The sequence below is a fragment of the Ranitomeya variabilis genome, chromosome 5 (assembly GCF_051348905.1).
Source record: "Ranitomeya variabilis isolate aRanVar5 chromosome 5, aRanVar5.hap1, whole genome shotgun sequence".
NCBI classification, from domain to species: Eukaryota; Metazoa; Chordata; class Amphibia; order Anura; family Dendrobatidae; genus Ranitomeya; species Ranitomeya variabilis.
The window spans coordinates 519,882,309-519,954,397 of NC_135236.1; the positions used below are offsets into that span (position 1 = coordinate 519,882,309).

General features: G+C 42.6%; 1 protein-coding gene and 2 long non-coding RNA genes across 5 annotated transcripts; 2 read left to right on the top strand and 1 right to left on the bottom strand.

Moving 5' to 3' along the window:
* Positions 1 to 8,730: 8,730 nt before the first annotated feature.
* Positions 8,731 to 15,931, top strand: LOC143773799 (uncharacterized). Of its 2 annotated transcripts, XR_013215370.1 has the most exons (4): positions 8,731 to 8,975; positions 11,828 to 11,913; positions 14,391 to 14,527; positions 15,474 to 15,931. It is a non-coding gene; the product is annotated as an uncharacterized LOC143773799 (long non-coding RNA). The 2 variants fall into 2 exon arrangements; XR_013215371.1 differs by lacking the exon at positions 11,828 to 11,913.
* An 11,043-nt stretch (positions 15,932 to 26,974) lies between these two features.
* On the bottom strand, positions 26,975 to 31,762 carry NKX2-5 (NK2 homeobox 5). 2 transcript variants are annotated; one of them, XM_077261147.1, is made up of 3 exons: positions 31,691 to 31,762; positions 31,346 to 31,597; positions 26,975 to 28,732 (listed from the first exon to the last, which is right to left on the bottom strand). In XM_077261147.1, the coding sequence occupies exons 2-3, from the start codon at positions 31,554 to 31,556 to the stop codon at positions 28,128 to 28,130; spliced, it is 816 nt and encodes a 271-aa protein (XP_077117262.1). In that variant the 5' UTR covers positions 31,557 to 31,597; positions 31,691 to 31,762; the 3' UTR covers positions 26,975 to 28,127. The 2 variants fall into 2 exon arrangements, with proteins under 2 accessions (XP_077117262.1, XP_077117261.1); XM_077261146.1 differs by having other exon boundaries at positions 31,346 to 31,746.
* A 13,241-nt stretch (positions 31,763 to 45,003) lies between these two features.
* Positions 45,004 to 54,488, top strand: LOC143773801 (uncharacterized). Its single transcript, XR_013215372.1, has 3 exons — positions 45,004 to 45,115; positions 53,941 to 54,033; positions 54,176 to 54,488. It is a non-coding gene; the product is annotated as an uncharacterized LOC143773801 (long non-coding RNA).
* The last annotated feature ends 17,601 nt before the right edge of the window (positions 54,489 to 72,089 follow it).

A 72,089-nucleotide genomic window follows, 5' to 3' on the forward strand; every position in this document is an offset into this window, starting at 1 on the left:
TGAAGGGTTAATAAACTTCTTGAATATAGTTTTGAGCACCTTGAGGGGTGCCATTTTTAGAATGGTGTCACACATGGGTATTTTCTATCATATAGACCCCCTCAAAGTGACTTCAAATGTGATGTGGTCCCTAAAAAAAAAATGGTGTTTTAAAAATGAGAAATTGCTGGTCAACTTTTAACCCTTATAACTCCCTAACAAAAACAATTTTGGTTCCAAAATTGTGCTGATGTAAAGTAGACATGTGGGAAATGCTACTTATTAAGTGTTTTGTGTGACATATTTCTATGATTTAAAGGCATGAAAATTCAAATTTGAAAAATTGCAACATTTTCAAAATTTTCGCCAAATTTCCGTTTTTTTTCACAAATATACTCAAGTAATGTCAAGGAAATTTTACCACTAACATGAAGTACAATATATCACGAGAAAACAATCAGAATCACCAGGATCCGTTGAAGTGTTCCAGAGTTATAACCTCATAAAGGGACAGTGGTCAGAATTGTAAAAATTGGCCCGGTTGTTAAAGGGAACCTGTCACCCCCAAAATCGAAGGTGAGGTAAGCTCACCGTCATCAGGGGCTTATCTACAGCATTCTGTAATGCTGTAGATAAGCCGCCGATGTTACCTGAAAGATGAGAAATAGATGTTAGATTATACTCACCCAGGGGCGGTCCCGCTCCGATGGGTGTCTCAGGTCCGGTACAGCGCCTCCCATCTTCATTCCATGACGTCCTCTTCTGGTCTTCATGCCGCGGCTCCGGCGCAGGCGTACTTTGTCTACCCTGCTGAGGGCAGAGCAAAGTACTGCAGTGCGCAGGCGCCGGAAAGGTCAGAGAGGCCCGGCGCCTGCGCACTGCAGTACTTTGCTCTGCCCTCAACAGGGCAGACAAAGTACGCCTGCGCCGGAGCCACGGTGTGAAGACCAGAAGAGGACATCATGGAATGAAAATAGGAGGTTCCGGAGCGGACCTGAGACACCCATTTGACCGGACGGCAGCGGGACCGCCCCTGGGTGAGTATAATCTAACCTCTTTTTCTCCTCTTTCAGGATACATCGGGGGCTTATCTACAGCATTATGGAATTCTGTAGATAAGCCCCTGATGACGGTGAGCTTACCTCACCATCGATTTTGGGGGTGACAGGTTCCCTTTAACATGCAAACCACCCTTGGGGGTAAAGGGGTTAATCATTCCCATTCCTAGAGTTGTTGAATGTTTGCGAATGTTGGAGCTACCTAGCTCCTGACAGTGCTATCCTTAACACAAGAGCACGATCCTTACTGCGCCTAACCAGCAGCGACTGCCAGTGCGGCGCCGTGTGCAATTAGAACGCTTTCCTAACCCTTGTAAGGGTGGTTAGTGGTGTCTGCCAGAGCAGCGCTGTATGCGCTCTGTGCAGTAATCTTTAATTAGTCTTGACAACCAGTCAGTGTAGGGTGGGAACTCCCGCTTGATCTCAGCATCTGACTCAGGGCGTCCTCAGGCGCGGGTTCAAAAGCCACCAAGGGTCAGAGCGGGATCAATCACCAGCATAGTGGGGGTGAATTTCAGTGATCCCACTAGTGTCCATCTGCTGCACCCTGTGGCTGCTAACAGGGCACAGCGTTTCCTTAATTTCCCTGCGACTCTGTGAAGCAACAGAGTTCGCATCAGTTCAAACCGGGTGACAGAACCTGAGTTTAGTCCGGCGTAGTACTGCCATATAGTGCCGCCATTACCTAGCAGCAGGTTCCATCTCTGCACGGTGGACTCCGGGCTGCGAACGCACCTTTTACTATCTTTATATTTATTCGGTGCGTTCCGCCAGCCCTAACACTATGTGCTCTTTGATCCTGCCAGCAGAGGCAGCTTTAGCTCTGAAGCATTGAGGAGCTTAGTAGAACTGAAGCTGGCTGATTCAGCCAGATCTAGTACCACTCCTTGCCTAAGAGACTGGCTACCACTGATAGACTGTAGCAGATGCCAATAAACTAGGAAAAGACCAGGAAAGTAGAAATTAAAAATTCCTCTGTTCTCATAGACTGGATTTTAATAAGTAAATTTTTTTCCAAGCACTTTCCAATTTTATCCATTTTTGTTGTTGCTGAGAAAATCCTTTTAATGACTTGTTTTTGCCATCCATGTCCTATCCCTATTGACTATACAGCATATAAGATATTAGAGTGCATTTCTTGTTAAGAAGAAAAATTAGAAACAGAGGCACATTTATAGAGACTGCAGAAGTGGCCATTGTACACATTGATGTCTGAGGAGGCTTGAAGAACTGTTATAAACACAGTACATGGTGAGCCCTATTACAGGGTGGGTCACCGAAAAGCTTCTAGTTATGTTTTTGTGTAGAAACATTTTCTATAACTGCTTAACCTCTCAAGGCTTATGTATGTCATAAAAGTGTAAAAGGAAATTGAAGAAAAAAGGTTCCCCACAACATCTGACCTGTCTTCCTTGTCAGGGAAGTAAGACATACACTAATCATGTGATCACTGGGGTGGCTTATTTCTAAAGGTGCCCATCTTTCCTGACTCCACTGTAAAATAAGTTATCGGCTTGGTTTATAAATAATATTTTCGATGGAGAGAGGAGATGAAGCCACAACCAGACACATCTGTTGCTGACTAGTCTCCGCCAGGAACCAAAGCATGAGGTGTTGGGATTGAACAAGCCTGGTGTCATGTCGGACGCTGTTCAGACCAGGTCGTTCGACAGACAGCGGTAATTCCGCTTTTGACCACTATTTGCTCATTGGCGTCGGCTAGATTTTATCTAGCTGTTCCGGGGTTAATTTACCTGATCCTCGGATTGGAAGCTGGGCCATGCCCATTGCCTTTAAATAGTTCTCCTGATCATTGGGCGTCGCCGATTATAGCTTCTGTCTTGTGCGTTGTTATCTCGGTCTGGAGTGGAGAGCTGGTTGTTGGAGATTCGTTGCTGGTGGTGTATTTTCCTTAGTCTTATTTACTCCTTCCTATATTTGTATTTATTTTGCCCTGCACATTTATAGTGTATTCCTGAGTGACTGCGGCGTGGTGTATATTTTCCTTTATCCTTGTCTGTGCTTACTGTGGGTATTGGTGTATTACCTCTTCACTGGGTGGTGGGCGGAGGTTTCAGCCTAGGGTTGAAACAGGAGACAGGGTGAGGTTCGAGGCCTGGACATGCATACCATCAGTGTAAACTCCAGGTAGAGGGTCAGTCAGGATTTCCCTAGTCTGAGGGAAATTGCAGGGGCCCGTGTTATTAGCTCTCGCTCACCTAGTCTCCCCGTGACACCTGGTTCTTCTTCCCCTAGTATTAATGTTATGGAGAGTGAAATAACCCTCATACAGATTAACTGGTCGGCCAGCTCTTCAGAATTCAGTGGGCACCACTCACTTTTCCCCAATGTATGTGAGGACCTGAATAATGGTTTGTCCAGATAAGAAACCTCTTTTAACATGCATATAAAAATGTGTGTGGTTGTGCCATTGCTCTCAGAAGTCTGAAAGAGGAGTATATGCCAAATTAGATTGTAGTTGCCAATGCCATGTGTCTAGTCCAGGTTAGAAAATCAAAGCGTAGGCTTCTCATGTACTTTTCATCTATATTAGTTTCAGTGCAGGAGGTCCAATGTGAGATAGTCCATGTCCAATTGGGCAATCACCATTTTATTAGCCTAAACTCAGAGAAGTTAGCATGGCTTTTGTCTACATTTATTTATGTACTTTAATCTTGTTTGATATAGTAGATGAAAGAAAACGAACATCATCTGTAGTAAAAAAAAATCCTGTCCCTAAAATAAAGACTATTTTCATCAAATTATTCTGGTCTGCCTGCCAGTCTACTGTGGTTATGGGGACAATTTTACATTGTTCAACGTCAGAGAGCTATGTGCTATATTCTCAGCCACATGTGTGGTCTTAGCATACCCCAGAAGCTCAGGATTAAGTATAAGACCAAGAAAGATCCATGGCATTAAAATAGATAGGGCAAACGGGCCAAGAAAGCTAAGTGGTCCTTATCTGCTGTCAACTTGTGATCAAATCCTGGCACACTTGTGACTGCTGGTGCAAAAAAAGGTTAGTTCAGAAAAATCGGCTATAGCGCCAGTGAGACACCAGCTGGGAATTTGTGCTGATACTGTGGGCACTGTGGTCAGAAATCCCATGTAAAAAACTGCAATGATGTGATCATTAGGGTATATGCCAGGGGACACCTTGCCGCCTTTTCCTGTGCATGGAGCAGCTAAATCTGTTTAAGATAAGGTACATTCCGCAGACAGAAACTAGTTCACTACGTACTCAACATTTAGTGCCAATCTGCGCAAATATACGGTAATTCTCCTCATTAAAACTCACATATTTTAATGTACAGTACTAGTCACTGTGACAAAAGCAGCAGAAGGGTTCATGGCGTACTGCAATATTAGAGAGCGAAGATCAGTATATGAATGAAATAAAAACGCTATATCATAGATTGTAAACTAGCGAGAACGGACCTCACTCTTTTAGCTTGAATTGTTGAAACGTGTGTTACTCTTAATGGCTGACTTGTAAAGGGATGATGAATATGTTGGCACTATAGAAATAAAATGATTAATTAATTCACCTCTACCTGCAGGTGGCATTTCTATTGGGAAATATGCTATAGGTGTATATTCCATAAAGGCAATGTTTTCTCACTGATGTAAAGGATTGTCCTGTTTTTGAGCAACTAGATAATTACAATTTTGACATTTCAGGGGTATTGTAAATGCCAGTCTTACTAAAGGGCTCGTTATACTCAAATTGTCTATTCAAATATACAGTATGTATATCATTTATTTATTGGCCATGCTCTTTAGACTGTGACATTTTGACCTATTGTCGTACCCCCTTGTTGTGGGTCACATACACCTTTTCCAGTTCCAATTGGAACGCATTATAGGTGTGTCCTCCCTGCGATGCTTTTCTTGCTATTTTGTTCCCACCATGGAGCACACAGACCATTTCCTGTACCAAATGGAACACAGAAACTACTTCCGGATTTAAGATCACCAGTATGTGCTGTGGATCTTATCCGGCCTCTTGCTTTAGATGCGCGGCTACACCACCCATAGGCATTCGCCTTTATATATCGTGAGGTAAGTTTTATCCCCTCTATATTCCTGATCCCCCCTGAACAGATTAAACTACTAAGCAGTAGCGATACGCGTGAGGCTTTTTGCACCACCAGGCATTTAATTTACTTTCCCCTGATCTTGCGCGGCTGCACTTTGCATTATACTAATATGCCTTTACTATACATTTTTCCCGGGCTGACTGCCCTTTTGTTCTAATATATGTGATTTATTAACTTCTGTTATATACAGTTTTTCCTCATTCTTTTATCATCCAGTTGTATTCAGTTGCGCATGATTAATTTGAAGGATTTAATGCTTTTTTCATGTCTGCCTGATGTTGGGGTTACCTTTGGATTATCCATACTCCCATTTTGCTTTTTGTACATTTTCTGTACACTTTTAATTGTAAAGTGCGATGCAACAAATTCATTGAGAAATGCATGGTAACACAGAACCCATAATAAATAAAAGCTCAGACACTCAAGTTGGAGAACAATGGTCGTGCTGTTTATTCAGGGTTACATGAATAACTTAAATAAATAGTAAACCAAAAACCAAACTTTTTACCGAGCCAATCCGCCCGTATACAGGGTGATGCCAATCAGCAAGCAGTAAAATAGCACCAATACCAACCAGCTATAACCAGAAAAAACAGAAAACTGACAGAAAAAGATGATCTCTGACTGAAAGAGAAAACAGTGAAATAAATACACTTAATGAAGAATTCGATATAATTCAACAAATTTATAAATTTAAAATAATAGGGTCCATGCGACCCCCCCTATACTGCGCCACGGGGTGGGGCTTTCATTCTACTTAAAGGGGTTTCCCCATTATCAAAGTAAATGTAATCAATAGATCTTGGAATAATAATAACTTCCACAATTGGATGTTTAAAAAAATGTTCCTGTGCTGAGATAATCTTATAAATGTGCCCCTGCTGTGTACGGTGTAATGGCCATGTCTGACCTTGCAGGAACATGGTCTGATCATACCACATCTCCTGGGCAGAGGGGGAAGCAAAAGAGTATACGGACATTACAGCATGGGGTCACAGCTGATTCTTTTTGTGAGGCAAAGCATTTCCCTGCCTGTTTTTTAAAAATGTTTTACCTCAGAGAAAGAATTATTTGTGATCCCATGGTGTCCCGGGAGCTGTGGTATGATCAGACCATGTTCCTGCAAGGTCAGACACGGCCATTATACAGTACACAGCAGGGGCACATTTATAAGATTATCTCAGCACAGGAACATTTTATTTAAGCACATCCAATTGTGGAAATCATTATTATTCCAAGATTTATTGATTAAAAAGAATTTTGTGGGAAACTCTCTTTAATAAATTTAAGCCATCTTCTCAGTGATGGAGACTGCAGTAACATACTTGGTGTACAAAACAGCGATGTCCCACTGCCTTTGTTGCTTACTCATTTATGTCCTTGGCTATAAGTGTGACTCTGCACATTTCATTCTGTAGATATGGTTGTATGGTGTACTCCTGCTGACAGCTTTGACACTATATGAGCTGTTCTCACTAGTCATCCATGAAGCCCCTAAGTTGAATACAGTCTCAGTCACATGGAAATACTTTTAGTGATTTTAATGCTTAATGCTCCTTAACTAACCGGATCTGTCTCATTATATATAGTACATATTTATATGAGACGCGACTATAGATGGTTGTGGAAAATTTCTTGTAAAAGAGTATCTAAGGTATCCATATTAATGAGTCTCTAGTGGTGTAGGAGTTAAGAAATGGCCACAACACTAAATTATTATGATTTTGACTGACTGCCACTACCAGTACAACATGCACTGGGACTTGCTTCAAATGGACTGCTTGGCTGGAGAACAAAAACAGAAAAGCACTCCCAAATACCTCTCTGAAAAACCAGCAGCAACTGGAACACTTTATCTGTGGGATGGAGGCTAAACATAACTAAAGACTCTTTATAGGAGGCGTCATAGAGACACAGCTTTGTAGGGAATGAAGAAGGGCTTCATCACTGAGATCAAAATCCAATTCCACAACATCTACATTGAAAACAAACAAAGCTGAAGTAATGCAATTACTGAAATATTGAGTGTTTTGGTCACACAACTTTCATTGTGAGGTTCCTGGATGGCAGAGAAATAATGAAAATGGACCCCTCAGCAATCACTATTGCTGTATGTTTGTTTTATTTTATTACATTTAGAGAGCACATGAACTTTTTGGGAAGGACTGAACTCAAGTGTTGTAACTGACCAAAGAGCTATGGGATCACTTGTAGTTATGGACTCCTGGAGAAAGGTCTAATATAGTTTAAAGGATTTGTTTAAAACTAATAGTGAATTTCATACTATATGTCCAACTATGTAGTTTAATCTAAGTACTTTTATAATGTACTTCAATTAAAAATAACCCACAGTTTCTTTTCTGTGTCAAAGCCCCTAAGGATGATATTTTGTTTTAGTGAGCAAAGCGAGGACAGAAGCAGTGTGGACTTTTATTGGTAGGCAATGAGGCCAGAAAATATGTGGAGGTGTGATAGAAGCTGTGGTCACCACTCCATCGCCACCACTTAAACAGGATGTCATCAGGGGACCTCCTGAAAAAAGCTGCAGTAAGTGACTGTAGCACCACCCTATGATGATGCTTCGTTTCAGGGCAGAGAAAAAAGCCGCTAGATTGATAGCAGCCCCAGCACCCCAATGACAATCTGTTTGAGATTCCCCAGTGCATGCTGGGAGACTCATGCGAATCATCGTCGGAAGAGAAAAAAAACACAGACAGAAAGTTAGAGTAGAGATGGGAGAGTAGGTCATTTTTAATTAAAGTATGTTGGACAAATGGGTAGATTATTAAATTAGTCAAACATATAGGGGCGATTATTCAAAGCTTTTTTGCCAAATTTCTAGCAAAAAACAAAACTTGGAAATGTCGCATTTTTTAGCGGAACTCGAGGTTGTGCAAAAAAATGGAACTTCTGGCATTTTCACACCATTCTCACCCCACCTCATTCAAAATGAGCACAGTTAGGGTATGACCGTGCATGATGACCACTGCTTGTCAAATTCATGACAAGCGGAGGCGATCGTTACGCCACAAAACTTACTCCAGCAGTGGCCAGAGAAAGATTTGTGGTGAGGCGCACATAGAGGTACACATCACTATGTGCCTCGCCTGATTCATTGACAATCAGGAGTGTGTGCTCTAACAAGCCCCTTCATCCAGACTGGGGAGATAATCTCCAGTATTGATAGTTGATGAATCGTCCCAATAGTATGAAATACACTTTTAGTTTTGGACAACTCTTTTAAGTTCAGAAATATATATGGTGCAGATAGAATGAATATATGAGATTGTTGCAATTACATTTTCTAATATCCGTTAAATAGTGATGTCATCACTTATATTTAAAGAACAGTGTAAGGGGTGTTGAATAGAAGGCATTCAGTTAACATAGCATGGCCGCTGCACGTGAATGCTGCCATCTGCTGGTTGGACTGAACAGGCAGGAACTGACGGACGGAGAGAATGTTCCCTGGAGGGAAGAATTTGAGGAAGACGCCTGGTCAGGTGACAGTGCAGTTGCTAAATATAAAAGGCTGGGACGGTGAAGCACGTGGCAGTTGACATCAGGATGTGAAAAGGAGAGGACATGTGAGCAGTGTAACAAACTCAGGGTTACTCCCAGATCAGAACTACCTGAGAGTAACTTGATACAAGAGCAGGCTAGATGTCGTCGGTCAAGCACCAAAGCCCAGAATTCGCCGGTCAAGACTGAAACTCCAGACTTCGCCGGTCAAGATCCAAAGGTCAGATGCTCATCTTCGGACGAAGAAGAACGCCTGTTGTGCTGAAGACAAGTTCTGAGTGGATCGGGCCATTACTTCCAGCGTAGACATATGGTACAGGAGGTAGTCTAGGCCGTGCTTCAGGGAACATAGACAGCCAGTGTGATGTGCGCAATGTGTACCATGTGACTTACATATTTAGGATTTGTGGCCTAAAGGGAAACATCAGTAACCCCCCCGTTAGGCAGTGTAATGATCAAAGTCACATACAGACAATATGACGGTGATGGACCTAGTACAGAGAGTGGCTCCCAATAAGCTGACACATGAAGGCTAAGCAATACTTATTAACAGTCGTTTAACTAGACTAGATAATGATAACGTATATAAATAGGACGTTGAATAAGATATCAAATTTAATCCTGCTGGTGTCATAACATACTATATTACCCTTATTACTGTTACTCACCATATTGTGCTTATTTGCATGTACAGTGGCATTTAAAAGCTTGGGCACCCCTGGTTAAAATGACTGTTTTTGTGAACAGTTAAGCAAGTTGAAAATGAAATGATCTCTAAAAGGCCTAAAGTTAAAGATGACACATTTGTATTTTAAACCAAAAATATATATATTGTAATTTTTTACATTTTAAAAATTACAAAACGGAAATGGGATGATGCAAAAGTTTGGGCACTGTGCATGCTTAGTACCTAGTAGCACCCCTTTTGCAAGTATTACAGCTTGAAAACACTTTTTCCAGCCAGTCAAGAGTCTTTCAATTCTTGTTTGCGGGATCTTTTAGAGATCATTTCAACTTCAACTTGCTCAACTGACTCAATAGTCATTTTAACCAGGGGTGCCCAAACTTTTACATGCCACTGTATATACACTGCTCCAAAAAATAAAGGGAACACTTGAACAACACAATGTAACTCCAAGTCAATTACACTTCTGTAAAATCAACCCGTCCAGTTATGAAGCAACACTGACTGTGAATAAATTTTTCCTGTTGTGCAAATGGAAAAGACAACCGGTAGAAATGATAGGCAATTACCAAGACAGCCTCCATAAAGAAGTGTTTTTGCAGGGGGTGACCACAGACCATTTCTCTGTGCTCATTCTTTTTGGCTGTTGTTTTGGTCACTTTTGCATTTTGTCATTGCTCTCACTACTACAGGTACAGTTGCACAAGTTGGTGTACCCACAGAAATTGCTCAGGTAGTGCAGCTCATGCAGGATGGCACATCAATGCGAGCTGTGGCAAGATGGGTAGTGGTGTCTGTCAGCACAGTGTCCAGAGCATGGAGCAGATACCAGAAGATAGGTCAGTACACCAGAAGACGTGGAGTAGGTCGTAAAAGGGCAACAACCCAGCAGAAGGACAGCTACCTCCTTCTTTGTGCAAGGAGGAACAAAAGGAACAGTATCAGAGCCCTGCAAAATGACCTCCAGCAGGCCACAAACATCCATGTGTCTGCTCAAACTGTCAAAAACAGACTCCATGAAGTTGGTATGAGGGCCCGAAGTCCACAAGTGGGTATTCTGCTTACAGCCCAACACTGTGTAGGGTCAATGCCATTGACTGAGAACACCAAGATTGTCAGATTCGACATTGGCACCCTGTGCTCTTCATTGATGAGAGCAGGTTCACACTGAACACATGTAACAGACGTGACAGAGTCTGGAGATGCCGTGGAGAACATTCTGCTTCCTGCAACATCCTCCAGCATGACCGGTTTGACAATGGGTCAAAAATAGTGGGAGGAGGCATTTCTTTGGTGGGCCGCACAGCCCTCCATGTGGTAGCTAGAGGTAGCCTGACTGCCATTAGGTACCCGGATGATATCCTCAGACCCATTGTGAGACCATATACAGGTGCATTGGGCCTTGGGTTCCTTCTGATGCATGACAATGCTATTCCTCATGTGGCTGAAGTGTGTCAGCGGTTCATGCATGAAGAATGCATTGATGATATGGACTGGCCCGCCCATTTCCCAGACCTGAATACAATGAGCACATCTGGGACGTCATGTTTCGTTCCATCTGCAAATGCCACGTTGCACACAGATTATCCAGGAGTTGACTGATGTTTTAATTCAGGTCTGGGAGGAGATCCCTCAGTAGAACATCCACCACCTCATCAGGAGAATGCCCAGGCACTGTAGGGAGATCATACAGGCCCGTGGAGGCCACAGACACCACTCAGCATAATTTCTTTGTCTTGAGGCATTTCCACTGAAGTTGAATCAGCCTGTAATTTGATTTTTCACTTTGCTTTTGAGTATCATTCCAAATCCAGACCTCCATGGGATATTCATTTTGATTCACATTGATCATTTTTATGTTTTATTGTTCTCAACGCATTCCACTATGTAATAAAGATTTGCATCTGGAATATTTAATTCAGTGATTTCTAGAATGTATTTTAGTGTTCTCTTTATTTTTATGAGCATTGTATAACTATAAACTCTAGCGTGGAGTTGTGTTTGACTCTATAGTATATAGTGTAGAGAATTGTATATAAATATAGTATACACAAAATAGCTTGAACTCCACTGGAGTCCACAGTGGGGTTCAGAGAATATACTATACAGTAAATATGATAGCACCACGCTACATACCGGTAATATAGTTATGCAAGCTCTGGAATACACATTGTATACACAACTTTCCTGGATGGAGCTATATATTACTACAGACAGCATGAATGAGCACCTATTTTTTGCCGACTGTCCGTAACTTTACGTACAATTGGCTACCCAGCTGCCATCCATCTGATTTCTCAAGCATTCACCTATATGTGTCATACATTTTTTAATCCTTATAAAACTGATAGCATATTGGTAATAATATAATAATATAATAATAATAACAATAATAATATTTTTTATTTCTATAATGCCACCATATTTAGCAGCACTTTACATTACAGAGTCCACTGGACATTTTCTCTGTTCTCATCCAGGCACTATGCAGGGCACTGAAATTCAGTCTCCGTACCTCCTGTTCACCTGCGACACCTTAATTCTGCTAATGTTAGGGGTCCAAGAGGTAAATATCCACCTAGTAGCAAGTTGCTAAGGTATAAAAACTATTTAATACCATCTGAATGGGAAATGGCTTGGTATAACGAGCCGTCGTAGTAATTTTTATTTCATAAATCACTAGTACTTTATAATATATCTTATTAGAGAGATCTGCTTCCTTCTCCTCCAGAACTGATCTTTCTTTTTCAAAATTCTATATTCGGTAAAGACATATTTTTGCATTACTGAGATAGGAGATAGCAGTTAAGATTCTATGTAGATGGGAGGAGCGAGGAGGAGCTCTCCCTCTAACTCCATTCCCTTTCTCCCCTCTACCTATTAGTACGAACTGTATGTCTTTATTGAATATAGATTTTACCCATTAATTGAGAACTATGGCAGCGTATGATCAGTCGTTACAGAGAAAGAATACGATTTTTCTGATAAGATACTGTATATTGCAAAGTTTCTTATTTTCACTTGTACTATTTATGAAATTAAAATGATGGTTACTCTTTAAGCCATATTTGTCCATCAAAGTTCTAAAGATCCACTGACTAAAAAAACACAGTTTTGCCAATGGAGTTGTCAGACAGTGAATGTCTAGCAAACCAGTATGTCTCACAATAATCATGTCTTCCTCTCAAGGAATAATTACCACTGAAATGAGGGAATAGAAAGAGAGTGATGATTAGCGTCATTTTAACCACACTTGTTTATGTAAAAAGTTTGACGCTAGTCATTACTCATGGACAAACCGTAAGGCTGAGTAGCCAAGAAGTCAGATACCAAGAGGGCTTGTCATAAACAAATGGGTAAGACAAAGGAGTATTCCGGCCACAGTCCATGGTCAGAATTCCGTGAAGGTAGCGGATCAACACAAAAGGGCAAGGCAAACGGATGGTCAAAGGCAAGCTCCAAGGTCAGTCAGCAATGATCAAATACAGGTACATAGAAAACAAGGGCACACCATTTGAGCTGAGCTACAACTGGCACTAATTGGAGGCAAAGAGCAGCTAAATAGCCAGGAAATCACTTGAATAGCAAACACATGGAGCAAGCCCCGGCCCTGATTGGACAGCTACACTGTCATGGCTGAGCTGAGCTCATCATGCCCCTGTCCTAGATTGGACAGCTGAACTGTCACTCACTCCTTCCAGACACATCTATAGGCATAATTATGACAAAATATTATGTATATGCTTATTTTGCAATCAATAACAAAATAATGCATTGTGAGGACAAACACACAATGCGAAGACACATAAATAAAGCAGCTCAAAGCTACGTTTTTAAAGAAGCACTCCCATCAATGTTTTTATCCTCTTAATATATTGCAATCATCATATTATATAGCACTGTGCTCATACAATTGCTAATTTTGCCTTTCTACCAGCTAATTCTTCTTTTCTCTGCTCTATGCATAAATAGCAAAAAAACTAACTGCATCACTCATTTCCTTCTTCAACTTCTGACCCAGCTGCCCTGATCCTCCACCTGGCAGGGACTGTTGCAGTCACTCATGACTCATACACTGGAAAATTGACCTCCCGTTTCCTCGCAGAGCTTAGAATGATTCAGCTAGACAGTTTTTAATCATATGATGTCATAGACCAAATGGAAAAGAGAATGGAAAAATGAGCAACTGTAACTACACAGTGCTATATAATATGATGATTGTAATATATTATATATAGTATAAAAGTGGTGATGGGAGTGCTCCTTTAACTGTTTACAATTAGTGATGAGCGAGTATACTCGTTGCTTGACTTTTCCCGAGCATGCTCGGGTGATCTCCGAGTATTTGTTAGTGTTTGGAGATTTAGTTTTCATCGTGGCAGCTGAATGATTTACAAATATTCTGTATAGCATAAGGAGAGTAAAGGTATATACTGTGGGGACCAGCATATGAGAGGACCAGGCAAGGTTAGCCTTCTCGCCCACTCCATGAGCAATGTGGATCTGCAATAATAGCAGCAATGCACAGTATGGGACAGCCAAATATTCCCTTTAAAGGAAACGAAAAGAGAAAATGATGAATGAGCTCCGATGCAGATGAATTCAATACAAATTTTGGAGGAGACCACATTTGAGTATTACTTAAAGGACTCACTTTTCCTTAGCTGCAAGTACACTTTTATTGGATTGACACTGCAGCAATAGTACCTTTGGCCATATAGCTTAGAGATGGATGCTAATACACATTCCTCTTTTCCTGGGGCTTCCTAATCTGAAAAATAGTGGAAATCCAATAATATAAGGTTGCATTACCCTTCTCTCCCTCAAGATGTATCTATGACCATTTAGTGCCATGCATTCTCTGGATGGAGGAACATGTGAAAGTGAACCTATTTCAGTATACGCATCTTTTTTATTATACGGGGTCCATTCTCCTGTACAAAAGTCAGTGTTGCATAATAATTATATTATTTTCATAATTATTTCTAGTAAACGGATTATCTCGTCAAATTGTCAAACTCTTTGTCTCTTTTTCTTTACAAGTCACAAATACCAGGATAAAACATAAATGTTGGTGTCAGTTGTATTTATTTATCACACCCCATGAGGAAGCGGCACTAACGCGAAACGTGCGTTGAGGAATGTGGCAGTGATCTAGGCAGCATGGACTAATAAAATGGGTAACTACAAGTATTCTTTATATTGATTATACCTTCTGAACATATGCAGTGCACTAACAAAAGGACCCAAAGACATGTTATATTAGACATTGGAACATTGCCCCCACCATTGATTACTTCTTTACTATCAATCTATATTAAATTACAATTGAATGTGGGGGTACCAATTCTATATGAATGGCTCTCATGAACTTCTAAAATTGGATAACATCTTTTTTTGTTTGCACTCTATTATTTAGTCCTGACCTACACTCCGGCCTTTCTTTTCACCCATGGACTTAATCACATTTTACCCAGATTAAATTTACCCATGTATTATAATTTTTTGTAATTTTTTGTATTGCTATCATTTTCTATCTGGCATTTTTGGACACAACTGTCTCCTTGTTTGGTGTATTTATTTATTAGTTTACTGTTTTGTCAGTCCCTCTCGATATCCAAAGTGAATTGTCATGGGTTTATGTCCAGCCATATCTTCTTGACCTTTGGTAGCCACACAATGGAAAAGTTCCCAAGCACCAGAAAAGAGCAGCATGGACTTGTCTGTAGGAGAATTGATTTGGAATCAGTAAAATTGTATCAGCCATCACTGTCCCCAGAGTAGGCCTGTATCTATGGTAAGGAAGGTGTTGTAGACAAGCTCTTTGGGTGAGTGTTAGTGACAGGAAAGAAGCTCCAGTTCCCTGACGGCTTCCCATCCTGTGTCCCAAGGACACAGCCATGCTGTCTCCTGCTCTGTTTACTGATGGGGCAGATAGTGGGGCAAGGATCTGCTACAGGACTCCCTAATTGCGTTATCAACAACTGATAACATCTCAAACACTTAGAGGATGTTTTGACTGTATGTGAATTACAATGTTTGTTGTTTCTCACTCCAATAATTGACATTTGATAGTAACTACTGTAATACTTAAGGGTAATTAAAGTCAGCGCCTTTTTATCCTAGGTGAATCTCTGGCCCTTCTTCACTATGCTCCTGGGAAACTTCATTCTCCTTAACCAGTCCATCACCAGAGTCTACACTACACTTTCTGCACTATATATGCCTGGGCATACATATATATTATTTTTTCTACAAGTCATTCTGTGAAAAGGTTAAGGGATGACCAAGAGGTTACAGTTCAAGTACATAACAAACTTCTAAATCTATGAAACTGCCTCTATACAAAAACACGCATGCATCTTAATTATAAAATCTCATATTGGAGACTGCCGATTTATATTTTTAAGGCCGGAAAACAAAAATGTAATGTTTAATTAATTTTAATAGAAGAATAGTGATTAAAAAAAAGCAAATAAATATATAATGTTTTAGGTTGTTATAATAGGGAATGAGATTTTTTAATTTGTTCATTTGAACACGATTCATGTTCACTTCGACTTTTACTGATCTAATATTGTACATGCAAAAAGTGTTGCTTGATAAATCATTATCATGCATAATAAAAAATTATATTGTAGTACCGTGTTAGCCAGAAAACTCTATGTAAATAATTTATGCCCACAAATTTCTTGGAGTGATACCTTTATTAACTGAAAATAATATATTTGTACGCATCAGGCTTGGTTACTTCTAAAACTTACAAATCTAACTTTTCTGGTTAAAGGAATCACTCCTCTAGAATAATTTCATAATTTTTGGGTATAGAAGTATTTATGTCATTAAAATAAAATTCTTACAATCTATCATTTTATTATATTGCTTATTTATTTTATCACATATATATGGATTAAACTGTTCACGTTATCTACAGAATTAAACAATATTTTAAATTATCATCATGCTGATGTTATATTTAGCTATATCAATTGTGTCCTTTCCAGTTGTTTTATGCCTAAGGCCTAAACTGATTTGTTCACTTTATGCACTGGCCTCCAAGATAGAAAAATGCAGTATGCAACAATTTTGGATCTGTCCGGAAATATATTAGCATTATTTTCCCTTTTTCTTTTTATTGTTTTACTACCATGCTTGAGTTACAAAAATAATAATATATGGGAATGAGTGCTAATAAGAATGAAAGAAAACATTAAAGAATAACAAAAAAAAATTAAAAAAAATGAACAAAATAAATACACATGGGAATAAAAAAAAGATGAAAGATATTTGAACAATTTACACAATTCTGTAAGTTTTCCTTATTACAGATTACCTTTATGAATTTACCAGAAATTAGCGATTAAAGGAAAGATCTGTGTATCAACGGCACTATAGAGAAGCATAGATTATCAAATTATTTGGGATGTTTTACGAGGCTATAGTTATAATCCATTTACCTTATTTTGGTGACATAAGCACTGAACATATCAGATTTTAATATCGCCGCTATAGCTGTGTATCATCTCCAGAGCACATTAAGTGAACTCCGTTTCCTTGTAAATATTAGCTTTGGGGGATTTGTTGTACCTTAAATTGTACGAGATGGTAGGAAGTAATGTATATGGGAAAGTCAGAATTCTCTGGTGTCCACTAAGCTCTGGCCTAAAAACCACCATACACTTTATGTAGCTGGCAGCTATCTCTTCCGACTTCCCCATACTCGGCTTGGTCGGGTTGATCACTTGTGCTATCTATGAGGGATTCGTTGCCAGGTTCCTTTAATAGTGGCTTGTTTCAAGTGAGGGAAATAGAAACTGAAGTTCAGCAGGACATCAATTGTCAGGGAAGACTGTGGAGACCCCCATATAAATTAGACTATGGGGTGATTCCACCAATATCGGTGGTCTAGCCAACTTTAGTCTAATGTGTATGAAGGTCTTCAGGCTTTTATTGAGGAGTGGCGGACATTGGTTTTCTCAAATTATATATACCAAAAGCTTAGGAGTAAATTCAAGAAGACACAATCTATAAATTATCCAACTTGGCTTTCTACATATCAGTCATCTTAAGCAGATATTTTTTTCTCCTAATTCTGCTTAAAATAAAAATGTTAGGGCTCGCTTCAAAGTATGACCTAATCTCTAAAAATGGCTTTTATCTCTATTTCAATGTTGCCTGAGGCCTAGTGCAGTTGTTGATACATGTCATCATCAGACTGTCCGCCCGAGTACGGACAACTGTAACATTCATTACGGCAGCGAAAACATTCCTTGACCCCCAGCGCAGTAGCTGTAATCAGTGTAATCATATAAATGGTCATACGCGGATATAAGTGCTGGAGAATGTGAAAAAAACACCACATGGACATGTGCTCGCTGACATGCCCATGCCTAGACACAGGCAGCACAAAAGTGACAGATATGTGAGTCAAGATGAAATAATATGTCATTCTACCTAATTTATTTACATCAATTTCTGTAAAAGAATGCTAATCGTGTCAATAATAATGAGATTTTATTGATATACTCGTGAGAATCTGTTCAATGCTGTGAAATATGTTGGGGCTAAGGAATGGCAAATAAATGAATTAAAATAAATATGAAACTGATTTGCTAGGGTCTGTGCCATGATTGCATGTCGTAGTATGTGATGTCTTAACGGATAATATGTCAATATGCATCTTAAATGGGGAAAGCAGGTCGCATCATGGTGCAATCAATCCATGACTATATAGGACTATGGCTATATGTAAAATATTAGTTTTCACTGACTTTTGGCACAGTAACTGCATTTTCTGAAATCCTCCTGGATTATGGAGTACCACTCTACACGAAATTTTTTGTTCTTGTTATTTTAGATATTTTTGAACATTGTTGGATGTTTTACGTCTGTCTCCATTATCTGCAAGTGAGTGAAATTAATGTGGATTATTGCTGCAGAAACTAGTATTTTCTTTTATTATTTTGTGATAACTAAGGTTTTCAAAATCAAAGTATACAAATTATTACCTACACTATTAATTATACAATTAATATATATATATATATATATATATATATATATATATATATATATATATATATATATATATATATATATATATATATATATATATACCAGATTTTGAGGGCTGCCATTGATAAGCAGAAAATCTAACTCATTATTACCCATGGGAATATAGCTATGTGTCTATTTATGCACAGCAGACAGCATTGTGTGTATATATATATATATATATATATATATATATATATATATATATATATATATATATATATATATATATATTAAAAAAGAAAAATAGTGCAGCAGAAGCAATATCAAAAATAGAGATAGTGGGTGTAAAGTCCCCAGGTAACTTCAAACCTTATTAATATCCAGGCAAATATATATATATATACGGTATATATATTACATATGAAAACATATTAGCGTTTACCAGGGACAATAGCAAACATTAACATTCAGAGTTTCTACTTAGCTCCCCCATATGATGAGTAGAGACCATGAAATCCATACAGGATGAAGCCATGTAAGGCCGAGTTACAGATAACCACGGACATTAGGCAACAGTTGGCCTTTCTGACCACCCGAGAGCTTTCTTCTCATTCTACCATTATTGGCCAGACTTCATTCACCGTGTATAAATACACTGTACATGGCTGGGGAACTGGCAGGATTACCCTCAGTATAAATGCAAATGTTCAGTATAATCAGTGAATAAATATCTCACATTATCTGTGTTGTGCACAGCAGATAAAACTAATCTAATTGCAAATTGGCTCTGGATTTCTGCATATCTTCTGTGAATCTGTGCATAAATAGGACAAACTTCGAACTAACGCAACTGTCCGGCCATCGGATAGCTCATCCCTCACTTATGGGTATGTGGGAAGGCACGGGAAGTAGCAGTATATGACATTACCATATAATATCCATAGGACTCATTAACTGCCGATATCATATTGTGATTACATTGGCTCCAATTCAAGAAACAACATTATAGTTATTCAAAAATGTGTGACTTTTGGCTCTTTTATGTCAATTCTGCCAAGCTTCACAAACGTTTAGAAAAGTGAGCTTTAGCTGTGTGGGCATGGCCATCAAATACATCATAATTTATGCCACAAAAGTAGCTTAAATCACAAAAGAAATGCATTCCAGTCATTGACACGGCAGCTAAAAGTATGCGCACACTGTTCATCAAGACTGGGGCACAGAGGAAAAGTCTTGATGAATTGGTGGAAGAGTGTCTAAAAATTAAATGATAGTAGGAACATGTTAGTGCTTCAGGGTGGCCTGCGGACAGGTCTTTCCTTGGTTTCTCTGGCTAAGGGTACTGTCACACAGTGGCACTTTTGTCGCTACGACGGTACTATCCGTGACGTTCCAGCGATATCCATACGATATCGCAGTGTCTGACATGCAGCAGCGATCAGGGACCCTGCTGAGAATCGTACGTCGTAGCAGATCGTGGAACAGCGGCCCTGCGCTTAGTAACCCGATGTTTACCCTGGTTACCTGGGACCTCGGCATCGTTGGTCGCTGGAGAGCGGTCTGTGTGACAGCTCTCCAGCGACCACAAAACGACTTTCCAACGATCACGGCCAGGTCGTATCGCTGGTCGTGATCGTTGGAAAGTTGCAGAGTGTGACAGTACCCTTAGAGCAGGAAGATAAGACTCTGCCTACAGTCCTGCCCCAGAGCACGGGCATCTCATTAACTGAAAACTTCTAACACTGATTACACACAGAGGTGTATCTAGCGTTTCTGGCACCCGGGGCAAGAATTCATTTTGGCACCCCCCCCCCTCCCAAGGACATATGCCCCCCGTCAGCCCCATCATTGTCCTCTCCTCCTCCACCATCCCCATCATTGCTCTCTCCCCATCAGCCCCATCATTGCCCTCTCCTCCCCCCCACACACACACCATTCACTTCTCTGCACATTCCCCTGCAGTGCGATACACACACACCCAATACTGAGCCACACACACACATACACACACATTCACACACACACTCACATACACACACACACACACATTCACACACACACACACACACACACACACTCACATACACACATTCACACACACACACACACACACACACACACACACACACACACACACACATACATTCACACACACACACACATACACACACACATTCACACACACATTCACACACACATTCACACACACATTCACACACATTCACACACACACTCACACACACACACCTCTCACCTCTCCTCGCGCTCTGCCGCAGCAGCTCCATCGCCTTCCTCTGACACAGTCGGCCGCTGAATGATGACGTCATCCAGTGGCGCGTCTGTGTGAGAGGAAGCAAGAGGAAGCAGGAAGACAGATCGCTGGGTAGCGGAGCTGCAGGGATTTCTCCCTGCCCACCGCAGCCACTCTGCAGGGGCTCCCCTCCCCCTCTGCACACATTGGGAGCCGGCACTCTGCAGCTCTCTGTGCCGGCTGTCAGTTTGATAGTCGGCACAGAGAACAGCTGACTCCCAGACCGGGGGTGGCAGAATGCAGCCGCCAGGGGAGACACTGCGGACCGCTGAATTAGGCGGCCTGACTGCGGCCCCTGCCGGCTGCGCCCGGGGCACATGCCCCGGCTGCCCCCCCTAGATACGCCACTGATTACACAAGAACCACAAGATGGATTTCTTCACTGCAGGTATAATTTTAATCAGTGTAACAGCGCCAACCTGACAGTGTCTGTAGTTTACTTAACAAAATACTGCTGACAGGTTCTCTTTAAATGGTCCAATATTCTGGATTATTGGATTGTTATAGATGAGAAATAAATGATAAGCAGACCAAAACAAAATACTAATACTTATTTCCATACAAACAACATAGGTGAAACCCACCAAGGCTGAGGTTTTGTATGCAAAAGATCCAGAGACTGCTGGAGTAAAGAGCGCAAAATTAACCTTTTAATGAGTTTGACACATTTTTCGATTGACATTGTACCGGTATCAAAAAATGTGCAGCAGCAGTGGACTACAGTAAATTTCTGCTTAATTTTAGGTCTAAGGGGTAAGGTTTCTCCTTGTGGAGAGTGACAGACCAGCTCTGGCTTGTCAAGGTAAGGAGGCTTATTTGCAGTGAAATGCTCCTCTGGGAAATTTAATAGGCAAATTGCCTCTTTCTCTGAAGAGGCAATTTGCATGCTAAATTTTATACATATGTATATAAATATATATATATATATATATATATATATATATATATATATATATATATGTATATATATATATATATATACTTGTTCACTGAGTTCACTGTGTTTTTTTAAAAAAAAGTTGTTGGAACGGTTGTAAAAACTCCGAAAGTCACTACGTTTCTATGCAAGGTGTTCTCTGGGACTTAGCTAATGATGACCTTTCCTTAGTAATTGATTGGTGGGGATCCAACAATAAATTGTTTTAGAGGGATGCCCCTTTATATTAGCTTAAAGAGGCATGGCAGCTCATCCATATACTTCGCTGTGGCTGGTAGTCCAACTTAGTCCTACTCAAGTCAATCGGATGGGCTACAGTAGAAGGTACAGGACACAAGTGCGGCTATGCCAGTGTAATCAATAACTGGGGCTGCTAGTAACAAGTACAGCAACTCCCACTTTATAAACAACCTGCAAAATGAGAGAAGTGATCTGGCAGTGTTCAGGTCACAGCAACTATTTGTTGAAACAGAAACGCGCAATAGAATTTTTGTTGTGTTTTGTTACAGATTTTGCTCTCATTGCACCAGACATACATTAGACCAAAGCACCAATCCAACAATTTGTTTTTAGAGGCTCAACTTGTGATTCCTTGCTCCTAGTGCAAAATCTGTAACATGGTCCCCAACCTACTGGTGCCCTCATATATAACCGAAGCCATGTGACCCCTCTCTCCCTCCCATATATCTGCCCCCCCTGCACCCATTATAGCTACACCCCACCTTACTTTCATACTATGTTTTGATAAAAGCTCTTAGCTCATCGGATGTTAGTCTTCAGCTTAAACTTGTATTCTTAATGTTCCTATTTAGAAGTTGCCCTAGGTCTATTTGTAAGACCTACTTATACAGGATGGTTTTTCCTAAAGTTTAACACCTCTCTGTCATGTCAGCACTATCTTGCTGACATACTTAAAAGATCATCCTGTACTTTTTGAACTTCTGTTTTCAATGGCCTACCAATTTCAGCTGCCAAATGTTAGCGAATTAAATCTCATATATTCAAGAGTTAAAAAAAATAATTTTATTTAAAAAATGTGAATAACCATTAAACCTTTTGAAAGAAGACAATACATTACAGTATGTAATAGATTTCCAATATTGAAAGCCCAAGGACACTATGTACGCTAATGTGTCACCACTTCCAGATGTGCCCCTATTTTTTGACTACTCTATCTGATGCAGAGAACTAGACGAGATGACCCCAATAAAGGCTCGCTCACACCAGCAAGTGAAAAATGTGACTCTGAAATTGAAAAACACTCACCCATTCAAGTCTATAAGATCGGACTACACTCGGAAGACATCTGAGTACAGTCCGATTTCTGCCGACTCACAGAAAAGAGAAGATGGAGAACTTTTCTCCTCCGTCATCTCCTCACCTATGCTATTATGCTCTCATCCGAGAGAATCAGATCACACTAAGCTGACAATCTGAGCAGACGCTGATCAGTTTTCTCAGAGTGTCATATTTATTCTCTCCGATGAGGACATCTACGACCATCTGACCGTAGCCTCAGGCTAAGTTCATGAGTGTAGAAAAAAAATCATCTGATTTTTATCCGGAAAAAAATGGATGATTTTTCATCTGTGTTGTCATCCATTTTTATACATCAGCAACTGTTAACCAAATACAGATTCCTATGTCAATAATATGGCAATGTATCCGTATACACTCACCGGCCACTTTATTAGGTACACCTGTCCAACTTCTTGTTAACACTTAATTTCTAATCAGCCAATCACATGGCGGCAACTCAGTGCATTTAGGCATGTAGACATGGTCAAGACAATCTCCTGCAGTTCAAACCGAGCATCAGTATGGGGAAGAAAGGTGATTTGAGTGCCTTTGAACGTGGCATGGTTGTTGGTGCCAGAAGGGCTGGTCTGAGTATTTCAGAAACTGCTGATCTACTGGGATTTTCACGCACAACCATCTCTAGGGTTTACAGAGAATGGTCCGAAAAAGAAAAAAAATCCAGTGAGCGGCAGTTCTGTGGGCGGAAATGCCTTGTTGATGCCAGAGGTCAGAGGAGAATGGGCAGACTGGTTCGAGCTGATAGAAAGGCAACAGTGACTCAAATCGCCACCCGTTACAACCAAGGTAGGCCTAAGAGCATCTCTGAGCGCACAGTGCGTCGAACTTTGAGGCAGATGGGCTACAGCAGCAGAAGACCACACCGGGTACCACTCCTTTCAGCTAAGAACAGGAAACTGAGGCTACAATTTGTACAAGCTCATCGAAATTGGACAGTAGAAGATTGGAAAAACGTTGCTTGGTCTGATGAGTCTCGATTTCTGCTGCGACATTCGGATGGTAGGGTCAGAATTTGGCGTAAACAACATGAAAGCATGGATCCATCCTGCCTTGTATGGAGCATCTTTGGGATGTGCAGCCGACAAATCTGCGGCAACTGTGTGATGCCATCATGTCAATATGGACCAAAATCTCTGAGGAATGCTTCCAGCACCTTGTTGAATCTATGCCACGAAGAATTGAGGCAGTTCTGAAGGCAAAAGGGGGTCCAACCCGTTACTAGCATGGTGTACCTAATAAAGTGGCCGGTGAGTGTATATTGGATGATATACAGATGATGCGTATTTGATCTGATTTTTTTTGCACACCCATAGACCTAAATAGGTGTGTCTCATCTGAAATACAGAAAAGACCATATTTTTTCCATGTGGATATTCGGTCTGTGTAATGTAATGTTCATTACAAACAACCCAATTGAATAACATTGGTCCTAGTGCTGTCCGTGTGATGTCAGTATTCTCTACCAAGAACACTCAGACCCAAAATACACTTGTGTGAATGTAGCCTAACACTGATATAACTCATCTGCTATGGTCCTTCCAACACACATTCCGTTGGACACCATTTCCCGATACACAGGCTGCCGACCACAGCACCCATCTAACGGTGGATATGCGGCATCCTGGTGCCGTTATATAGACTTTGGTTTGCAATAAATTCCTGGACAATTCATCACAATAAAAACGCTATTGACGCACAACCCAAAATCTAATGTGTGCCATTAAACAGCACAAAAAACTCCTGAGACAGCAAAAGCGAATCAGAGAAAAAACAGAAGCAAAGAAAAAGAAAAAAACCTGCATAGCAGGTTACACGTGAGCTCTTCACTTATGACCTCTGGAGGGCAAAGCAGGTCAGAGGTCACCTGTGAAAGGCAATAATGTAACCATTGCATTGCTAAAAACACATGGATATAAGTGATTGACATTCAGCTATATAATACCAAATAATAATAATAATTATATAATTTTTTTTCGATAAATATTTTGTGCTTGGCTAGCATTACTTACTATTTTTCTAAAATATTAGTTGATGATAAGTCAATAGTTGTTTAATCTCTTGCCTGACATCTAGACGGGTCTACATGTTAATTACAGGTATACATTGTAAGGCTGGGGTCTCACAACCGTATTTCCTCTCATCCGAGAGAATTGAGCTGATTATGCTAATAACACTCTGATCAGAGTATGATCATAATGTGATTTAATTCTCTCGGATAAGGAGAAGATGGAAAAAAATTTTTGGCCAGTATGTGAAAATCGGACTGCACTCTAATGTTATTCGAGTGCGGTCGGAATTTTTTCCCGGACTCATTGACTTGCATGGCCGAGTGTGATCTGAATATCGGAAGCAAATTGTGCATGGTGAGATTTTAACCTTGGACAGACTAAGTTCAAGGAAAAAAAAATCAGGAATGTGCACGGCCCCATAGAATAACAATGGTCCGAGAATACGAGCCCTAATTCTATACATTGAATTAGGGATAGTTCAACAAATTTGGGAATTGGTAAAAATAATGAATAAATGGCAAAGCTTCTCCCATCGTTTGCAATGTTAAATACGAATATCACATGGACTGTACCGATGCCATCCCTGTGCTGTGCGTGCTTTTCACCGACCCATAGACTTGTATTGGCTCTTGTCATCCGTGATGCCGGAAAATACGAACATGTCAACAGACCCATAGATTATAATGGGTACGTGGTCTATCCGTGAAAAACACAGAAAGAACACGTACCTGCAATATGGACGTCTGAATGAGGCCTTAGGTAGCATGGATTCGTTGTTCACAATATAACATATTAATAATTCTTTAGGTCAGGTACACACAAGGTTTGGTGCTCTGGTCTGTATTTTTTGCATTTGTTTAATTTCTTCCTATGTATACGTATGTAGCCAGATTTTAGCTAGAAATGTAGGGTAAAATATGATCATTTTTACATTTTGACAATATTTTAGTTTCTGACAATTTGGTAGGGTCAGTGACATTTTTATCCAAACACCACCCGATCTAAATACAATGCTTCTTCTGGAGTTTTCAGATTTCTCCATTGAAATTGTTAAAGTCACCGGTAAGAAAACTTGCACCAATCGATTGAAAATAAAAATGTTGCTAACGACCTTTGTAAAAAAAATGGCAAAAAAATGCTTTAAACTGAAGGAGTTGAAAGTTTCCCCAAAAACCTTGTGTGAACAAGGCTTTATAATTCTGACAATAATAAATTATCCCATGACTGTATAATGCTAGGACCTAGCATTGTGAAATAACAATAAGTAGCGCTTGAATCCATAACTTTTAATATATATATATATGTATATATATACGTTATGTGCTGTATATAACGTGAATGAGGGGAACTCTGGTGATTTTTTATTATAAGGAGGTAACGCTGATTTCTAGCAAGCAGCTCAGTCACTTCACTAAACAGTAAGTTTTCATAATCGCAGCGGAATAAAAAAAAAGAACTTAATTTCATAATTGGTTTATATGATCTAGTTTGTTCTTGACCACATGGAGCCTAAAATATCTATATAACATTTTAAGATTTTTTTTACTAAATATATATATTAAAGAATGTATTTATACACGTATACACATTACCGTATATATATACGAATATATGAATGAATAAATATATATATATTTATATATATGCACCTGTATTTAAAGAAAAATCCAAAATAAGAACCAATCCATGTGCTTCTACAGCAAATCGTTCTACCTTTAAGACACACAAGTGTCAGTACAAGATGATCTCCAAAAGTATTTTAATATATAATTGAATATAATTGAACTTATTGGCATATACACAAATACTATATATATATCTATATATATTTATATTATATATATATATATTTATTTATATTTATTTATTCACGTCTTGCTGTCCGAATCTCTGGATGCAAAAAGTAAACATCTAATATTGAAAAATCCATTTTCGAACTTGGATGATAGAGATACTCACATTTAACAAGCTGGGACAAAAAGTAATTCTTTAAAATTGTAAGTCTTCCCTTTAGACCTTATGCTGATTTTCATACAATGATGTACTAAAAGTGACATTGTAAAAAGTAGTCTCTGCATTTATTTTATATGTTTCACAAATTTGATATTACCTAAGTTAAAATGAATTAGGTAAGTTAACTATTGGCAGCACTGGCATTTTTGGGGCCAATTTTTGGCAATTTGTATTATTTCTCCATATGTACATACATCTATACTTTACACAAGTGTCATAAAATAAATGTTTATTTCTCACGTTTTATGACCTCAGCGCTCATCATTGAGTTTATTTTCCATGGGATCTTTCCAAGATGTTTAGCTCAACAGTCTATAAAATGCATTCTGAATGTATGCAAAATATAACAAACAATACTAAAATGCATTATGTCACGTACACACATCACAGAATAAAGCTAAATGGGAAAAAGAAAATAATTTAATATAATAAAAAAAAGAAAAAAAAAACATTATTTACAACAGAATTTCAAGTGAATTTTCTTCTGATCATGTCCTAGAACTTCCAGCACGAGGCCCACTGGCGCCAACAGTAACAGACCTGCTGTCCTGCCATGAATTATATCATGGGCTCCCCTGTGACTTAGACCTGAGTGGGTCAAACATGGTGGAAATGTTCCATGTATATAATAACTAACATTTTTTTAAGTTATCTGCTAATTATATTAAATCTTTACTATCTTTTTCATGGTTCATAGCTTTGTAAATTCCAAACTAAACCTGTTTACATTTGTGAGGCTTGTTGAGGATCTTCTATAGCGTAAATTATCATAGATAGCGAGCAAACGTCTACAAGACAAAACTGTTAGGAATTGATTTTCTTTATTTTGAGCTTTTGAACATTCTCCCAGTAGTGAGGGTCAGCGTGACTCTTTCGGTGAATGTATTTATTGCTAAAGCCTTCTGGGATTAAATAAACCAATTGGCACACTTGGATAATCTGTAAATATATTGGTGATGCTAACAAATGAACACTACACAACATAACGGATGTGGATCTTCTGATTGCCAGTCCTGTCCAGCATGCCAGATTGTCCTTCATTAATTCTCAATTTCCAATCTCACACCAAGGGATTAAAGTTACATCTATTCTTTAGAAGATGCAGCACAGATTTTTTTTCCCTCAATAGTTTCCAGTCTAAATAGTCCATGCCACCATTTTTCATTAGTGCTTTCAGAATGGCCCCTAGCCAAGTTCTACCATGCTCGGATGCCATGGAGTGCAGATACACTGCTTGCTTGTTGGATGGGTGTCTGCACTGTGTTTAAGTCCCCCACGCTAAAATTCATGAAGTTATTACCAGCTGAGGTGGGCTGCATGCTTGGCATGGAGGAGTAACTGCAGTTGTAACTGCCACTGCACGCTGGGTTACTGTAGTTGGAGTAGGGAGGATAAGTGTTGTAACTGTAAGGGTTAATACTGACATTATATGGGGAGTTGTAGGGAGAAGACTCTCCCAAACAAGGTTTGCCATCTCTCACCAGAACTGGTACTGCTATCCTCCTGGGCGGTGGAAGGCCCACCATTTCCAGAGTCTGATCCTGTCTTTGTCTTTTGCATTTGTACCTTCTGTTCTGGAACCATATTTTCACCTGTGTGGATGTGAGCTTCAAAACATTGGCTAAATGGTCTCTCTCAGGGGCTGACAGGTATTTCTGCTGTTTAAATCTTCTTTCCAGTTCATAGACCTGGGCTTGTGAGAACAGTACCCTGGGCTTTCTCCTTTTCCTTTGCCTTGGTCTGTCTGGGTCCTCTAATTCCCGCTTATCAGTTTCCAAATTTTTCTGCAGACAGCAGAGATCTGTAAAAATAAAATAAATATTAATAGATGGTAAAATGTATCTATCTATCTATTTATTATCTATCTATCTATTTATTATCTATCTATCGATCTATCTATATATTATCTATCTATTTATCTATTTATTATCTATCTATTTATTATCTATCTATCATCTATATTCTATCTATCTATCCATCCATCCATCTATCTAACTATAATCTCTATCTATCTATCTTCTCCTGTACAGCACCATGGAATCAATGGTGCTATATAAATAAATAATAATAATATTAATAATAATAATAATAATAATAATCTCTATCTAGCATCTATCTATCTATCTATCTATCTATCTATCTATCTATCTATCTATCTATCTATCTATCCCATATCTATCTATCTATCTATCTATCTATCTATCTATCTATCTATCTATCTATCTATCTATCTGTCTATCCATGTATCCTATCTATCCATCTATCTATCTATCTATCATCTATCTATCTATCTATCTATCTATCTATCTATCTATCTATCTATCTATCTATCTATCTATCTATCTATCTACACACCGTTTTGGCTCAAGGTATGAGCCATTCTTAAGCCTTTCTCTATATCTTACCTATCCATGTCAGTTAGTAAAAGTAAGGATACGTTCACACCTGCATTCGGGAGTTCTGTATATACCCCAAAGGATTAGTTGCAAAACTAATATAACTTATGGAAATAGAAGCAGAATGGCCCCATTGCATTCACTATTACAGGATCCATCTGAGTTCTGTTTTGTGTCAGTTTCTGAACAGAAATTGATTTTATGTGATGTGTTTTATTTTTTTATTTTAAAAATGAGCACATAACAAAACCCAGATCAGTCCATTGATAATTAGTAATGTCCATCTGCCTCCATTTCCATCAGTTATGCAACAAATCCAATGTGAACATAAATTCCATTTGGCATTCTGTTAGTCAGACAATGATAACGCCAAAATCCAGGTGTGGACCCAACCGAAATGTCGTGTGGCATAGACCTAAATTTTATCTTGCGCAATTATTCTCACTCCTCTCTCATCAATGCTTAGTTTAGAATAATATTCTGTGTATAAAATATATACACCAAAATAATCCTTTTAAACTATTGTTCAAACAGTAAGACAAAAATTGTAAAATTTATATTGTTATTTTGTGTCATTAATGTTTTATTCAATTTTATTTTACAGCTCCTTTAAACTAATGAGATTCTTTAAAATAAATATATAAATATATACATTTTAACAATATATCCTGACTGATGCAGTGATACATTTTACATTTGGCATCAGTCTGCACCTCATGGAAATTAATAAGTTATGGCCAAGGTTCTATTCCATTACTCATAGCTTAATCCTGTAGCATCTAATAGGTTTTTGGATCTTATTTCTTCTTAAAATAAATAAATAATTAAATAAATAAATAAAACGAATTGGCAATGCGTGCTGGCTGAGAGGGTAGTGAGTGAAGTATTTTGGCATCAGTGTTCATGTCACAGAGATAAAAAGGATCTGACCAAGAATCTTTACTTTTACTTATTTATTTGTGTATTTATTTATTTATTTATTTGTTTATTTTTAGCTAAAGAAAATTTCAATTCAACTTCAGGAAAAAGTTGCAATAAATATTAAAAAGAAATTCTTATATACACATTTATACTAAAATATTACCTTTTATCATTGGTTTTATTAGTATTAATAATAATAATAATAATAGTTTTACAAGGTTCAAGCAGTGAATAATAGTAGAGTAATTTGAAACATTTACTCAGCTTTTTTTTTTTATTATATAAGCATATAAGCTGAAACATTTCTGTAGCTTATTGGTATTTTAGTATTATCTTTATAACTTCATGATAGTAACAATTATTGCAGTTGAAGCAATATGCCTTTCATATTATTATTATTATTATTGTTATTATTACTATTATTATTATGACTATTATTATTATTGTTGTTCTTATTATTACTATTATTATTATTACATTACCAAATACAATCATGATATTAGCAGAGCTCTGTCTACAAATTCATTTTAGTTATCTATTTATATTTGTTTTATTATTATAATTATTCTAACATATTTTAAATATCTGGAATAATTATTCAATAGTTTATTGGAGTTATTATTCCTAATTGTAGCAATGTAGAAATATGACTAACAATGGTGGTACAATAATCTCATACAACCCCTGGATACAAGGCTCCTATGCAATAACTCAGTACATAGTGATTATTATTGTACAGAGTGCTCCATATGTAGTGGAGACTATTCTCATTGATTTATCATGTTGGTAGAATTCGTATTTGATTACAAACACTTTCCATTGAACCATTTAGTATTAGAAGATAGAAACCTGCAGCAATTGGTGACAATTGTCAGTGAACTGAAGATAGCTGTGAGCTTCTCCTGATTAGATCTGACCAGTAAGACAATGGAGGTAATAAGGGGCAGGTAATGGGGACAGGCTGTAGAGGTGGTCTTCTGTAGCCTGATCAGCCTGGTATTATGGGGTCATTTACACAGAGGTTGCCAGAGTTTGCAGGTTCCTGTTGACTTGCAGACATCCATCACCCCTTCTAATCTGCAGATTCCCCTCCTTACCTTTCTTGTCTTCTTTGTGCTCCTTAGAAGAGTCCATTTCCATGTAGTTTTTAACAAAGAAGGATCCAGGGAAAGGAGAGGAGCCCTTATTGTTGTCCCTCTGGGACAGCTCCTCAGTTAGCTCAGAAAGGCAGGGGGTCCCTGGATAGGACTCTTGTTTGAAGCTGGAGAGCATACATGAAGAAGTGTCCAGCCTGGGGGAGATGTCCATGGCAGAGAGGCCACTCTGATGCTGCTCTAAATTCAGAATGTCTTTGACAGAAAATGGAGTAGAAGTCATGGGGCTGGCAAACATCATGGCACCAACACAAACACCAAATACAGACTCATGTACCCTCCCCAGACCTGAGAACTAGAGAGGGGCGAAACAGGATCCTCTTGTCCTAGAAGCAGCTCATTCCAAGCAGCAGTCCTCACCTAGCAAGTGGTGGCCAGCCAGGGGCAGCATCTCCATAAGGCTGGGGCAGGAGGAGGGCTCACAGCAGCCTGCAGGGGGCTCACATTGGTCACACCCGGCCTGCTGACGCAGGGCCCCTCACATGTAGCCCACCTAATATAGGCATCCAGCAATACACACACACACTACTGTTAAAGGGGCTCACACAGATTTCCATTAAAGTTAGTTTTCAGTCCAGATGGGCATCTTGTATCCTTTTCGGCATCTATGGCATCCTATGGTCCAATGCTGCTGCTGGTCTAGCCTCAATCTAACACTTACTGGATCCATGAATTAGCAAGTGGATATCTGCAATTATTTCCAGAACTGGATCATGAAGATTCCAGGCCTGTGTGTAGTCTCATTGAGCTGCACATACCACATATATATTCACACACATGCATGCAAATATATATATATATATATATATATATATATATATATATATATATATATATATATATATATATATATATATATATATATATGTATATATATATATAATATATATATATATATATATATATATATATGTGTGTGTGTGTGTGTGTGTGTGTGTGTGAATCCATAAGGTGACATATAAGTGCATTGTTTCATATTAACGTGATTATTATGTGATTATAATATAATGTATATATGTATACATATGCATATATTATATATAAATTAAGTTTACAGATTTATGTATATATATAAATATATATGTTACCATATATAAATGAAGTGTGTGTATATATATATATTCGTGTGTGCAGATTTATATAAAAATACAATCTTTAAATATATATAGTTTATATATATTTAGAAATAAATAGAATTTCTAAAATATTTGGATACATATGCACACACACGAATATATATAAGTCTTATTTGTATATGGAATATGGATATATACACACAAATATGTAAACTGTAATATATATATATATATATATATATATATATATATATATATATATATATATATATATATATATTGCCTTTGTTGCTGCTGTCGCTTTAACGTGTCCTATAGTAAAGGTTACCCATTTATAATGCCCTAATAATAAAGATAGTGATACAGTAATCAGAAGTAGAAAGATAGAAAGATATGAAGGTTTTATATGAGATGTTTTAGGTAACTATCATATTGAGTTCCATCAATCTATGATGCGGAAGCAGCTGATATAATAGTGATGTATCAATTCAGCGCCAGTATCACTGCCAGTGTCAGTAACCTCGTAGTGACCAGCAGTGGGGATAGTCCAGGATGCCTCACATTACTACAGAGGCAGCTACAGTTCTGGCTGTCTGGCGATATCTTTTGCGCATAAATAAAAATGAGTGTGAATTTAGTATGAAATTATACTAGAAGTTAGTGAGATGATTATATATATATATATATATATATATATATATATATATATATATATATATATATATATATATATATATATATATACAGATTTGTCACCTAGGTAGGCTCCAGCCTTTTATTCCCGCGGGTATTATTATCTCTGCCATTATTAATGGTGCCATTATTGGCATTAGTGCCAGCAATCACCCCAGCACATTATTCCCTGCACGCTCTCCGTATATTGGCGCTGCAGGTTTATTATCTCAGCCTGAGAATCCTGTATAGTGGTAACATCCGTTTCAATTAAAATTCTTGCGGAAAATGGATGATAATGCCCTGTAGTATTTGTTAGTGAATCAGGTTCCCTGTCATAGCCGAGGCTGACACTTTAATAGATGAGTGTGGACAGACGCCTGAAATATGGCTATTTAATGGGCAAGTGCAGCCATTACAGCACCTACCAATGCCGGCCATTGTCTCCCTGGATTAATATGGCCCTAATATTTATCCTCCATGCAGGGCTGTGCACTGTGGGAATGATATTGTGCATAATGAATGCTAATAGACTTGATGCATCCTGTATTTCTCATGTAATTGTATGAATGTTCTATGTCTCAGGATTTATATGTGTATGTGGTGATTATTGCACTGCGCCTATTGTGTACTAGTGTGTTTATTGTGTTCTGTGCATGATCATGTTATTTCATTATTACTTAGTTATCATAAAGTTTCTCGTGAGATATTGTGGATAAATCATGTACTATGTTTCTATTGAAGTACTCTAGTTTTGTTTGCCAACTATATTTCCATATATTTAGGGTTGTATTATATATATATATATATATATATATATATATATATATATATATATATATATATATATATATATATATATATATATATATAATATATTAAAGTATGTGACTATGTATATATATTAAAATATGTGATATATATATATATACATACATATAAGGCTCACTTCCTTTAGTGCTGTTTGAATAGAACAACATTGTGTTTGTAGATATAGTTGTACAACCAGATGATGTCACATACTTTATCATAAATACCTAGATACATTAGTGTATAATATATATATTTATTTACAGTTACGTTGTATGTATGTATATGCACAGCATTGTTATGTAGGTGGTAGTATGAGTCAAGTATTAGGGTGTAGCACGCACAGAACATCGGGATTCAGCCCCGACTCTTCTTACACCACATGTGTCTGACAGATCTCACCTCCTGTTCTCTGGAGGGAATTTCTGTGCAATGAAATTCTGCTAATTGAACTGATCCCACAACGTGGATCTTGTACAGAGGACTGGCAGCAGCGTTATCCCTCTCACCCTGCAGCGCTGTGACTGCCGCACAGTTGTCTCCTTTCTCCCCGCACTATCTGTATAATGGGGCAATGCCTCTATAGCACTAGATCTATACCTGCATGGCCTGTCCATGTGTTCATCTGATGAGATGGCTTCTATACACCAGCGCAGGATTCACAGCAACACAGTAAGAAGTAAATGATCGCTCCTGGTGGATTATACCTGATGCAGCATCCTCACCTATTCTGTTACACTTTGGCTAATTATTGTGTGATTGAATATTATAGCTCCCTCTAATGAATGATGCCTCCACCAAACTAGCTTTACTAAATGTGGCTAATATGGCTGCCCTGTTACTGTCAATGCTACTCTCTGACTGTGGTAAGTGCTGTGGTCAGTGTACTGAGCTGTATATATGTGTAGTCATCCCCTGCTGTGATGTATTCTTCACACATCTCACTTCTATACATTACAGAACTCATCCCAAACTATAGGGACATACATCAAATCATCCGAAATAAGTTACTGCATTACATTATAATGGAAATTAATCGTCTGTATTCTTTTCAAACTTTTGATATAATCTGTGCACGTGACTTATATTTCTCCCCTAATACAAATTGTAAGTATATTAGATGAAATCAGCTCATATAACAAAGGAAAAAGAAGTCATTAGCACATCTCTATCTATCTATTATTTATCTATCTATCTATCTATCTATCTATCTATCTATCTATCTATCTATCTATCTATCTATCTATTATCTATCCCATATCTATCTATCTATCTATTATCTATCTATCTATCTATCTATCTATCTATCTATCTATCTATCTATCTATCTATCATCTATCAAAAATATATCTATCTATCTACAATCTATCTATCTATCTATCTATCTATCTATCTATCTATCTATCTATCTATCTAATTTTTATCAATTTTCCCCCAAAGTCATGCTGTTTTGCCATCCTAAAAATATTCTGACCTGGCAAATTTGTTGCAGATAATTCTACAACTGATAAATCAACTCCATACATCTAAATGGGGTTACTTGTCCTGAATAGTCAAGGATGTACTACAATCACAATTTAGATGGATGGTCCAGTTTGCAAAACTTCTTCAACCAATCTGCAGCTTGTATAAATATCCTATAGATCTTTTATTAGTGTTTATGGAGTTTCCTATATAGCTAAAGCATAACCCTGGTCTGGTAACGGATTCTCTTTAGACTTACGCCCTTTCCCTCAACATTCTATACTCTGGGCAGTCGCGCATTAGGGGATAAGCTATAAGGGTGCAAAATGAGCAGTCGCACCCGGGTCATGATAGTGAAGGGGCGTGAAGGTTCCTCTGAATAATAGTAAGATATTAGTAATATAAATAACTGTAAAGCGCTTTGGAATATGTTGGCGCTATATAAATAAAGATTATTATTATTATAAATTATATATACAAAAGCACATATAATACCTGATGAAGGCCGTTGTGGGCTGAAACGCGTTGTTTTGTTCTTATTAAAGTGTCCTAATAAATTTGGTACTGAGCAAATGATCTCAACCTCCAAACTATCCTTGTCTTCCGGAAGCGCCAAGAAAGGAATTTTTTTTTTCCTAACCATTATTATTATAAATGGCACAGGAGAGGTAGGAGTCTGTTAAATATTTTGCAATCAAGGCCAGTAAATTCAATCTATATCTCAGTGTACAATGTACATGCATGGATACATTTTTGCAGAAATCCGTGTTCATCCTTCAGAAACTAATAATTCAGAATTTAAAAAATCTGCCAAATGATCATATCCTTGTAACTAATGCCTGGTATCTTTTTTTCAACCTTTTTATAATAGCATACCACTATGTGACCATATAAATATTATGTGCAAGAATTCCTATCTAAAAAAATGATGTACATGTCTGTATTCTCCCCTGCCTGTCTCAAGAAGTCTGTTTTAGTGTACAGTGAGCCTTACTTCTGCCATTAATCGGGGAAAGAGCTGGGATGCCAACCATGTAGAAATCCCACTTTTTTGACATGTAAAAATGTGATTTTTTTAGGCTAAAGTTACTAGTACAGATATTTTTGACTGTAATTGTAATCATTTTACAGTGAATACAACTAATGCCTTCATATCATAATTATAGGCTGAAGATAGGTATCACTTATAAACATAACACTATATCATGGTTTTCCAATGTGTCTATAAAAAATATTGTCTGATTTTTTTGAGAAGCTGTCCAGAAAAAATTAAAAGTAAAGTTGGCAACCCTAGGCAACATTCTAGTAATAATAATAATACAAATATTATTATGATGTTCTTGTATGCAAGGTTGACCTTGAGGTGAGAGGGTTAATATTTTAAGCCTGTTAATTGCATAGTAATTTATGGGAATAATATCCCAAGTTGAAGCCTGAAGTGACCTGGTCCGAGAAGAGAAACCAGACTATTTATCTGATTATCTATGAGGTTGTGCTTTCAGGTAGGGGGATAAATTGAAAGATAAGCTTAACAGTGATTAGGAATGTCATTAATGCGTTCACAGACATGCAATGGAGACAGGCAGCTTTATCCTCAGTTTTATCTTCAACAATGCGTCACTTTTAATACTGTATTTTAGAAACAAATGGAGGGGCTTGTCTGAGACCTTTGCTTTGTGTATATATTTTTCATGCAGTGGGAGTCCGTGGCTTAGGCCCCTGACAAATGAACATTACCACTTTTTTGGATTTCTGTATCAACAAAAGTGCAGTACTGGGGCAATAATTGGTGAAAAAGCAAACAGTGAGGGAAGAGAGAGGGGTCTGTTCTCCATCAGCCTGACATGATACAGTGAGATCCAGAGGAAAAAAAACTCGGTTTCCGGGTTGTCTTCCAGTTGTGCATCTTGGAGAAGAATTGACATGTAAGATTTGAGTGTCCGTCAATAAGGGCACTCTACTGTCTCTATCCAGAAATCTTTGGCTTCTTTTTGGACAGGATCAATCCCAAGAATTGTATCCCATCTAAAAAATGACAGTTCAAAGCCATTTTAAACTTACCGAACTTAGAAATTGGTATGTTAGAAGTGCTTCTATTCAGGTGTCCTCCTGCCTGATAGGAGGTATTGTATACTGGTACCTTGTAGACATACAGTACTGTGCAAAAGTTGTAGGCAAGCATGGAACAATTATTTCATATATAGAAGTGTTATTTTTTTTTAAATAATTAGCAAAAGAGAACTCTAAATCAAAAAAATCTTTGGTGTGACCACTCTCCCTTGAAGACAGCCTCAAACCATCAATTCCTCTAGGTACACTTGCACTCAGGCTTTGTAGGAATTTGACTGGGATGTTGTTCCAAACATCTTGGAAAACTGACCAGAGATTTTCTGTCTCGTTCCCTCACAGATTCTATGATGTTGAGATCTGGTCTCCGTGGGGGCGATATAATCGCTTCCAGTGCTCCTTGTTCATCTTTACGCCCAAGACACTTCTTAATGACATTAATTATATACTTGGGTCATTTTCCTGATGCAGAAAAAAGCTGGAGTCTGATGGTATTGAATGTTGAATAAGAATCTGCTTTTATTTCTCACTATTGAGGTCATTGAGGCCCATAAAAAATTGGTCAGCCAAGGAAACTTAGTGCAGCAGATGAAAGACACATCATACTTCTCGTCAAAATTAGAAGATGTCCAGCAGTGCCATCAACTCAGAACTGGCAGAAACCAGTAAGAGACAGCTACACCCATGTACTTTTTGGAGAAATTTGTCTAGAAGTGGTCTTTATGGAAGAATTGTGGTAAAAAACCATATCTTTGACTTTGGAAACAAGGTCAAGTTACTAAACTACATATGAAAACATCAGTCAGGTGCAGAAAATTTGCAGCAGGTGCTTTGACTGATGAGTCAAATATATTTAAAAATGTGAAATATTTGGTTGTAACAGAAAACAATGTGTTCATTGAAGGGCTAGAGAGCGGTAGAGTAATGAGTGTCTGCAGCCAACAGTGAAGCAGGGTAGAAGCTCCTTGCAAGTTTGGGGGGTATTTCAACAACAGCAGTTGGGGATTAGGTCAGGATTAATGGTGCCCTCAATGCTGTTTAATTCTGGCAGATTATACAATATCATCAGGGAAATGTCTAATTGGCTCCAAATTTATTGTGCGGCAGGACAATGACCGCAAACATACAGCAAATAGCAAAAAGAACAATATTCAGCATAAAGAAGATCAAGGAGTCGTCGAAGCGATATATCTTCACAGAGCCCTGATCTCGCCATCATCACATCTGCATGGGATTACATGAACAGACAGAAGGAATTGTGCAAGCGACATCCACAGATCTGTGGTTAGTTCCCCAAGATGTTTGGAACAACCTCCCTGATGAATTACTTCAAAAGCTATGTGCAAGTGTACTGAGAAGAACTGATGCTTAGATACTGTTTTGAATGGAAAGGTTGGTCACACCAACTATTGAATTGATTTAGATTTTTCTAATATCCATTCTCTTTCCAATTTGTTTATTGATAAACTATTAAAACTTCTATTTTTTAAAATCATTTGTTCTATACAGCATGTTTTACACAACTGCCTAAAACCTTTGTGCAGTACTGTATGCCTGAAATTATAACTTATTACACTTATGGTTCCAGTACACCAATTTCCATTATATTAAAACATGAACAAATAAAGTTCTCATCCCAATATAAGCTGAAACTACCATGTAGCGTCAACTGGATAGCACAATGGACACCAATGGCACTTGACAGACACAACTGACTTAAAATGGGGTCAGAAGGCTTCCACTAGGGTGTCCATTGGTTTCAGAGGAAAAGAGGTAACAACAGAGATATGTACGCAAACTCAGATTCAGTTTGCAAAGCTAATCTGTCCTCCATTCAACTCAATCAGAAAAATAGATGGAAAAAGAAAAATCTTGGATCCCTCGCAAATATCAAATATGCCTAAAATACTGATCTGATAAAAAAATACATCAGATGCCCAAGCCCACTTATTAGAGATGAGTGGTTCAACCTGCAATAAAATAAAATAAAATGCATGGCACCATTTCACAAACTGCTGAAGACTCAAAGAGCTGGCTAATGATCCCAGGCACTGCCACACGAGCCTCCACATAATCCACAGTCTAGCGCAGCCAATCTGCAAAGACTATGAGAGCCATTATTAAAGGTGAGGGGCAGCCAAGCAGTGCAAATTTAGGCTTTTCCAGTGTAAATATAGGAGTGCACAGCTCATTCAACAATGGGATAGAAAATGGCTGAAATCTGATTGTGTTGTACTACTTTAGAGCTTAAAGGGAATCTGTGAGCAGGTTTTTGCTATGTAATCAGAAGACAGCATGAGGTAGGGGTTAAAATATGGATTTCAGCTATGCCTTTCTGACCAAGCTCTGTGGTTTTGTTTTCTTGCAATTACTGCTTTAGAACCAGGAGCTTATCATTGTTCAACAAAGCAGCACCACGCGTACCTCCCTGTCTGACTCCGCCCCCTTCTGTGATGAGCACCTCACTGTCTATGGACATTGTACATACAGAGCTTGGTGTGGGCGGGGTTAGCTTTCTCAACATTGCTTTATTGCCAAATCTAAAAACTCTGATTGTGTAAGAAAGGCTGCATCCAATAATCTAAGTGATATATTGCTGCCTACATCATGCTGCTCTCAGATGACGTAGAAAAAACTTTCTGATAGATTCCCTTTAACCCCTTTACCCCTGAAGGTGGTTTGCACGTTAATGACCAGGCCAATTTCTACAATTCTGACCATTGCACCCCAAAATTTATAATGCAATTTCTCCTGAACATGCTGATGCCTCATATGTGGGGAAAAAGCACTGTTTAGGTGTATGGCAGAGCTCGGAAAAAAAGGAGCACTGTTTGACTTTTTCAATGCAAAATTGGCTAGAATTGAGATCAGACGCCATGTCGCATTTGGAGAGCCCCTAATGTGCCTAAACAGGGGAAACACCACACAAGTGACCCCATTTTGGAAACTAGACCAATTAAGGAACTTATCTAGAGGTGTGGTGAGCACTTTGAACCCCCCAAGTGTTTCACAAAAGATTCTAACGTAGATCCATGTAAACCAAAAATATTTTTTTCAACAAAAATGATCTTCTAGCCCTCAACTTATTATGTTAGTATGTTCATTTTTAATGTAGTATCATTTGTGAGTTGTGTAGTGTTTGTCAAGTTGTCATACGTCAGTTGTGTAGTGTTCGTCAGGTTGTCATAAGTCAGTTGTGTAGTATTCATCTGGTTGGGTAAGTCAAAAATTAATTTAGTAGTCCATGGATATGTGGTACAGTCTGAAGCATTCTTTCTTACACAGGTCAGGTATATTGGGGCAGGTGTCGCACTGATAAATGGTGTCCTTGCGTATTCCCCTTCTGTAACACACTCGGCAACTCTTTTGCGACTTACCGTTTTTCCATTGTGAAGGACCTTTCCTGAAAAATGTTGGTCTGGTACGATATGTGCACCTTCAGTTCCGGAAGTACTGGGGCCCTGACTGCCAAATATCAGGGCCTTAATCACTAACTCCTGGAACCGTCTGGCCTGCACAGCGTGACAGGAAAGCGTTGAGCATTTCCATCTGTATGATGTGCATGCCAGCCTCTTGTACCACTCCTTGGCCTTTTTCAAAGCACTGTACGGCTGGAGGACTTGATCAGAGAGATCAACGCCCCACATGTTTTTTTGCACCCCAGTAACAGTCCGGTTTGCAGACCTGTTTAGAGGTACCTCGTACAGTGCTGAGGGTGCTGCCATCACCATGTATGGTGGTCAAGAAAAAAACATCCCTCTTGTCTTTGTACTTGACCACCAGCAGGTGGTCGCTACATTGGGCTCTGCTGTCACCCTTTCTGAGCAGCTGCCCAATTAACGTTTTCGGGAGACCTCTCTGATTTTTGCTGACAGTACCGCAGGTTGCGAAACCATGCTCAGAGAGGTACTTGAAGAGTGGGATGCTAGTGTAAAAGTTATCCACGTAAAAGTGATAACCTTTATCCAGCAGTGGGGGCACCAAATCCCACACAATTTTCCCACTCACTTCAAGGACAGGGGGGCTTTCAAGGGGTTCAATCCGGGTGCCCCTTCCCTTCATAAACTCTATACCTGTACGAGTACCCTGAAGTACTCTCACACAGCTTATAGAGTTTCATTCCGTACCTGTCCCTCTTAATCGGCAGCTACTGATGAAATTTGAGCCTCCCCTTGAAATGAATTAGGGACTCATTCACGCAGATTTCCCTTTGGGGCACGTTCAGAAAACTTTTTGTTGAAGTGTTCGATGACTGGCTGAACTTTGAACAGACGGTAAAAGTTGGAGTCATCTCGGGGAGGACACCATGAATTATCATTATAATGAAGGAATTTTTGGGTAGCCTCCAAACGTGTCTGGGCCATGACCTTTCGGAACACTGGAGTGTTATATAAAACATCAAGACTAGTGTTGAGCGATACCGTCCGATACTTGAAAGTATCGGTATCGGAAAGTATCGGCCGATACCGGCAAAGTATCGGATCCAATCCGATACCGATACCCGATACCAATACAAGTCAATGGGACTCAAGTATCGGACGGTATTCCTGATGGTTCCCAGGGTCTGAAGGAGAGGAAACTCTCCTTCAGGCCCTGGGATCCATATTAATGTGTAAAAGAAAGAATTAAAATAAAAAATATTGCTATACTCACCTCTCCGACGCAGCCTGGACCTCACCGAGGGAACCGGCAGCGTTGTTTGCTTAAAATTCGCGCTTTTCCTTCCTTACGTGAAGTCCCGGCTTGTGATTGGTCACGTGCCGCGCTGAGGTCCAGGCTGCGTCGGAGAGGTGAGTATAGCAATATTTTTTTATTTTAATTCTCTCTTTTACACATTTTTACATTAATGTTGTTTCGATACCGATACCCGATACCACAAAAGTATCGGATCTCGGTATCGGAATTCCGATACTCGCAAGTATCGGCCGATACCCGATACTTGCGGTATCGGAATGCTCAACACTAATCAAGACTCCAATATTACTGAACTTCTGACTTCTGGCTTCCCCATGTGAAGGACCAGGCACCAAAACGTAATCATTTCAATTGCGTCTACAAGAGTCCAGTTAAAAAATGATGAATTGTGGTTTTGTGCCAAAAATTGGTGAGCGTACAAATTAGTTTGACCACAATAAAAAAAGAGCAAAGAATCCGCACCACTGCAACAAGGGTTCACTGCGCCTCACACTCACCACAGCCACATGCCATAAATGCCCCAAAAGGATCGGGTGCTCAATCTGAAAAAAGTATGCAGGAAAATTCCAATGAAAGAAAAAACGGAAGAATCTTCAGCAGGGGAGAATGTGAATTGTGACAGATGACGGTCGTTTTGCGCTACTGCGCTTCCATGGGTCCTGCTGAAGATTCTTCCATTGCAATAAAGGACTGATTTTTAGGATGGTGAGTGCTCTCAGTTTTCTTCTTTCGTACAAATTAGTTTGGCCCACCATGAGGTTAACAAAATCCTCAGAGAAAAGACTTTTGAAAACGTCTATTTTTGTGAGGCCGGTGGTGTCAAACTTGATTCCTGACTGCGCCTCAGGGGGCGAGATCCATACAGGGTCAGTAATGGGGGGGTGCTGGTTCACTGGTTCATCTTCTGTAATGGTGGGCGCTGCTTCACCTTCTGTCCTGGGACATCTTCGTGGTGGTTCAGCAGCACCTGAGGAAGGGGAGGAAAAGGAGGAGAAGGACTAGGAGTCAGAGTCTGAAAATGAACAAAGGTGGGATCCTCTCCCTCACTGTCAGTGTCGGAGGCAAGGAAAGCGTATGCCTCCTCCACTGAATAACGTTTTGGGATGAGTGAGACAACATTATTTTATTATTTATGTGGTGTTTATGTCATTACTTTATTAAGTTGTGTGTGTGAGAGAGTGCTTGGTGTAAACTTTTTTTTTAGGAAAAAAGAAAAGAAAAAAACAGCAACTGGTGAGAAAAAAGTGAACTGCGTCACTAATCAACACTTAGCGGCTTTTTATTACAGTTTACTCAGCAATTATGATAGACTTTGTGTTTGCATATACAGGGTGGTCCAAAAGTAGGTGGACCAAAAGTAGGTGGACAGAAAATAATAACATTTATTTTGAGTTATATGTAAAATTTACTAACACAAGCATAACATTGAAAGTAAAATTTTATTCTGAACAATAATACAAAATCCCTTAAATTTTATCAACGCAGGTGCTCAAACTGTTTTTCATCACAATTTGCACAGCTTTGAAGTCTGCCTCTTATGCTTCGACAAACATTTTTGCACAAGTCTCTTTGGGTATTAATTTCTTGAAATGCATCTCTTATGTAATTTGTCAAATCACTGACATTTTTTGGTTTTCGACTATAAACTTTGTCCCTGAGTACTCCCGAAAAGAAAAAATCCATTGGGGTCAAGTCTGGTGAACTTGTTGGCCAATCAAGTGGGCCTCTTCGGCCAATCTGTTTATTAGGAAATGTTTTATCAAGATACTCGCGGACTACTCTTGAATAATGTGGAGGAGCCCCATCTTGTTGGAAATAAAGGTCATTTGAATTAGGCTGTTGCTGCAAGTGGGGAACAACTTGATTCATTAGAATTTTGAGATACTTATCTCCTGTGACTGTTGCATAAAAAAAGGTCCAAAAACACCAAAACTTTAAATATTACCCCAAACATTGATACCAGGCTCATTTAATTGTTGCTCTAATGTTAAATGCATGTTCTCATTATACAAGTAAATACAATTATGCCTGTTAAGCTTCATCACTTTACATAATGTTATCTAAAATTACTGTATTTTCTTCAATTTCGTTAAGCATAATCTCACTAAATTGCAGCTGCCTGTCTGGATCATCCTCCAATAAACCATGAATTAGACGTGGACGATAAGCTTTCCACCCAATAGATTTCAGGATTCGCATGATGGAAACTCGTGAAATTCCCAATTCTAAAGAGACTCTTCTGGTGGACTTTTTTGGACTCTGAACAAATGTTTCAGCAACAAGATGTTTATTATTTTCTGTATAGGCTGTTTTGGGTTCACCAGTTTTTGTAGCATTAAGGATTGAGCCAGTGGCATTGAATTTGTCACGAATGCGGCAAATGGTTTGTCTCTTTGGGGCTTGAGTACCAACCGTTTCAACCCAATTTGCTCTACCTGTTTCAGCATTTTGAGATTTCCAATACTCTTTTAAAATCCATTTTCTTTGATCTGTATTTAAATTATTTGCCATTATGGGTTATCTGAATTATCAGAAAAGAAAACAGATTTTGGGGAGATTTATCTGTGAAAACTGGATCTGTGAAACTGACTCCACCTTTCATTTTCCAAAGAGTATGTGAAGAATGAAAAGTGGAATCTGATTGGTTGCTAAAGGCAACTGAGTCAGTTTCACTTTACATCATGTTTGATAAATCTCCCTCTTCATAACGATACTACACATACAGTCCACCTACTTTTGGACCACCCTGCATATTGGTCTCTACAGAGTGCTGATGCGTTTCTCCTTCTCCTTTCTGCAGATTAAGATGGCGCAAAGCCCCCCTTGTTGAAGTTGAAAACAGCGGGCATGAGTGCTGATGAGTGAACTGTGTCACTAATCAACGTTCGGCGGCTGTTGGATGTGCGCATGGAGGTGGCACACAGTGGAGGTGAAAAAGAAAAGTGGAAAACAGCGGGCACGAGTGCTGATGAGTGAACTGTGTCTCTAATCAATGCTTGGTGGCTGCTGAATGTACACACAGAGGTGGCGCAAAGAGGGGTGAATGAGAAAAAAAGGTGATTGGGGTGAATGAGGAGAGGAGAGAGATCAGGCAGGGATCAAAAAATGTACAGTTGTAGTCTCTCTTCTTTCTTACTTCTCGCTTCCTTCTTCTTGGAGTAGGGATGGTGGAGGGGGTAAAAAGAGGGGGGAAGGGGGGGAAGGAGGAGAGGGGGGAGAGGGGGATTGGGGTGAAGGAGAGACCAGTCAGGGATCTTCGTACAGATGTCTTGTCTACGGGGGATGGTGGAGGGAGGTCAAAGGAGGAGGGAAGGGGGAGAGGGGGATTGGGGTGGAGGAGAGATCAGGCAGGGATCTTCTTACAGATGTCTTGTCTCCTCTTTATTCTCTGTTCTGTCTTCTTTCTTCGCTGCTCTTTCTTATGTCCTCTTTGGCCCTGTGATTGGTGAGATCGAAGATGACATCGTCATGCTCTTACAGCTCCGATCCTAGGCAGTTCACAGCCAGGTCAAAGCGTGGTCACACCGCGGCTGTTCCTGTAATAATTATAGGGGATAACTCAGGAGACTCTTTGCATGGAACAAGACAACTACAGGACACAGTTTTATAAGTGGTAAAGTCTATATTATAACACGGTGATTCAAACAGGTGCAGAGAGAAAATCAAGTCCACAACACTTGGTGTAAATATTAAACGCAGCTTAGCAGTCTATAGGAAACTTCAGAGGAAAATTTTATCACGCAGAAAGTCTATGAAGCACAATTATTCTTGAGGATACTTGACACGAATAAGTCCTTGTTTTAGTCCAAACACAGATAGATATGCTTATAAGGCAGTTAAAATAATATCTTAGCTCAACCAGAGAGGCCTGGGTAAAAGTTTCAGGTTTTTGCAGAGCAGCAACAGCTTACATGTCCAGCAAATGCAGATGGAAGTAAACACGAGCAGCAGATGAAGGAGGATTACTGGAAACTGGTGTATGCAGCAGGAACTCAGAGCAGAGTAGCAGGATCACCACACAGGTTCACAGGAGCAGGTGTATAGCCAGGGAGTAATCAGAGGTCAGGAGCTGGATGCAAGGCAGAATACTCTAGCACAGACTGAAGGCTGTGGTGGAGTTTTATAGCAGGAGACACAGTGCACATGAGACCAAAGACGCCATCTTGGAAAAGGGCAGTAATGCACAAAAGGTAATAAAAAATGTTCAGAGTCCTGACAGATCCTGTGATTGGCGCGATCGATGCAGTTGTAGCGCCCCCACCGCCGCAGGGCCGAGGGACTACCCGGTACCGGGCCTCTGAGTCTCTGCTCTGGGGTTGTCACGGTGGCTAGGCCTGGTCCGTGACCCTGCCGAGGGGCGTACAGTAAAATAAGTATGACGGATGATGGTGGTGAAGCTGTAGTGGTGCGGTGCAGTAAATAACGAGGACACCAGGTTGCAGTCTCTTTACCTCTTTACTGAAGATCTCTGGGTCCTCAGTCCAGAATCTGGATAACCAGGCTGCGCAAGTCCGGCCGGTCCAATGGCACCTCCAGAGTTCTCTTAGCAGGTGGAAATCTGTGCCTTCCTTCTAGCGCTATGTGTTGCGGTCCTTCCCTGCTGTGCTTACGGAAAGTCCCCACAACTGTTGTGTCTGTTTCTTAAGTTCCCTCACAACTCGATTAGATGATGTTCTGCTAATCCTCCGTCCCTCCCTGATGTTACGGTTGGGACGGCACCCGTTTGACGGGTAGGCTCGGAGCTCTTCCGGGACCCTAGAGTCGCCCCTCTCCACAAGTTGCCCCCCAAGACTGCATAGGTGATTTAAGTGAGACAGCCCGCCTTAGACTGACTGTCCTGCCGCTGTTTAGAGTATCGCTTGAAGCTGGATGTTGTAATACTCCCTCGGCGTTCCGGCCACCGGTAGTGCGCCTCAGTAGGGTGTTGCCTCGGTCTTACAGCACGACCCCTACTGGTATTCTCCTTATTGCCTTGATCTCGTTTCTCACTCAGCACAATCTATCTCGCTTCTGGTCCTTCCTTGGGCACCGCCGCTATCCTGAGCAGGCACGGTCCCGTTACGTTCGTTCAAGTTGCCAAGCCTCTGTCAGGATCCCACCCCTGACAGAGACCCTACTGTATCTTCCCCCACAACACCCTCTGCCACAAGGTGTTGCCTGGTTCCAACCCAGTCAGCTTTCTGACTAACTTCCTGCCTGACCCCCAGTTTACCCACTATGGTGGGGAGTGGCCTAGTGAATAGAACCCTTAGCTCCCCCCGGAGGCCCGGCTGTGAAATGTATTGGTGTCTGTGATACCTGATCAGATGAACTCCTTCAGTGCCATCAGACGCACCATAGCTCCCCATAGTGGCGGAGCCACAGTACTGCAACGACCAGGACTCTGGGGCGCTGCACTCCCCCCTGGTTAAACACAGTACTCCGGGACTGAGAAAACAACAATACAAGTTAGCAAAAAGACATACAGTTTTGTTGAGTGCAATAACAATAAGTATATTTAAACAGAGCTTCCCTTTATGGGAGGTGAGGACACTTGAACGTTACAAACATCGTTAAATATCATAGCAACATGCTATAAATTACTTTCTTTTACCCAACCGGGTATTCTACTAAGTGCAAAATTGTTGAACAATAATTTAACATTGCCTTTAAGGACGTACACTCTGAATCCGCTAAAGACCTTCTTATAATCACATTATAAGGCAATTTAACTTTTACATTCTCCTTCTTTAAATCTGCAGGACCGCCTGTCCTAACGGCACCAGACCTACTGCCTCTCCTTTCTTACAGGACCGCTCCTTTCAGCCCGAGCCCTCTGTCTTTTCAACTACTATACACAGTATAGAACATAACATTACTTTTAGTTTAAGAGCACTGAGCCATCTCTATATGGCTCCTAGGAGGACTCAGGGTTCACCTTCCATCCTCGTTGTCTATCAACATTATCAAACATTTTCTATATAACATTAAACCTTCTCATTATCTTCTTACTGACATGTATGCTGGACACTACGTCTACCCCTACGGGCCTACTGCATCCCTCATCTAGCTCTTACTTTCTTTCAGGGAACATTATCAGCATTTCTTTACAATTAACTAGTTGGACACATATAACTTTCTCATGTAAACATTATTATCACTTTCTTTCGTCAAAACATTATTGCCACCTGTCTTAAAACAATATCACCATTTAAGTGCAACAAATGAACATCCCCTTTAAGAGGGGACCAAGTCTCTATGAGGTAGCATATCTTCTCAAGCTACCAGTCCATACTCGGCAAAGGTTCCAGTGTGGTATCTTCACAAAGAGTCCTTTTTTGAAGTAAAACCAGTAGGGAGCACCTTTAATAAGGTGCAAACTATTTACAAAAAGTTTGTATCATGCACTGTTCATGATTGCGGCAGTTCTGGAAACTTTGTGCAAAAACTCAGAAAAATAAACAAAACAATTGGGATCCTGGGTCAACAAAGGGATCCCTTTAAGAGTTAACCCTGGACGGGTCTAGCAGCAAAACAGTAGAAAAACAGTTAACTATTTACATTAATAAAGCATTTATGCTTACTCAATCTTCTTGTGCAGGGAACGGTCTCTTTCCAGGCCTCACCCGGCCGACGGGTCGCCTTGGGGTAACAAGGGCCGGTCCTGGCTCCAGCAGCGACAGGATCCCACGCCGGGATGCCCTCCTGGCTTGTGGGCGAGCGCGACCCAGAGGCACGCGGTGGACCCGGACCTCCTGAGATTCCTCGGGGGCCGGTTCCGGCTTCTTCTCTGCAGAAGGCTCATCTTCCATCGTTCCGGTAGCAGCCTCCAGGGCGACGCACCGCTGGACACCCCGAGCTATCCAACCTGTTCCACCCGCTTCCCTCTTCCACTGGGTGTAGGTCACGGCATTGCCAGGTTCCAAGTCGGCGTCATACCTTCCTCCACAGGGCTCGACTTCTTCACGGTCAACGCGGACCTGCAGTGGCTCCCCGATCTCTTGGATAACTCCCTTCCCATGTCGGAAGTTAAAGGAGACCACCACACCCCAGTGGGACGGTGGGGTTTCTTCCACACTGGTTAGATCAACCTGAGCGGCAGGCTGAGGTCTGCTCTGCCAGGCTGCCATGAGGCGCCGCAGGTGTTCGGCCTCCGGTAGGATCCTCAGGCCCGATGCGCGCAGCTCACACTCTGCCGCGGCCTGGATGGAGGAGGCAGGGGACACTGGAGACAGGCGGACCTCCGTAGGCTGGCCCAGCCGAGCGATCACGCGGGCATCGGCTTCCAAGCAGTAGGCTATCCGCCGGGCTTCAGCTGCGGCCACGCACTCTTCGGATGGCGGCCGGGGAGGTCGGCCCATCATTGGCTCTGCAAGGGTCAGCTCTCGCAGTGACGGCGTATCCTGGGCTGCATCAGGTTGTACAGCCTCTCGCCGAGTCTGGTCATTCCCATGCGGTGTTCCTAGTGTCGCCATTTTCGCTTCTTCCCCAGTGTCCTCTTCCCGCGGTCTCTTTCGTGGGCGGCCCCGTCTCCATGGTCTCCACCCTCCAAACAAGATCAGGAGGCGGACCTCGGCTGTTGACGGACACGTCCTCAGGACACAGAAATATTTAGACTGGGCGGCCATTGTCCTTCGCGCTCTCCAGCTTGCCTACGCCCACTCCACGCCCCTCTTCTTCTCCTGCGCTCTCCTCAGCGCTGTAATGGCGGCGGATTTTGGCGGCAAGTGGCACAGCGCAGTCTTTGCAATAAAGTACAGTTCTAAGCACAATAAATCACAGTTCCAAGGCACACATGACCTGATTCTTCAGGCTTAAGTAAATCCAGTTCGTGACGACAAGTTGTAGTGCCCCCACCGCCGCAGGGCCGAGGGACTACCCGGTACCGGGCCTCTGAGTCTCTGCTCTGGGGTTGTCACGGTGGCTAAGCCCGGTCCGTGACCCTGCCGAGGGGCGTACAGTAAAATAAGTATGACGGATGATGGTGGTGAAGCTGTAGTGGTGCGGTGCAGTAAATAACGAGGACACCAGGTTGCAGTCTCTTTACCTCTTTACTGAAGATCTCTGGGTCCTCAGTCCAGAATCTGGATAACCAGGCTGCGCAAGTCCGGCCGGTCCAATGGCACCTCCAGAGTTCTCTTAGCAGGTGGAAATCTGTGCCTTCCTTCTAGCGCTATGTGTTGCGGTCCTTCCCTGCTGTGCTTACGGAAAGTCCCCACAACTGTTGTGTCTGTTTCTTAAGTTCCCTCACAACTCGATTAGATGATGTTCTGCTAATCCTCCGTCCCTCCCTGATGTTACGGTTGGGACGGCACCCGTTTGACGGGTAGGCTCGGAGCTCTTCCGGGACCCTAGAGTCGCCCCTCTCCACAAGTTGCCCCCCAAGACTGCATAGGTGATTTAAGTGAGACAGCCCGCCTTAGACTGACTGTCCTGCCGCTGTTTAGAGTATCGCTTGAAGCTGGATGTTGTAATACTCCCTCGGCGTTCCGGCCACCGGTAGTGCGCCTCAGTAGGGTGTTGCCTCGGTCTTACAGCACGACCCCTACTGGTATTCTCCTTATTGCCTTGATCTCGTTTCTCACTCAGCACAATCTATCTTGCTTCTGGTCCTTCCTTGGGCACCGCCGCTATCCTGAGCAGGCACGGTCCCGTTACGTTCGTTCAAGTTGCCAAGCCTCTGTCAGGATCCCACCCCTGACAGAGACCCTACTGTATCTTCCCCCACAACACCCTCTGCCACAAGGTGTTGCCTGGTTCCAACCCAGTCAGCTTTCTGACTAACTTCCTGCCTGACCCCCAGTTTACCCACTATGGTGGGGAGTGGCCTAGTGAATAGAACCCTTAGCTCCCCCCGGAGGCCCGGCTGTGAAATGTATTGGTGTCTGTGATACCTGATCAGATGAACTCCTTCAGTGCCATCAGACGCACCATAGCTCCCCATAGTGGCGGAGCCACAGTACTGCAACGACCAGGACTCTGGGGCGCTGCACAATTGTCGATCACTCCAATCAGAGCTGGTCCAGGTCATGCCTGGCATTGCCAGGCACCAGCCTAGGATTGGTGCTCTTACAGCCAATCAGAGTGGGTTCAGGCAACATCAGAGTTTCAGGCAATCTGATTGCCTGAATCACTGATAAATGCTGTGATAGGCTGTTCAGAACTGAATAGTCAATCACTGCAATTATGGTTGTAGTAGGGTGTAACACCCCCCCAGGATGATGAGGAATCAAATACTTATTTATCACTGCAGAATGCAAATACATTTATATAATTTATACAATGTGATTTTCTGAATTTTATTTTTGCTATTCTATCTCTCAATGTTAAAATTAACCTACCCTTAAAATTACAGACTGTTCATGCCTTTGTCAGTGGGCAAACTTGCAAAATCAGCAAGGGATCAAATACTTATTTCCTCCACAGTATATATGTAGCTTTGTCACCATAAAAGGAGGGGGGCCCAGACACATTTCTTGCACAGGGGCCCCACCCCTGGTCCACCTCTTTTCAAGATGCTTATCGTCCAGGTTCAGGAGTGGCCAGAACTGTAGGACAAACGTGACCCAAGCTACCAGGATCGTAGCCATTGAGATGCATCCTGGACATACACACGTACTCAAAATTGTTGGTACTCCTTGTTTAATGACAGAAAAACCCACAATAGTCACAGAAATAACTTGAATCTGACAAAAGTAATGACAACTTAAAAATCTATGAAAATGAACAAACGAAAGTCAGACATTGCTTTTCAGCCATGCTTCCACAGAATTAAAAAAAACCCTCATGAAATAGGCCAGGACAGAAATGATGGTACCCCTGAAAATAATGTGACTAAAGAGACATGTTAAGTCACAGTCTGTCCACTAAATAGCATCACAGGTGTCTACAATCTTGGAATCAGTAAGTGGGCCTATACATAGGGCTACAGATACTCACTGAGCTGTTTGGTGACAAGGAGTGTATCACACTCAACATGGACGAGAGGAAGTGAAAGAAAGAGTTGTCTCAGAAGATTAGAAAGAAAACTATAGACAAACATGCCATCATAAGACCATCTCCAAGCAGCTTGATGTTCCTGTGACTACAGTTGCACATAGTATTCAGAAATTTAAGATCCATGGGACTGTAGCCAACCTCCCTGGACGTGGCCGCAGAAGGAAAATTGATGACAAATCAAAGAGACGGATAATACGAATGGTAACAAAGGAGCCGAGAAAAACTTCTAAACAGATTAAAGGTGAACTTCAAGCTCAAGGAACATCAGTGTCAGATCGCACCATCCATCGTTGTCTGAGCCAAAGTGGACTTAAGGGAGACGACCATGGAGGACACCATTTTTAAAAAAAAAAATCATAAAAAAGCCAGACCGTAATTTGCCAAAATTCATGTTCACAAGCCACAAAGCTTCTGTCTTGTGGACAGATGAGACTAAAATGAAACTTTTTGGCAAGGCACATCAGCTCTATGTTCACAGAAGGAAAAATGAAGCATATCAAGAAAAGAACACTGACCCTACTGTGAAGCAAGGAGGAGGCTCTGTTATGTTCTGGGGCTGCTTTGCTGCATCTGGCACAGGGTGTCTAGAATTTGTGTACAATGACATCTAAAGACTATCAAGGGATTCTAGAGAGAAATGTGCTGCCCAGTGTCATAAAGCTTGGTCTCAGTCGCAGGTCATGGGTCTTGCAACAGGATAATGACCCAAAAAACACAGCTAAAATCACCCAAGAATGGCTAAGAAGAAAACATTGGACTATTCTGAAGTGGCCTTTTATGAGCCTTGACCTAAATCCTATTGAGCACCTTTGGAAAGAGCTGAATCATGCCGTCTGGAAAAGGAAACCTTCAAACACGAGACAACTGGAGCAGTTTGCTCTTGAGGAGTGGGCCAAAATACCTGTCGAGAGGTGCAGAAGTCTCATTGACAGTTACAGGAATCGTTTGATTGCAGTGATTTCCTCAAAATGTTGTGCAACAAAATATTAAGTTAAGGGTGCCATCATTTCTGTCCAGGCATATTTCATGAGTTTAATTTTTTTTTTAATTCTGTGGAAGCATGGTTGAAAAGCAATGTCTGGCTTTTATTTGTTCATTTTCATCGATTTTTAATTTATTATTACTTTTGTCACATCTAAATTATTTCTGTGACTATTGTGGGTTTTTCTGTCATTAAACAAGGGGTACCAACAATTTTGACCATGTGTCTACATCTGCCGCCAGATATATCCAAGCTATGAGGCCAGCTCACGAGTGGTGCAAACAACAATAAGTAAGTACACAGACCCCAACCCCAACTCTAACCCTAATGGCAAGGAATGAAAGAAATAAAAATTGTAAAAAAATATCTGACTAAGGTGTTGACACGGATGGGGGGGGGGGTTGTCAATATGTCAGTTATGTTTCTGTATGTCCTAAAAAAACATGTTGGCTATCTCAGTTTGCTTTAGCAAGCAACATCTCTGAGGTTTAACATTTCCACTATTTAAATGTATACATGGACGTCAGCAGTGCACTTTATTATTACTATTTGATTTACCACATATGCAGTTGCCTGGTGTTTCTTTTTTTAATGTTAGCCTGTAGTCAAATTTTTGGTGTCTTTATGTGGTCTACAATATTATATTTGCCATGACAATGTTTCTTCATTATGTCAACTGTAATTTAGAATGTTAAGATCATGGCTAACATTGGTAAGTGTTGAAAACATACGTAATAAACATTATGTTTTAAATTTATGCTGTTTTTTTTAACATTTTTTAAATTTTTTAACAGGGAATGATATCACCGGATGCTGGCTCAGCTATCGGGATACATATAGGCGTGCCGAAAACAAGCCTGCGGCCTCCAAGAAACTACCCAATATCTGTATGGACATGCTACATTTCCTGGCCCCCAGGACTTATGGACCTGCGTACATAAGTTCTGGCTTGTTTGAGCATTCTACAAGAATATTAACTTCTTAAGTTGCATAATTTTAACCAACACTACATAATTTTTTCACTTGCAGAACTTAATACAACTTACATAACAGGGAGAAGGCCTTGGAGTAAGAAGCTTGATTGGATCCAGTGGTTGATACTGCCAAGGATGTTGGATCAGCACCAGGCCAATCACCAGATTCAACCTCACCAGTCGCACCAGCACTGGCTCAATCCTCTGACAAGGTGGAAGGACACTGGAGCCACAGCCCTACACTTAAAAACTCCCTGTAGCTGCAGCCATCCGACGATGAGTCAGACGTAGGAGGGAGCTCCCCATCATCACCACCAGTTGCGAATTAGATAGTGGTGCTTTAGATTATCTATCACGCAAGGTGAGAGATGATGAGGAGGGGGCTTTTGCATGTAGCATGGCATGGTATCTTCATGACATCAACAGGCTTGTGCGGCTGCAATGTTTTGGATGCATGTACTGGACCCAACAATCCAAGCAAGGTTTCTGACAGAAACTATGGCCACACGGCTGGCCAAAGGCAAGGGGAGTGGGCTGGTCCAGGAGCTCCACTGACTGGATACATTGATGGTCATAGGCAGTGACCATGGTACATGCATGGGCCTAATGAAGGTCCCTGTTATGGCCAAAGTGGTCCATACCATTACCCCCAAGAGCACCAGACAGAGAGGTGTACTTTACCTTCAGGGTCATCTAACCCACATTTCATGACCCAACCATATTTGCCACCTCCCCATCTTTGGCAGGAAACATTCCTGCCTGTCAGCAAAGATCACCACCCACATATCAGAATTTGTGATATATGTGTTATATTTGTTTCCAAATTTCTGCTTTATGTGTTTCTTGGTGGGAATATTTTTGTAAAAAAAGATTTTTTGGTGTTCATATGAAAAAAATATGAATGTCCATATTTATTTTTTTTTAATTTAAATTAAAAAACCATTCAGCGAGCACGAGCACGAGCAATAATTGAAAACTCGCCGATGATTGAGTCCTTCCAACTCGATGATTGAGTCCTTGATGTGGCTAGGGCAGCAATACATGGTGAGTTAATTGGAAGGCCTTATCCACAACAAATACATATGGTGATGGTTCAGCCTTCAAACCTGGGAAAACGTAAAGAGGTGGGAAACCGAGATCATTGTTTTAAAACCGCCGACCTATTAAGAAAGTTTTGAACATTCAGGAATCTCCTGTTCTCCCATAGGTGCCAATAACTACAATTCTTAACATGTAGTTACCTTTAACGAATGCCAATAGTACAACAGAAAAATAATGTTAATAATTGTAATATTGGGAGCCAGAGATCGGTGTTGTTTTTTACCCTGATCTGTTTCCCATCCAAGGCCCCGATGCAGTTGGGAAACTGACTTTTCAGGCAAAAACCACTTGCTATCTGCTCCCTTTCAGGTTGCACAGGCTCTGGCATCACAACAGAATGGAGTCTGTCCCATATCTGGGCACATGTGCTCCTAATAATTCCAGAGTTCCAAACAAAAGGCCAAAAATGATGCATGAGGAACCTATTTGAAAAAGCAACAGTGCATAATTAGATTTTGTATGATGATCTTTTATCATAAAAAGACATATGATGAATAGTGTTGAGCATTCTGATACCGCAAGTATCGGGTATCGGCCGATATTTGCGGTATCGGAATTCCGATACCGAGTTCTGATATTTACCGCATATCGGATACCGGAATCGGAAGTTCCCAGAATTCAAACTGCACGAATTCAGCCAATGAGGAATGATTACAAGTGTGTGCACATCCTGTTCTGCATGGTGGGCATGTAACTACTGGCAAGGCTGTGATTGGCTGCTGAAATGATGTCATGATGCACTATAAAAATCGCTGTCGCCATTTGGGGCTCACTCTGCTGTGAATTCAGTTAGGGACAGGACGCTGTGTTCTGACTGAGGGCCAGTTGAGATAGCGATTTGCTTCATTGTGCTTTACCCAGGCTAATTTAGCAACCGCTGTGTGAGAACCTTGCTTTTGCCTTGCAGCGCTGTTTTCACCGCTGTCTGCAAGGTCTCTGTGTGTGTGTGTGTGAGTGCAGCTCACTCTGTAGTCTGTGTGCAGCCACAGCCGGTTGTATTCAGCTCAGGGTGCTTCACTGCCTCATACTGTTCTATCCATTGTCCTTTTTTTGCTATTAGTGCAGCCTGCTGCACTGTTTTTTCAAATATTTCCTATTAGTGACTTTCCACCCGTATCCATCTAAATTGTGGAAAAACACTACATAGGATAACATACAGGAAGTTTTTTGGGCCTTGCAGCGCCGTTTACGGCTGTCTGCACGGTCTCCGTGTGAGTGCAGCTCGCCCTGTAGTCTGTGTGCAGCCACAGCCGGTTGTATTCAGCTCAGGGTGCGTCACTGCCTCACACCGTAAAATACATTGTCCTTTTTTGCTAATAGTGCAGCCTGCTGAACATTTTTTCAAATATTTCCTATTAGTGGCTTTCCACCCGTATCCAGCTAAATTGTGGAAAAACACTAAATAGGATTACATAGAGGAGGTTTTTTGGGCCTTGCAGCCCCATTTATGGCTGTCTGCATGGTCTCCGTGTGAGTGCAGCTCGCTCTGTAGTCTGTGTGCAGCCACAGCCAGTTGTATTCAGCTCAGGGTGCGTCACTGCCTCATACCGTAAAATACATTGTCCTTTTTTGCTAATAGTGCAGCCTGCTGCACATTCTTTCAAAAATTTCATATTAGTGGCTTTCCACCCGTATCCATCTAAATTGTGGAAAAACACTACATAGGATAACATAGAGGAAGTTTTTTGGGCCTTGCAGCCCCATTTACGGCTGTCTGCAAGGTCTCCGTGTGAGTGCAGCTTGCCCTGTAGTCTGTGTGCAGCCACAGCCGGTTGTATTCGTTTCAGGGTGCGTCACTGCCTCATACCGTAAAATACATTGTCCTTTTTTGCTAATAGTGCAGCCTGCTGCACATTTTTTCAAATATTTCCTATTAGTGGCTTTCCACCCGTATCCAGCTAAATTGTGGAAAAACACTACATAGGATTACATAGAGGAGGTTTTTAGGGCCTTGCAGCCCCGTTTACGGCTGTCTGCACGGTCTCCGTGTGAGTGCAGCTTGCCCTGTAGTCTGTGTGCAGCCATAGCCGGTTGTATTCAGCTCAGGGTGCTTCACTGCCTCATACCGTAAAATACATTGTCCTTTTTTGCTAATAGTGCAGCCTGCTGCTCATTCTTTCAAATATTTCCTATTAGTGGCTTTCCACCCGTATCCAGCTAAATTGTGGAAAAGCACTACATAGGATAACATAGAGGAGTTTTTTTGGGCCTTGCAGCGCCGTTTACGGCTGTCTGCACGGTCTCCGTGTGAGTGCAGCTCGCCCTGTAGTCTGTGTGCAGCCACAGCCGGTTGTATTCAGCTCAGGGTGCGTCACTGCCTCATACCGTAAAATACATTGTCCTTTTTTGCTAATAGTGCAGCCTGCTGCACATTCTTTCAAATATTTCCTATTAGTGGCTTTCCACCCGTATCCAGCTAAATTGTGGAAAAATACTACATAGGATAACATAGAGGAGTTTTTTTGGGCCTTGCAGCGCCGTTTACGGCTGTGTGCACGGTCTCCGTGCGAGTGCAGCTCGCTCTGTAGTCTGTGTGCAGCCACAGCCAGTTGTATTCAGCTCAGGGTGCGTCACTGCCTCATACCGTAAAATACATTGTCCTTTTTTGCTAATAGTGCAGCCTGCTGCACATTTTTTCAAATATTTCCTATTAGTGGCTTTCCACCCGTATCCAGCTAAATTGTGGAAAAACACTACATAGGATAACATAGAGGAGGTTTTTTGGGCCTTGCAGCGCCGTTTACGGCTGTCTGCACGGTCTCCGTGTGAGTGCAGCTCGCCCTGTAGTCTGTGTGCAGCCACAGCCGGTTGTATTCAGCTCAGGGTGCGTCACTGCCTCATACCGTAAAATACATTGTCCTTTTTTGCTAATAGTGCAGCCTGCTGCACATTTTTTCAAATATTTCCTATTAGTGGCTTTCCACCCGTATCCAGCTAAATTGTGGAAAAACACTACATAGGATAACATAGAGGAGTTTTTTTGGGCCTTGCAGTGCCGTTTACGGCTGTCTGCACGGTCTCCGTGTGAGTGCAGCTCGCTCTGTAGTCAGTTCTGCCCCCCCAAAAAAATAAAAAAATAAAGTTCAACAAACACAACACTTTACAGTTGTGTAGGCCACATTAGCTCATATTAAAGTCTAGTCCACACTTTAGAAAATTAGTGTTTCTTATACCTGTTAGGAGCTGTTCAGGAATAAGCACACTAAGCCCTTAGTACTTTTCTGCTTATCTTTATCAGTCAACCAAGATGAAGAGGGCAGGGAGTAAGGCACGTGGGCGAGGGAGTGGGCGCGGAGCAGGGAGAGGACGTGGGGATTCTGTGCCTGCTGCGGGCACCGGTGACTCATCATCACCCAGTTTCAGCAGGGAACAGTCCTTCATGCGCAGCTTTGTAGGAGAGCGCCATACACCGCTGCTGCGTGAAGAACAAATTGAAGCCGTTGTCGAATGGATGGCAGCTAACGCATCGACTTCAATTAGCGCCACATCCTCTCAGGCACAGAGAACTGGAGAGCACCCATCTGTCTCTTCACCACCTGTCAAATTGCCCAGGCAGTCAGAGAACCCAGGACAGGAGCCATCTCTACTTCTGTTCTCTGAATCTCTTGGCTTGGGAACAGGGGGCCAGCCAAGCAGCATTGGAGAAATGGAAGAAGAGGCAGTGTGCAGTGATGCCCAACAGCTTTGTCTCTCTGACTCTGAAGAGGCTGGCGGGCCAGTGCCTCTGGTCACCACACCGCAGTACGCATCTGATGATGACACTCAGGTGCCACTTTCTGGTGCGTGCTGTGCTGCCGAGACTTCCCAGGAGGAGCAGTTGGTGGAAGAGGGTAGTGTAGATGATGAGGTCCTTGACCCATCGTGGCGTGAGGAACAGGAAGGTTGTGGGAGCAGCTCTGAGGAAGAGATTCCCCAAACGGGCCAAAGAGGGAGAGGGAGGGGGAAGACTGCGGAGCCTGTAGCCTCCACTTCGGCACCCGTTAGGAGCATGCCTCTTCCAAAAGCCAAAAAGGGCGCTCCCAAGACTTGCAGTGCCTGGTCCTTTTTTGACACAGTTGCAGATGACATTTGCTTTGTCAAATGCAATGTGTGTCATCAGAAAGTCAAAAGAGGGAGAAATGTCAGCAACCTCAATACCTCAAATATGTGGAAACATGTGCGGACCAGGCACGCGGTGGAGTTACAAAAACACACTGAAGACCTAGGCCAACCAACAGCGGCAGCTACCACCTCTTCAGCTCGTGTTGCCTCTTCCTCCATCTCACAAACAGCTGGTTAGGCTTCCTCCCAGGATCGCCATGGAAGAACCTCTGGCACTGTTGTCCAGAGACCCACTGTAATTCCACCCACAGCACCACGTTCCCAGTCATCCTCACACTCCCAGCCCAGTCTACAGCCATCGGTAGTACAGGCATGGGAGAAAAGGCGGCCATTCCATTGAAATTAATTTCTTTGGGGAATCGAAGCCACACAGCACAGGAGCTCTGGAATGCCATCAAGCAGGAGAGCGATGTGTGGTTTGTGCCAGCAAATCTCCAGCCAGGCATGGTAGTGTGTGACAATGGCCAAAATCTGGTGGCAGCTCTGGGCCTCGGCAACCTCACTCACATCCCATGTCTGGCACATGTGCTCAACTTGGTCGTTCAGAGTTTTTTGAGGGACTATCCAGATCTTGATGCACTGCTGCACAAGGTCCGCCTAGAGTGTGCTCACTTGCGGTGTTCCAGCACGGCAAGATCGTGCATTGCAGCTCTGCAGCGCCGATTCCGCCTTCCGGAACATCGCATCATATGTGACCTACCAACCAGGTGGAATTCCACGTTACATATGTTGGAGCGGTTGTGTGAGCAGCAGCAAGCAGTAATGGAGTGCCAGCTGCATCAGGCGCAAAGAATTCGCACTCCGCGCCGTTCAGACTTCACAACCACAGAGTGGGCCACTATGAAGGACGTCTGCCAGGTGTCCCTTCGATTATTCCACGCGGATGGCGAGTGCAGATGATGCACTAGTCAGCATGACTGTCCCCCTTATCTGCCTGCTTCAACAAACACTGCAAGCGCTAAGGCATGATGTTGTGGAAGAGGTGGAGGATGAGGAGTCACCTTTTCCATCAGCTTCTGGACAGTCAGCGCTACGTGGTTCCTCAAAAAAGGCGTAGGCAGGGTACACTTTGTGAGGAGGATGAGGAGGAGTCAATGGAGGAGGAAGACATCTGTCCAGAGGAGGGAGTTACACAATTGTCCAGTAGTCAGTGTGTATAGCGAGGGTGGGGTGATGAAGAGCAGGCAGAGATCACGCCTCAAGCAGGGGACAGCGTTTCTTGGCCAGTTGGCAGTCTGCAGCACATGGTTGATTACATGCTGCAGTGCCTGAGAAACGACCGCCGCATCGCCCACATTCTCAACATGGCTGATTATTGGGTGTACACCCTCCTAGATCCTCGCTACCGGGACAACTTACAAAGCCTCATCACACCGTTGAACCGGGAGCGTAAAATGCGGGAGTACCAAGACACACTGGTGAATTCCATCATCTTCTCCAGTCCAACTGAGAGCAGTGCTGCTAGTGCTTTACAAAGCAGCTCAGTGCGTCGAGGCAGTGGAGGATGCTCTGCACAAAGAGGGAGCAGAAGCAGTGCCTCTGCCCAAGGCAAGACCAGCATGGCCCAACTGTGGCACAGTTTTCTGTGCCTGCCACAAATGTCTACACCATCACAGGCGGCTCCAGTCAACAGGAGGCAACGGTTCCGTCAGATGGTGACAGACTACATGTCTTGCCCTCTTACTGTACTCCCAGACGGTTCTTCCCCTTTCAAGTTTTGGGTCTCTAAGCTGGATACATGGCCAGAGCTAAGCCACTATGCATTGGAGGTGCTGGCTTGCCCTGCGGCTAGTGTATTATCGGAACGCGTCTTTAGTGCTGCAGGTGGTGTACTAACAGACCGTCACATGCGACTATCCTCCGATAACATTGACCGGCTTACTTTTCTGAAAATGAACCAGGCCTGGATCTCGCAGGAATTTGCCACTCCTCTTCCTGATTAAATAATTGGGTGTCTACAGTATCCAGGTCTCCTGTTGTGTTCATCTATCTACCACCTGAACTGTAATTCCTGGGCTCCAACACCACCAGTTGAGGCTCAGAAGTGCCGTCTGCACAGTCAAAACATACGACCCAGTGTTATTGGGTTTCAGTAACATCAGCTGATCCCCAGCTGTGTAGCCGGCAATGTGTCCTGTGACTGCCACGCTGACACAACAACTGAAATTTAAGGGAACCTGTCCCCCCCCAGGCGTTTGTTACTGAAAGAGCCACCTTGTGCAGCAGTAATGCTGCACAAGGAAAAGGTAGCTCTTTTAGTTTAGCTCCTTGCACACGCAGAACTTAACACTCATAAAATGTGTCCACTGATACCGTAAAACCGTCCTGGAGGTGGGACTTTCCTTCGTAATGGGACGCAGCACAGCCGTCATTCCTACCCCCTTGGTGTGCCGTGCGCCGCCTCCTCAGCGTTGTTTGAATCTGTGCCGGAGCCTGCGCTGTTATGTTATCCCTTGGCCATGCACACTTAGCGCTGCCCGTCTTCTGACATCATTTGGTGTCAGGCTGGCTGCGCCTGTGCGGCCGCGCTGGCTGAGATCCCGCCTCACAGTGTCTTCTGATTTAATCACACTACGTGCCTGGGATCCATGGGCATGCGCAGTGCATATCTTCACCTCAGGCTCTCACTCATCTCCCTCCGCCTTCTTCAGACTGTGTGCTGTCAGCTGATCCCTAATAGCATGCCACGGCCGTGACACCGCACAGTCTGAAGAAGCCGGAAGGAGGGGAGTGAGAGGCGAGGATATGCACTGCGCATGCCCAAGGATCCCAGGCCCGCAGTGGGATTACATTAGATGACACTGCGAGGTGGGATCTCGGGCAGCGTGGCCGCACAGGCCCTGCCAGCGTGACACCTAAGTGATGTCAGAAGATGGGCAGCGCTAAGTGTGCATGGCCAAAGGATAACATAACAGCGCAGGCTCAGGGACAGATTCAAACAACGCTGAGGAGGCGGCGCACGGCACCAAGGGGGTAGGAATGACGGCTGTGCTGCGTCCCATTACGAAGGAAAGTCCCACCTCCGGGACGGTCTCACGGTATCAGGGGACACATTTTATAAGTGTTTAGTTCTGTGTTTGCAAGGAGCATAATTAAAAGAGCCACCTTTTCCTTTTGCATCCTTAGTGCTGCACAAGATGGCTCTTTCAGCTGCAAACGCCTTGGGGGGGTTAAAGGTTCCCTTTCAACTTGCTCCAATCAGGCTTTGGCCTACACTCTGTTCCTCTGCTCCTCCTGCTGTCCCTGGGCTTCAACACCGCCAGTTGCTGCCCGGAAGTGCTGTCTGCACAGTCAACAGACGCTCTTCTGTTATTGGGGTTCAGTAACGTCAGCTGCTCCCCTGCTATGTTGCGGCAATACCTCCCGCCTGCTCCTCCTGCTGTCCCTGGGCTTCAACACCGCCAGTTGCTGCCCGGAAGTGCTGTCTGCACAGTCAACAGTCGCTAGTCTGTTATTGGGGTTCAGTAACGCCAGCTGCTCCCCTGCTGTGTTGCGGCAATACCTCCCGCCTGCTCCTCCTGCTGTCCCTGGGCTTCAACACCGCCAGTTGCTGCCCGGAAGTGCTGTCTGCACAGTCAACAGTCGCTCCTCTGTTATTGGGGTTCAGTAACGCCAGCTGCTCCCCTGCTGTTCAGCCGGTAATACCTCAAGCCTGCTCCTCCTGCTGTCCCTGGGCTTCAACACCGCCAGTTGCTGCCCAGAATTGCTGTCTGCACAGTCAACAGTCGCTCCTCTGTTATTGGGGTTCAGTAACGCCAGCTGATCCCCAGCTGTGTAGCCGGCAACGTGTCCTGCGACCAACACGCTGACACAACAACTGAAATTTAAGGGAACCTGTCCCCCCCCCTAGGCGTTTGTTACTGAAAGAGCCACCTTGTGCATCAGTTATGCGGCACAAGGAAAAGGTACCTCTTTTAGTTTAGCTCCTTGCACACGCAGAACTTAACACTTATAAAATGTGTCCACTGATACCGTAAAACCGTCCCGGAGGTGGGACTTTCCTTCGTGGTGGGGCACAGCACAGACATTATTCCTACCCCCTTGACGGCGTGCGCCGCATCCTCAGCATTGTTGGAATCTGTCATCGAGCCGGCGCTGTTATGTTCAACCTTGGCCATGCGCTGTTTGCGCTGCCCGTCTTCTGATATCATTTGGTGTCAGGTGGACTGGGCCTGTGCGGCCGCGCTGGCCGAGATCCCGCCTCGCAGTGTCTTCTGATTTCATCATACTGCGGGCCTGGGACCCATGGGCATGCGCAGTGCATATCTTCACCTCAGGCTCTCACTCATCTCCCTCCGTGTTCTTCAGACTGTGCAACGTCAGCTGATCCCTAATAGCATGCCACGGCCGTGACGCCGCACAGTCTGAAGAAGCCGAAAGTAGATGAGTGAGAGGCAAAGATATGCACTGCGCATGCCCATGGATCCCAGGCCCGCAAAGTGATTATATTAGACGACACAGCGAGGTGGGATCCCGGACAGCGCGACCGCACAGGCACAGCCCGCCTGACACCAAGTGATGTCAGAAGACGGGCAGCGCTAACTGCGCATGACCGAGGTTGAACATAACAGCGCAGGCTCGGTGACAGATTCCAACAACGCTGAGGATGCGGCGCACGCCGCCAAGGGGGTAGGAATAACGTCTGTGCTGCGCCACACCACGAAGGAAAGTCCCACCTCCGGGATGATTTCACGGTATCAGGGGACACATTTTATAAGTGTTTAGTTCGGCGTTTGCAAGGAGCATAATTAAAAGAGCCACCCTTTCCTTTTGCAGCATTTGTGATGAACAAGTTGGCTCTTTCAGCAACAAACGCCTGGGGGGGGGGTTTAAAAATTCCCTTTCAACTTGCTCCAAGTAGGCCTCAGCTTACACTCGGCTCCTCCTGCTGACCCTGGGCTCTAACACCGCCAGTTGGTGCTCGGAAGTGCTGGCTGCACAGAGAAAAGCACCAGCCAATGTGTCACTGGGGTTCAGTAACGCCTGCAGTTCCCCTGCTGTGTAGCCTGCATCGTGTCCTGCAAACGCCACGCAGACACAACAGACCTAAAACTGCCTCCAGTGCAGGCTTCGGCCTACACTCTGCTCCCTCTCCTCCTCCTGCTGTCCCTGGGCTCTAACACCGCCAGTTGGTGCTCGGAAGTGCTGGCTGCACAGAGAAAAACACCAGCCAGTGTGTCAGTGGGGTTCAGTAATGCCAGCTGTTTCCCTGCTGTGTAGCCGGCATCGTGTCCTGCAAATGCCACACAGACACAACAACTGAAATTAAAGGGAACCTGTCCCCCCCCGAGGCGTTTGTATGTATAACAGCCACCTTGTACAGCAGTAATGCTGCATTTGTACAAGGTGGCTCATTAAGTTATTCTCCTTGCACACGTCAAACTCAACACATATAAAATGTGTCCCCTGATACCATTAAACCGTCCCTGAGGTGTGACTTTCCTTTGTAATGACACGCAGCAACCCCCTTGGTGCCATGCGCCGCCTCGTCATCAGCGTTGTTTGAATCTGCAACGGACCCTGCGCTGCTATGTTCAACCTTGCCCATGCGCAGGTAGCGCTGCCCGTCATCTGACATCATTGGTTGGCAGGCTGGCTGCGTGTGTGCGGCCGCCCTGCCTGACACAACGCCCCTCAGTGTCTTATTTATTTTGACTGCGAGGGTGTGATTGATGGGCATGAGCAGTGCATATCTTCGCCTGTCACTCATCTCCTTCCGCCTTCTTCAGACTGTGCGGCTTCATGGCCGTGGCATGCGATAAGGGATCAGCTGACGCCGCACAGTCTGAAGCAGGTGTAAGGACATGAGTGAGAGGCGAACATATTTACTGCGCAAGGCCATGAATCCCAGCCCCGCAGTGTGAATAAATGAAAAGACACTGCGGGGCTGGGATTCATGGGCATCGCGACCGCACCGGCTGACATCAAATGATGTCAGAAGATGGGCAGTGCTAACAGCGCATGGCCAAGGGATAACACAACAGAGCAGACTCCTGGACAGCAAAAGGCGACGCTCAGGAGGCTGCGCCCAGCACCAAAGTGGTATTTTTGACAGCTGTGCTGCGTCTCGTTAAGAAGGAAAGTCCCGCCTCCAAGACAGGTTGACTGTATAAGGGGCTAAATTTTATACGTGTTTCATTCAGCGTGTGCAAGGAACAAAATTAAAAGAGCAATCTTTTACTTGTGCAGCATTACTGCTGCACAAGGTTGCTCTTCTAGTTTGTAACACCTGAGGGGGGTTTAAAGGTTCCCTTTCAATTTGCTCCAATTAGGCTTCGGCCTACACTCTGCTCCTCCTGCTGTCCATGGGCTCTAACACCGCCAGTTGGTGCCCGGAAGTGCTGGCTGCACAGAGAAAAACACCCATCAATGTGTCAGTGGGGTTCAGTAACGCCAGCTGTTCCCCTGCTGTGTAGCCGGCAACATGTCCTGCAAACGCCACGCAGACACAAAGCTGCCTCCAGTGCAGGCTTCTGCCTACACTCTGCTCCTCCTGCTGGCCCTGGGCTCTAACACCGCCAGTTGGTGCTCGGAAGTGCTGGCTGCACAGAGAAAAACACCCGTCAATGTGTCAGTGGGGTTCAGTAACGCCAGCTGTTCCCCTGCTGTGTAGCCGGCAACGTGTCCTGCAAATGCCACGCAGACACAAAGCTGCCTCCAGTGCAGGGTTTGGCCTACACTCTGCTCCTCTGCTCCTCCTGCTGATCCTGGGCTCTAACACCGCCAGTTGGTGCTTGGAAGTGCTGGCTGCACAAAGAAAAACACCCGCCAATGTGTCAGTGGGGTTCCGCAATGCCAGCTGTTCCCCTGCTGTGTAGCCGGCATCGTGTCCTGAAAACGCCACGCAGACACAACAGACCTCCAAATGCCCCCAGTGCAGGCTTCGGCCTACACTCTGCTCCCCCTGCTGACCCTTTGCTCCAACACCGCTAGTTGGGGCTCTAGGAAGACAATCTTGAATAGGTCCCCATCCTGGTTCCAGTACCATCAGCTGGTTCCGGGTAGAGCCTTTGGCTTAGGTGCCTCCTTCTGGGTATCCGAGTTCCACCAACGTCAGGTGGTCCTTGGTAGTGCTTTCAGGCACGGGTACATCCTGCTTAGTAACCGGGTTCGAGTAACGTCAGCTGGTCCTCGGTAGTTCCATTGGCTCTTGGACCTTCGGCTACCCATCCGGGTTCCAGTACCATCAGCTGGTTCTCGGCAGTGTCTTTTGCTCTTGTACCTTCTGCTCCCCATCCTGGTTCCAGTACTGTCAGCTGGTTCCGGGCAGAGCCTTTGGCTTAGGTGCCTCCTTCTGGGTAACCGAGTTCCACCAACGTCAGGTGGTCCTTGGTAGTGCTTTCTGGCATGGGTACCTCCTGCTTAGTATCCGGGTTCCAGTAACGTCAGCTGGTCCTCGGTAGTTCCATTGGCTCTTGGACCTTCGGGTAGCCATCCGAGTTCCAGTTCCATCAGCTGGTTCTCGGCATTTTCTCAGCCTTCTTGTACCTTCTGCTACATTTCCAAGTTCAAGACCCTAAAGACGACGACCCGGAAGACCACCCCTAAGATGACGACGACACCAGAGACGACAACCACTGAGATGACGACCCTGGAGACGATGACCCTGAAGACCACCCCGATGACGACGACCCCGGAGACGACGACCCTGGAGACGACGACCCTGGAGATGACGACATGGAAGACCGAGATGCAGAAGAACAAGAGGCAGCAGAACAAAGAGCAGAAGAACATTAAGCATAAGACTAAACATCAGAGCAAAAGATATTATCTAAATTATAAACAGAAGAAGACTAACCAGTGTATGGGGGTGAGTCCATTCCTCCTCGTGGTGCCCCTGGATAAAGCCTGCTGCGGCACGCCAAACTGAACGCGGACAAATCCTGTTGTAACTCTTTTGTGACAGGCAGAACGGAAGGTGTAATCTTCAAACTTTTATAGATAACAACTACAGGAATGCCTGTCACAAATAAGAATATGATGAAGAAGTAGAATATGAAGAAGAATAATAGTTGAATAAAAAGAATATGAAGAATGTAACAAAAATAATAATAGGTAGAAGATGAAGAAGAAGATGAATAAGGTGAAGAAAAAGTTGATGTCAAAGATGCTGCTGCTGAGGATGAAGAAGAAGAAAGTGTGGGAGAAGTAAAAAAGAAGGTAAAGGGCGTGGAAGTAGTGAAACATCAATATCTGACAAAATAAAAAAAATCTTAACATAGTCAATATCTTTGTAACTCCGAACGTCTTAAAAAAAAAATAAAATTCCTGCTATTCTATTTGATTGGGCTAAACCTCTATGCCTTTAATGTCTCCGCCACCTCCCCCAGTACATCCTACATTAATGTTAGTTGTTTTCCTTCATGTAGAATTAACCTACAAGGAAAGAAAGGGTTTATTTTAATTCCGATATTTTCATCCCATTGACTTGCATTGGTATCGGGTATCGGCGATATCCGATATTTTTTGAATATCGGCCGATCCAATCCGATACCGATACTTTCCGATATCGGAAGGTATCGCTCAACACTAATGATGAATCAATGATGTTTAAAAACATCGAAAAAGGAAAGAAAAAAATGTATTTTGGAATACTATATCAGGCATTTTCAGAAGCTGACCTTACTAGAGGCAACATTATATTAACCCCTTAACGACCGCTGATACGCCTTTTAATGGCGGCCGCTAAGGGTACTTAAACCACAGCGCCGTTAATTAACGGCGCTGTGGAAAAAGTGAATAGCGCCCCCCAGAGTCGGATTTTCTCTGGGGTCTCGGTTGCCGAGGGTAGCCGAGACCCCAGAGAACATGATTCGTGGGGTTTTTACCGACCCCCGAGTTGCGATCGCCGGTAATTAACCGTTTACCGGCGGTCGCAACAACAACAAAAAAAAACGCGATTTGCCATTTAATTTCTCTGTCCTCCGATGTGATCGCACATCGGAGGACAGAGATATAGTGTCCCCGATGGCCCCCAATAGCCCCCCAATACTCACCTATCTCCCCCGGTGCTCCTCGTGGCTCCCAATGGGCGCCGCCATCTTTTTTCCGGGAAAAAATGGCGGGCGCATGCGCAGTGCGCCCGCCGCCCGGCACCCGGAAGATCTTTGGGGTCTCGGCTGCCGGGGGTAGCCGAGACCCCAAAGAACATGATCGGGGTCGGTTTTTACCGACCCCTGTTTTGCGATCGCCGGTAACTGTTTACCGGCGACCGCAAAAAAAAAACAAAAAAAAAAGCGATCTGTAATTCTCTCGTGATCACACATCAGAGGACAGAGAAATAGGGGGAATCGGGGACCCTATCATACTCACCCGGTGTCCCCGGGTCCTCCTGCATCTCCTCTTGCCGGCCGGCTTCTTCCTCTGCAAAGAAAATGGCGGGCGCATGCGCAGTGCGCCCGCCATCTGCTGCCATTTGCCGGCCGGCAGGAGAGACGAGTTGGGGCTAAAATTAGGGTTAGGGTTAGGGCTAGGGTTAGGGTTAGGGCTAGGGTTAGGGCTAGGGTTAGGGTTAGGGTTAGGGTTAGGGCTAGGGCTAGGGTTGGGGCTAAATTTAGGGTTAGGGCTAGGGTTAGGGTTAGGGTTAGGCTACTTTCACACTAGCGTTTTTTGGCTTCCGTCGCAATGCGTCGTTGGAGAAAAAACGCATCCTGTAAAAGTGCTTGCAGGATGCGTTTTTTTCTCCATTGACTTGCATTAGCGACACATTGCGACGGATTGCCACACGTCACATCCGTCGTGTGACGGATGCGTCGTGCTTTGGCGGACCGTCGGCACAAAAAAACGCTACATGTAACTTTTTTTGTGCGACGTCTCCGCCATTTCCAACCGCGCATGCGCGGCCGGAACTCCGCCCCCGCCTCCCCGCACCTCACGATGGGGCAGCGGATGCGTTGAAAAAACAGCATCCTCTGCACCCGTTGTGCGGCGCTTACAACGCTAGCGTCGGTACGTCGGCCCGACACACTGCGATGTGCCGAGTACGACGCTAGTGTGAAAGTAGCCTTAGGCTACTTTCACACTTGCGTCGGTACGGGGCGGTCGCAATGCGGCAGCCCGACGTACCGACGCACGTTGTGAAAATTGTGCACAACGTGGGCAGTGGATGTAGTTTTTCAACGCATCCGCTGCCCAGTCTATGTCTTGGGGAGGAGGGGGCAGAGTTACGGCCACGCATGCGCGGAAATGGCGGACGCGACGTACAAAAAAGGTTACATTGAACTTTTTTTGTGACGACGGTCCGCCAAAACACAACGGATCCAGTGCACGATGGACGCAACGTGTGGCCATCCGTCGGTAATACAAGTCTATGGGCAAAAAAGGCATCCTGTGGGCACATTTGCAGGATCCGTTTTTTGTCCAAAACGACGGATTGTGACGGATGCCACACGACGCAAGTGTGAAAGTAGCCTTAGGGTTAGGGTTGGGGCTAAAGTTAGGGCTAGGGTTAGGGTTAAATTTAGGGTTAGGATTGGGGCTAAAGTTAGGGTTAGGGCTAGGGTTGGGGCTAAAATTAGGGTTAGGGTTAGGGTTGGGGCTAAAGTTAGGGATAGAGTTGGGATTAGGGTTAGGGTTTGGATTAGGGTTGATATTAGGGTTACGGTTGGGATTAGGGTTACGTTTGGGATTAGGGTTGGGATTAGGGTTAGGGTTGGGATTAGGGTTAAGGTTAGGGTTGGGATTAGGGTTAGGGGTGTATTGGGATTAGGGTTAGGTTTGAGGTTAGGGTTGAGATTAGGGTTAGGGGTGTGTTGGATTTAGGGTTTTGATTAGGGTTATGGTTAGAGTTGAGATTAGGGCTGTTTTGGGGTTACGGTTGTGATTATCGTTAGGGTTGTGATTAGGATTATGGATCGGGTTGAGATTAGGGTTAGGGGTGTGTTGGAGTTAGGGTTGGAGTTAGAATTGGGGGGTTTCCACTGTTTAGGTACATCAGGGGTCTCCAAACACGACAGACAATTTTGCGCTAAAAAAGTCAAATGGTGCTCCCTCCCTTCTGAGCTCTCCCGTGCGCCCAAACAGTGGTTTACCCCCACATATGGGGCATCAGCGTACTCGGGATAAATTGGACAACAACTATTGGGGTCCAATTTCTCCTGTTACCCTTGTGAAAATAAAAACTTGGGGGCTAAAAAATCTTTTTTGTGGAAAAAAAAAATATTTTCTATTTTCACTACTCTGCATTATAAACTTCTGTGAAGCACTTGGGCATTCAAAGTTCTCACCACATATCTAGATATGTTCCTTGGGGGGTCTAGTTTCCAAAATAGGGTCACTTGTGGGGGGTTTCTACTGTTTAGGTACATCAGTGGCTCTGCAAACGCAACATAACGCCAGCAGACAATTCTATCAAAGTCTGCATTCCAAAACGGCGCTCCTTCCCTTCCGAGCTCAGCCATGTGCCCAAACAGTGGTTTACCCCCACATATGGGGTACCAGCATACTCAGGACAAATTGGACAACAACTTTTGGGGTCCAATTTCTCTTGTTACCCTTGTGAAAATAAAAACTTGGGGGCTAAAAAATATTTTTTATTTTCACAACTCTGCATTATAAACTTCTGTGATGCACTTGGGCATTCAAAGTTCTCACTACACAGCTAGATAAGTTCCATGGGGGGTCTAGTTTCCAAAATGGGGTCACTTTTGGGGGGTTTCTACTGTTTAGGCACATCAGGGGCTCTCCAAACGCGACATGGCGTCTGATCTCAATTCCAGTCAATTTTGCATTGAAAAGTCAAATGGCGCTCCTTTGCTTCCGAGCTCAGCCATGCGCCCAAACAGTGGTTTACCCCCACATATGGGGTGTCGGCGTACTCAGGACAAATTGTACAACAACTTTTGTGGTCTAATTTCTCCTGTTACCCTTGTGAAAATAAAAATTTGGAGGCAAAAAGATAATTTTTGTAGAAAAAATGCGATTTTTTTATTTTCACGGCTCTACGTTATAAACTTCTGTGAAGCACCTGGGGGTTTAAAGTGCTCACCACACATCTAGATAAGTTCCTTAATGGGTCTAGTTTCCAAAATGGTGTCATTTGTGGGGGGTTTCCACTGTTTAGGCACATCAGGGGCTCTCCAAACGTGACATGGCGTCCGATCTCAATTCCAGCCAATTCTACATTGAAAAAGTAAAACGACACTCCTTCTCTTCCAAGCTGTGCGGTGCGCCCAAACAGTGGTTTACCCCCACATATGGGGTATCGACGTACTCAGGAGAAATTGCACAACAACTTTTGTGGTCTAATTTCTCCTGTTACCCTTGTGAAAATAAAAATTTGGGGGCAAAAAGATCATTTTTGTAGAAAAAATGCGATTTTTTATTTTCACGGCTCTACGTTATAAACTTCTGTGAAGCACTTGGGGGTTCAAAGTGCTCACCACATATCTAGATAAGTTCCTTAAGGGGTCTAGTTTCCAAAATGATATCACTTGTGGGGGTTTCCACTGTTTAGGCACATCAGGGGCTCTCCAAACGCGACATGGCATCCGATCTCAATTCCAGCCAATTCTGCATTGAAAAAGTCAAACGGTGCTCCTTCACTTCCAAGCTCTGCGGTGCGCCCAAACAGTGGTTTACCCCCACATATGGGGTATCGACATACTCAGGAGAAATTGCACAACAACTTTTGTGGTCTAATTTCTCCTGTTACCCTTGTGAAAATAAGAATTTGTGGGCGAAAAAATCATTTTTGTGAAAACAAATGCGATTTTTTATTTTCACGGCTCTACGTTATAAACTTCTGTGAAGCACTTGGGGGTTCAAAG

Excerpts from the sequence above, each read along its gene's own strand:
- NKX2-5 (XM_077261146.1), bottom strand. The coding sequence starts at position 31,643 with ATGATGTTTGCCAGCCCCATGACTTCTACTCCATTTTCTGTCAAAGAC. Across the intron at positions 28,733-31,345 it reads GCACAAAGAAGACAAGAAAG|ATCTCTGCTGTCTGCAGAAA; the intron begins GTAAGGAGGGGA and ends TTATTTTTACAG.